At 43.7% G+C, this 52,016-nt stretch overlaps 1 protein-coding gene across 1 annotated transcript; it reads right to left on the bottom strand.

Annotated features, from left to right (window-relative positions):
- Positions 1-10,943: 10,943 nt before the first annotated feature.
- On the bottom strand, positions 10,944-47,217 carry LOC127527750 (gastrula zinc finger protein XlCGF28.1-like). Its single transcript, XM_051927551.1, has 4 exons — positions 47,063-47,217; positions 37,716-37,859; positions 32,891-33,438; positions 10,944-13,047 (listed from the first exon to the last, which is right to left on the bottom strand). Exons 3-4 carry the CDS (start codon positions 33,270-33,272, stop codon positions 11,960-11,962), a joined length of 1,470 nt encoding a protein of 489 aa, XP_051783511.1. The 5' UTR covers positions 33,273-33,438; positions 37,716-37,859; positions 47,063-47,217; the 3' UTR covers positions 10,944-11,959.
- Positions 47,218-52,016: the final 4,799 nt, after the last annotated feature.

Raw genomic sequence — 52,016 nt, 5'->3', positions numbered from 1 at the left:
TACACCCCTAAGTGAAAAATGTCCAAATTGTGCCCAAAGTGTCCATATTTTGTGTGGCCACCATTGTTTTCCATAACTCTCTTGGGCATGGAGTTCCCACGAGCTTCATAGGTTGCCACTAGAATCCTCTTCCACTCCTCCATGATGACATCACAGAGCTGGTGGATGTTAGAGACCTTGCGCTCATCCACCTTCCGTTCGAGGATGCCCATCCCCCCCCCCCCCCCAACCCCCCCAAAAGATGCTCAATAGGGTTTAGGTCTGGAGACATGCTTGGCCAGTCCAGCACCTTTACTCTCAGTTTCTTTATCAAGGCAGTGGTGGTCTTGGAGGTGTGTTTGGGGTCGTTATCATGTTGGAATACTGCCCTGCGGCCCAGGGAGGGGATCATGCTCTGCTTCAGTATGTCACAGGACATGTTGGCATTCATGGTGCCCTCAATGAACTGTAGCTCCCCAGTGCACTCATTCAGCCCCAAACCAGGACACTCCCACCACCATGCTTGACTGTCTTTGTACTCCTCACCTGGTTGCTGCCACCACACACGCTTGACACCATCTGAACCAAAGAAGTTTATCTTGGTCTCATCAGTTCCAGTAATCCAGGTCCTTAGTCTGCTTGTCTTTCTTGTGCATCATCTTTAGAAGAGGCTTCCTTCTGGGACGACAGCCATGCAGACCAATGTGGTGCCATGTGCAGCTGGCATATGGTCTGAGCACTGCCAGGCTGACCCCCCTCTGCAGCAATGCTGGCAGCACTCATACGTCTGTTTTCAAAAGACCACCTCTGGATATGACGCTGAGCATGGGCACTCAACTTCTTTGGTCGCCCATTGCGAGGCCTGTTCTGAGTGGAGCCTGTCCTGTTAAACCTGTCACTGTATGGTCTTGGCCACCGTGCTGCAGCTCAGTTTCAGGGTGTTGCTAATCTTCTCATCGCCTCTGCCATCTTTATGTAGAGCAACAATTCTTGTTTTCAGATCCTCAGAGAGTTCTTTGCCATGAGGTGCCATGTTGAACTTCCAGTGACCAGTATGAGAGAGTGTGAGAGCGATAACAGCAAATGTAACACACCTGAGACCTTGTAACACCAACGAGTCACATGACACCGGGGAGGGAAAATGGCTAACTGGGCACAATTTGGACATTTCTCACTTAAGGGTGTACTCACTTTTGTAGACATTAATGGCTGTGTGTTGAGTTATTTTGAGGGGACAGCAAATTTACACAAGCTGTACATGGACTACTGGACATTGGAGCAAAGTGTCAGATCTTCAGTGTTGTCCCATGAAAAGATACAATAAAATATTTACAAAAAAATGGGAGGGGTGTACTGACTTTGGTGAGATACTGAATCTGTTTTATACAAACCACCAAAAAATATTCACAAAAAAGGAAAACATTTGAGTAATAGCAGAGAAAGGTGAAGCCATAACTACAACAATTCCTGAGTGATATCTAAACAAAAGCCCTCAATTTTTGTGCAAATCTTCACACAGACGTTCTGCTGAGAGTCACCTGCCATCACTGAGATGGAAAATTAAATGGAAAAGGGGGTCAAGCCAGCAGAGAGAAGACATGAAATGTGCGAGGAGGACAGAGCAGCCCACCTACTGGGGAAGAGGGACTGATGAATGTGGAGACACAATCCACAAATGATAATAATACATTTTATTTGTATAGCACCTTTCCCATGCTCAAGGCACTTACAGAATATAATAAAAAACAGCAGTGTATACAGTATATGGACTCAAATGACCGAGAGAATCCTAATGATGCACACAAACATTGGACTCGGTGGGGGCTGCAGCACGTAATGAAAAGTTACAGACGACAGTTAAAAGACCCCATGAAGGAGTCTGCTCAAGATTTATTCACAAAAGTGAAGACAGCGAGTTCAAAATAAATGTGACTGGCTGAGTCAGTGCCAAAAAAAACCCCAAAATGTTCTGATGTTCCAGGAGTCTACTTACACCGACCAACAGGTCAGACTGATATTTGGAGGTGTGTGAGCTCACCTCACATCACCAAAGTGGACTCAGCGTAAGGTCTTAAAGTCTGTCACCAAACCAAGTAGTGGACCTGCTGAAGAACATCGTTGGACTGGCACTTTGTAATAGAAGCTGAAATGGAGATTTCTGTATTCTAGACATCTGACTCTGAGAATCTGGATCACCCTGGAGTGTCATGCCAGTGGGAGAAGGCAAAGATAGAGAGGGGAAGGTTTGGCAGTTTATTACCAACTGGCCGTCCCCCGCAGCTCCGCCCCTGTAGAAGTGAAACAGGACAGCCAGGAGGACCCTGCCCGGCCCCCCACTCCTGATGTCACGCCTCCCTATCCCCTCAGCCCGCAGCCTCTCTCTTGGATTGGTGCAAATATATCTATATCGCTCCTGCAAGTGAACTATGATTCTTAGCGCAAGGAGGGAAGTCGCAGAAGCAACCGGAATGTTCAAGAAAATTCTAGAAAAAAACCCCAATCTTAATCCGTTAAGTAGTTCTCTCGTTAAAAGTGGACAGACATACAGACAGACAGACAGACATTGGATTTTAAATATATATCTACTCTCTATATATAAAATCCTAAGCCTAAAAGTGCAACGATTTTGTGTCACGCTTTAAATCGGGCTTATTTTAAAACCTCTTTGCTATCATTCTTTTCAGACTTTATCGAATTTTAATGTGATGTTGCTAGATTTTCAGATTCTTATTCCGTTTTTAAATTATAAACTGAAATATCAAGAACTCACGTCCCGCGAGATGAGACTTTGTGCCAAGAGATGTAACCACGCCAGGGGCCGGAAATTAAAGACAAAGAGTAGGACAGCTGCTGCACAGGCTTTTAAATGTTCGAAGTGCCTTGCGAGATGAAGATCACACGGCACGGCAGCAGCAGCAGCTGATCGAGCAAAGACAACGTTAAAAAAAAAAAAAAAAAAACTGTATTGGTTTCTCATTGTGTCACCGTTTAAGAGGGGGTTTCGGAGGAGTGACCGCGTCTCCTTGGGGTGCGTTCAGCCCCCCTTTTCACAACGCAAATGGCAGAGACGTGAAGTGGCTGCTGCATAGTGCTGGCTGGGGGGGTTGGTGAGCAAAGAGAGCAGGGAGCGAACCCCCTAGTGTGTGTATATATATATACATATATATATATATATATATATATATATATATATAGTGAGACTTTCCCAGACACCACTAGTCGGAGACCACATCTTTATAAAATGCACACGTTTATTAAACATTAATAAACACAGTTCCACACAGCACACAATGCACACAGCAATAATCACCCTTCAATAACTCTCTCAGTCCTTGGCCGCCTTTCCTCTCCTCCTGGGAGCTTTGTCCTTCTCCCACTCCCGACTCTGGCTCACTGACTGTGAGGAGGCGGCCCCTTTTATTCCTGCCCAGATGTGTTCCAGGTGGCTGATGACGTCCATCCGGCAGTACTTCCTGGTGTGGCGGAAGTGCTGCCCTTTGCCCTGGAAGCACTCCGGGCATCCCTGGCAGGTTCCTCCGCCATCTTGCTGAGTGTGGCGGAAGTAACAATATCCGGGTCTCCTGAGGCTTAAAGTGCAACCTGGGTCCCAATGGGTCAAAGCCTCTTTGTCCCTTTCCCGTGGTCCTCTTTTTATCCAGCGCGGCTGCCCTCTTGTGCCACGGAAGCTGTTAGTGTCCCTTTCTGGTCCCTCCGGGCATCCCAGCCAGGTAATGATCCCAGTCATCCGTGACAATATATATATATATATATATATATAGTGACAGATGGGGGCGCTATTGCTCCCTTGTACCCTCAGATCAGATGCCAGACACCAGATAAAAGACCAATTCTTGACTTTATTATAATAATCAAGTGCACCAAGCACCCTTCACTCCACTATATTCATAAATCACTACAATTCTCAATAAACAATAACAATCCTCCACTCCCAACTTCCTCCCGACTCAGCTCAACCCTGGGATCTCCCACAGTCCTTTTTATAGTTCATGACCCGGAAGTGCTTCTGATCCCTCAGTTCATGTGACTTCCCAGCCCTTCCGGGTCAGGTGAAAACTCTTCTTCTTCATCCCGGAAGTATGTCATTCCCTCTGTCACTGTGACTAAGACGTACTTCCGGGTTATAGGGAACATACAAGTCCTTGAGCCTCTCTGCTGCGTCCTCTGGCGGCCCCCACGGTATCCAGCAGGGTTGTGAATAGAAACTCCATTGTCCATGATTCCCTGCTGGCATTCGGGGCACCTCCATGCTACATCGAGGGCTCCATCCCACTATATATGTATATATACACTAGTAGTCCCCCATGGCTTCACGCACGTAACAGTGAAACAGGACAGTGAGGAAGGCACCTCCCAGCTCCCCACTCCTGACATCTCGCTTCCCCCTCCTTTCAGCCGGCAGCCTCTGTCTCGGATTAGCACGAATATGTCACTCCTTTTTTTGAGTCACGGACCCCTTTCAGATTGTGATGAAAGCTATGGACCCCCTTCACCAGAAATATTCACATAAACACAACTTTCCATCCATCCATTATCCAACCCGCTATATCCGAACTACAGGGTCACGGGGGTCTGTTGGAGCCAATCCCAGCCAACACAGGGCACAAGGCAGGAAACAAACTCCGGGCATGGCGCCAGCCCACCACAGTGCAGTGAATACGATGTACTTTATTTATCGAGATTTGATTGTCTGATACGTATATGACATGCACAAAGTATTATTAAACTTTAAAGTAAGCAATCTAAAATGTATGCAAGAAGTAATGGCCCCACTTTAGAATTATAAAATACAATCCTCTTGTTCATTCCTCCGGGCGCTCCGGTTTCCTCCCACAGTCCAAAGACATGCAGGTTAGGTGGATTGGTGATTCTAAATTGGCCCTAGTGTGTGCTTGGTGTGTGGGTGTGTTTGTGTGTGTCCTGCGGTGGGTTGGCACCCTGCCTGGGATTGGTTCCTGCCTTGTGCCTTGTGTTGGCTGGGTTTGGCTCCAGCAGACCCCCGTGACCCTGTGTTCGGATTCAGCAGGTTGGAAAATGGATGGATGGATGGATCCTCTTGTTCAAATTAAAACAGGTCTACTGATACTACTACTACGTTTTCTTCTATCATTACTACTTCTACTACTACATCTGCTCTAAATCAACAGTACCGGGCTGTAGAGTGAATATAAATGTTACTTTTTATCTGACCCTCTCGGACCACCCTGAAACCCATCCATGGGGGTCCACAGACCTCAGGTTTAGAACCCTTGCCCTATCAGGCCCCCGCTACAAGAGGATTGTCAGAAGTGGAGTTATCGCTTACCCTTTGATGATTTTTGTGTAAATTGTCATTTCTGCTTCTGCTCTGAACCCTCTGATCATCTTGTTATGAGTAGTCCACCTCCCTTTGTGCTGACGGTTGCAAACACACTTCTCTACTTAGACACTCATCCTCGTCTTTTTCCACCATTACTGGTTGAAGATCAGGATTTTGTGAAGAAGATTTCACCGGACAAAGTCATTTATGATTTTAACACCAAACAATTTTTCTCAGTGAAGTTTTGTAGAAGATCCCTTTGTTTTCTGTGTTAGTCAAACAAACTGCACGTTCACTTCCTGGAGTTTCTTTTTTTTCCTCTAAAAGTCAAAGAGGGTCTCTATTAAATATTTAATGCTGTCGGTACATCAGGAAAATGCAAATTAGATGCAAATTTAATATGAAACCCAAGAACTGGAGTTGTGGATATCGAGAGTGTCTGTTTATCACAGCTCCGTATAGTAACACATTTAACATAAGAACTGTGACAAACGAGAGGAGACCATTCAGTTTATTTGTCACCTGCATGTTTAGCTAACAGCTAAGGTGTGCTAATATGTCCTCCAGATTCTTCTTAAAGGATCTCGTGATTTCTGTTATAATGTCATGTCTCGCTAGTTTGTTCCTGATTCCCACAACTCTTTGCTTAAAGAAGAGTTTCCTGGCTTCAGTTTTAAATGCACTTCTCCTGACTTTCTACTGATGTTCTCTTCTGTGTGATTCACCTTCGAGCAGAAGGAATGTTGCTGGATCTCCTTTATCAACACCTTTGAGGATTTCAAAGACCTGGACGAGATCCCCACTCCGTCTCCTCTGCTCAGACTAAACACGTTTAATTCTCTGAGTCTGTTGCAGTAGGCCATGTCCTGCAGTCCCATGATGCACTTGGTTGCTCTTCTCTGCACGGCTTCAAGTGCTGCTCTGTCTTTCTTGTACCTTTGAATGATTTTTTTGTTTGGTGACACCCAGATGTCCCTCCCTTTCCATTTTTTAGCCAAAAGGATAAAAATCTTTGGGAGTCTAATGGAGGATAAAAAGGTTCAGTTGTGCCAAGTGTCACACTTGTCTGAGGGAAGCTCTTCATTCACCAATGTAAATGCAATATCCAAAATACACCTCCATTTAGTAGTTTTTATGAATGATTTTACATTGTAGTGTAAATGATTAAAATACATGAAAAAGAAATGAAGGAAAAAGTTTCCAAAAATGATTTATGATTTTAAAATTATATCAAGAAACTCTTTGCACTCCCCCTCCTCTATCTGTTGTGTTGCATGTTGCTTAAATATTAATTTATATATTGTATTGCTGTATACATCTTTTGTTGTATTACTGTATTTTTTCTAAATGTAGTGTACTTGTGCATTCCACAAATAAATAAATAAATACTGTAGAATTTGGATACCATCAACACGGGCTCGAATGTAAGCTTCGTCTAGACTCTGTCGAAGTCACGGCTGCTATGATTTCTGTAAACCACCAGATGGCACTGTTTTCAAATCTTTTGCCAGCACGATAGCGAATGAGCCTGAAAAGCTTCACCAGGCTTCGTCCTTCCACCCCTAACGGTGATCATCGCTTTATTTCATTACCGCGTGTTCTTCTTTATCTTCCTTTGTCTCTGGTTTTGTTCATTCATCCTTCTGTCATCAACGGCAGACTCTCTCTCTCTCTCTCTAAAACACACTTAACACGGAGGAGTTTAGGCCAAACAATTATTCAGTAGAAGTGTGTCAAGAAAGGCTTAAGTAGGGGGTGGGGGGTGTGCTTAGGGGGATAAAGGGTTGGGGGGGGAATCAGAAGTTTTGTTTCTTTTTCATTTGTCCTTGCACTGTAGTCATTCTGGTGTGTGTTCAGACCAAAATGTGTGTGTGTGTGTGTGTGTTATGCATATTTGTATGTATGAATGTATTTATTTAGAGTTGCTGTAAAAAGCCCCCTGGGGACAAATAACAGATAAGGCTGTAGGTAAGATAAAAAAACTGGTCTAGAAATAATATTAATAATGTAAAAATGGCTATCCTATTTTTTTTATTATATAACTATTATACAGTGCCTTTGACTCTGTGTATTATATAGTGCCTTTCTTGACTATCTATCTATGTATATCGTGCCTTTCATTCTATCTATATATTATATATTTATCATATTTAATATTTATTTTATATCACTCTATTTATCTATTATATACTGTTTTTCCTATCTATCAATCTATCTATTATATAGTGTGTTTTATCATCTATCTATCTACAGTATCTCTCATATAGTGCCTTTCATTCTGTCTATATTTTATATATTTATCATATTTAATATTTATTTTATATCTATTATGCAGCGCCTTTCACTCTGTTTATCTCTCTATTATAGTGTTTTTCCTATCTATCTATTTTATTATTTTTTTTATTATATAACTATTATACAGTGACTTTGACTCTGTCTATGTATAATATAGTGCCTTTCTTGACTATCTATTATGTCGTGCCTTTCATTCTATCTATATATTATATATTTATCATCCATCCATTCCATCCATTATCCAACCCGCTGAATCCAAACACAGGGTCACGGGGGTCTGCTGAAGCCAATCCCAGCCAACACAGGGCACAAGGCAGGAAACAATCCCGGGCAGGGTGCCAACCCACCACAGGACACACACAAACACACCAAGCAGACACTAGGACCAATTTAGAATCACCAATCCACCTAACCTGCATGTCTTTGGACTGTGGGAGGAAACCGGAGCGCCCGGAGGAAACCCACGCAGACACGGGGAGAACATGCAAACTCCATGCAGGGAGGACCCGGGAAGCAAACCCGGGTCTCCTAACTGCGAGGCAGCAGCACTACCCACTGCACCACCGTGCCGCCCATATATTTATCATATTTAATATTTATTTTATATCTATTATGCAGTGTATTTCACTCTGTTTATCTGTCTATTATATCCTGTTTTTCCTATCTATCAATCTGTCTATTATATAGTGTGTTTTATCATCTATCTATAGTATCTATCATATAGTGCCTTTCATTCTATCTATATTTTATACATTTATATTTAATATTTATTTTATATCTATTATGCAGCGCCTTTCACACTGTTTGTTGTTATGTTACAGCCTTATTCCAAAATGGATTAAATTCATTTTTTTCCTCAGAATTCTACACACAACACCCCATAATGACAAAGTGAAAAAAGTTTACTTGAGGTTTTTGCAAATTTATTAAAAATTTCCTCTCAACCATTTATGGTGAACAGACCAAGCCCCTGGTACTCCCACCTCTCATTCGTGTGAATGCTTTTGTCAGACTCAGTTCCTGCGCTCTCACCTCTTATAAATATTTACCTTTTCCTCACTTTAAGGAATCGTTTGCCACATTGAGAGCAACAATGGGGCTTCCATCCAGTGTGGATTCTTTTGTGTCTCTGAAGATAGCTTAGCAATGAGAAACACCTCTTATAAATATTTACCTTTTCCTCACTTTAAGTTCCCAATAAATGAAGACTTATTTTGTCCAAATCTTATTGAAGAATTTCATCCCAAAGAAGAATTGAGTACACAGGCAATCCTAGCACCGAGAAACGAAGTCAAACGAATGTGTGTGCCTCTGAAGATGGCCAAGTTGTGAGAATTGTTTGCCACATTCAGAACAGCAATATGACTTTTCCCCAGTATGAATCACTGTGTGACGCTGAAGAGAGCTACTGAAAGCAAATTGTTTCCCACATTCAGAACAAGAAAAGAGTTTTTCTCCAGTGTGGATTCTTTCATGCCTCTGCAGATTACTTGGTACTAAGAATCGTTTGCCACATTCAGAGCAACAGTGGGGCTTCCATCCAGTGTGGATTCTTTTGTGTCTCTGAAGATAGCTTAGCAATGAGAATCACCTCTTATAAATATTTACCTTTTCCTCACTTTAAGTTCCCAATAAATGAAGACTTATTATGTCCAAACCTTATTGAAGAATTTCATCCCAAAGAAGAATTGAGTACACAGGCAATCCTAGCACCGAGAAACAATGAAGTCAAACGAATTAACGCGAAAATTGTCGATCAGTTACACGGCAAATTGGTTAAATGCGTATCGATAAGACTTCACTGAAACAGTTGGTGGTGATGGTGCGGCAGATGAAAACATCAACTTACATTGCAGGATCGCAGGAATCATGGGGTAGAGGGGTCCTTCCATCGGATTGGCTGTCTCAGCTGCGGAATGGCCATTAGGGGGAGGCAGCTTGACGGCCGAGGTCTCCAGGACTCTGAACAAATCCAAATCCTATTATGAGATATCATCTACTGCTAAATTCTGCTCCATACTTGTAATATTTTCATTTTAATACTGTATTGAGGATTTGTTCTGCTCTGTGTATTGTATTGTATTGTATTGACCCCCTTCTCTTTGACACCCACTGCATGCCCAACCTACCTGGAAAGGGGGTCTCTTTTTGAACTACCTTTCCGGAGGTTTCTTCCATTTTTTTCCCTACAAGGGCTTTTTTGTCTTCTTAGAGTGTCAAGGCTGGGGGGCTGTCAAGAGGCAGGACTATGTGTGATTTTGAGCTATACAAAAAATAAATTGTATTGTACTGTAATATTGGGAAGAATATCTTGTAGCAGTCAGGAGCCGCTAAGATTCACACCGTCAATGTGACGGTGATTTATTTATTTTAGTGGAGGAGATCCCAGGGATGGCCCCAGCCTTGGATCGACCCACACACACTCACAACAGGGACCCAAAAAAGCACACTGGGAACATTAAAGAATTAAGAATATAATGAAATTATTATTACCCCTTCGGCGATATTACATTTAACATATAAACACAAACACTACACAGCAAAGTCCATAGTAAAACCAAACCGGATGAAACGAAAGATGACGAGATTAAGTCCAGAGATCTGTATGTTGAAAGGGAAGGGAAAACACAGTCCTACCAGTAGTTGCTGAAAGGATGAATGCAGATGGATGATTTCAGGAGCGCTCCTTTTCTAGTGGGAAAGCCAACGAATCCAAACCCAGTCCTCAGTACACAGGTAGACAGTCGCTCCAGACCCCAACAAACGAATACACTCCAGGACACAATGATTAAATATGGCTGAATCAACAACAGGCAGTCCCGACAGATAAATGCAACACACCACGTTCAACAACAAAACAACCTCTTTTCCTTTTGGCCACCTGCCCTCCTTTTAACCTCATTTGACCACCTTTGACCCCAACAGCCCCTGCATGGACTGCTGGGAGATGCAGTTCTTACTGCTTACAGCACTGCTACAGTCTACAACCGTGAACACCGTCCAGTCTTCCACCGGCCGCATTACTGTTGAAAGAAGGACGTATCGTAATGTTATTACGTAATTAATGTCTGAGTGGTGGGCTATGCAGTAGGATAAGATTAGTTGTATTGAAAATTGGTAGAACAATTCTGACATGTCAAATTTAACAGGCAACAAGAAAGGTAATGTAGTACATCTTCAGGGGATAACATTAGACACCAAAGGAGATCTTGATATGCAATTCGCATTAAAACTTTTATAATTTGCGGTTAGAATAGCTTTTGCTCTGACAATTAACAAATCACAGGGACAAGCATTGGAAAAAAAATCGGTTTATTCATAGAGAGAAAGAAACGATATTCACTCACGGGCAGTTACATGTTGCGTTGTCACAATGAAAGTCCAAACACGGAATCAAAATTCAATGTCATCTTGAAGAAAAGTTAATTCCAAATATTGTTTATACTTATGTTTTACAGTAAAAGTGTAAGTTTAAAAAGTATTTGCATGTTAATTTCAAAGCCAAACAGAATGAAAACGTATAACACAACTAATACCTCGAACGCAATTTATTACGTTTTACTATTTTTACTATAGTTAATTACTCACTGTAATGTAAAATAGTTAGTTCTATTATGCATATGTAACAATTCCCATGAAAATAACAATCTGTTTAAATTGTATATCCGCTTCCCCACACGCGAGCGGCAGAACTGCATAGAGGCAAGTGTGTAGCGACCGCACGGGGGTTGGCGAGCGAAGAGAGCAGGCAGCAGAGCCCCCTAGTTTATCATAATAGTAAGAAAGTAGTAACATTAGGGTTAGATTGATTACACAATGGAGTCGGCCACCTGAAGTTACACATCAAGATCATAATAGTCAGGACTCCTCAGGACCTCCTTATTTCCAGGGTAAAGTCTTTAGTGTCCAAGAAGCTCACATAAAACTGAAAATTGTATATTATATTTAGAACAACAATCAGGTTTTCCCTCCAGTTTGGATTTTTGTATGTTTAAACAAACTGGCATATCTTTTACCACAATCGGAGCAGCAATGTGGCATCTCTCTGTCTTGGGCTTAATTTTTCCACATTTTCTTGGTGCACTTACTATCAGAATAGGAGTGAACCTCACTCTTTAGTCAGGATAGTCTAATTGCAATGATTAATTTCTCAGTCTCATAAGTTTGCCACGAAGGCTCACTGTAGGACCTTCATTGTTCCTAATAAGGCTTCTCCTTGCAGTTCATAAGGAGTTATTGTAACTGGTAGTATGTCAAGATGGGCATGAAAGTTTCTCTTTATTAGCCCCGTTGACCCTGGAAAAGGCACTATTTCTGTTTTTATGTCACACATTTGGCATTTCTCAGACAGCATTTCTTGGTATTTTGCTATTGTTTCTTTTTCTCCTCTCCAGAGTGGGTTCTTGCGTGCCTCTGAAGATTGCTTAGTAGTGAGAATCGTTTGCCACATTCAGAACAACAATGAGGTTTCTCTCCAGTGTGGGTTCTTGTGTGCCTCTGTAGATTGCTTGTTATTGAGAATCGTTTGCCACATTCAGAACAGCAATAAGGTTTCTCTCCAGTGTGTGTTCTTGTATGCCTCTGAAGATGACTTGGGTGTGAGAATCGTTTGCCACATTCAGAACAGACAAATGGTTTCTCTCCAGTATGCATTAGAGTGTGATACCGAAGAGAACTTTTATCAGAGAATTTTTTGCCACATTGAGAACAGCAAAAAGGTTTTTCTCCATTATGGATTCTACTGTGGCTATTAAAATGGCTTACTTTTGAGAATCGTTTACCACATTCAGAACAGCTATATAGTTGCATTCCAGCATGAATTTGTGTATGCAGTCGAAAACTGCTGCCGTCAGAGAATCGCTTGCCACAGTCTGAACAGCAATAAGGTTTTTCTCCAGTGTGGATTTTTGTGTGCCTCTGAAGATGGCCAAGTTGTGAGAAATGTTTTCCACATTCAGAACAGCAATATGACTTTTCCCCAGTGTGAATCACTGTGTGACGCTGAAGAGAGCTACTGAAAGCAAATCGTTTCCCACATTCAGAACAAGAAAATGGCTTCTCTCCAGTGTGGATTCTTTCATGCCTCTGTAGATTACTTGGTACTAAGAATCGTTTGCCACATTCAGAACAACAATGGGGCTTCCATCCAGTGTGGATTCTTTTGTGTCTCTGAAGATAGCTTAGCAATGAGAATTGTTTACCACATTCAGAACAACAATAGGGCTTCTCTCCATTTTGAATGAGGTGTTCACACACTTGATGGTCAGTGCCGATAGCTCCTTCCCTTCTTTGTTGGACAACAGGAGGAGAACAACTCTGCAAAGAGGCTGCTGTCAAATTTTCTGATCCTATTGTTGATTTCGTCATCTTCTGCTTGTCTAATTTATGGCGCAGTCTGCACAGAAGAGACAGCTGAGCAAATGAAGGCAAAGAGGAACTACCATTCTCTTGGAAATCTGTAATAACACAAACAGAGAAGTCACATGGGTTTTAAATAATTACATTATTGTAAAGAGACAGGCAGAACGCTAGCTAGTAAAGCTGGCTTCACTGAGGTTCAGTTCCTGCTCTTCGTATGGAATTGGCATGTTCTCTTGCTGGATGTTCTCCATATTCCTCCTATATCTCACAGAGGTATCTGCTGTGTTAAACACTGTCTGCTGTGACTGAGAGTATATGTGTGTGCCAGGGAGCCCTGCAGTGGACTGGTATCTATTCTCAGGTATATATCAGCCTCACTTCAAAAGCTGTCAGATAACTCAGATGATGAAGATGGATGGCTGGAAACCAACAAGTGTAGCTGATCAAGTGAGTCAGTCATGAGGATTCGGTCAAACTCAAGTTCAAACCCCTCCCTATCCCATGGTGACTGTTGACTGCTCGCTCATTATTTTCACTGCTTTTGCTAATCATCAATCACCAACTGGTGTGGCTGTGTGTGCCAGTGTGCCCTGCAGGGGGCTGGCATTCATTCTTGATGTCTGACTCATGTACAAAGCTGTCCACACCTCCAGGTTAAGAAAGTGGACGAATGGGATCTGATAATTGAAGCTGATGAAGACAGGGTGTCGTAAGGATTCAGCCAAACTCTGGTTCAAGCCCCTCCATATCCAGTGGTCACTTTTGACTAGTCACTCATTATTTCCAATGCTTTTGCTAATCATTAATCACCATCTGATGCCCACACCTCCAGGTTAAGAAAATAATGAATAAGATCTAATAATTGATGCTGATGAGGGTGAGGGTATCATGAGGTGTCCTTTAGTATCACTACTGCCTCTTCACTCTTTGTTATCTTCACTGCTCTTACTAATCCTAGTTTTTTCAGTCCTCCTAATCTGCCAAAGGTGCAACACCTTCAATGATGGACTAGGGGCCCTTAAGCTTTGTCTTATTCCACTATAATTGGCGACATTCACCTCCATCATAAAACATGGTGGATTAACAGAGAGGGGCTGTGTGGGCAGCAGACCTACGGCAATTGGACTGTGGGACGTCAACTTGGTTTTTCTTTTGGTGTGTTCAATGATGATGAAATGCTTTAAGAACCTAATTTGCATTTATGGAAAACTAACATAGGTGCCAAAGTTAGCATTAGGGGAGCACAATGGTGCATTGGTTAGCACAACTACAGTCAAAGTAAAAAGTATGTGAACCCCTAGGAATTCTCTCCATTTATGTCTAATTCCCATATAAAACATGGACATATCTTCATGTCAGTCACCATAATGAACAAATACAGTCTCCTATAACTAAAGATATACAGATTTTCAGAGAATTTTTGACCATATTAATTAAATCATTTCAAACTGTGAAACTGAAGGTTGGAAATAGTAAGTGAACCCGAAGCTAATGACTTCTTAAAAGCTCATTGCAGTCCGAATTTAGCACACGTGGTGTCCATTTAATGAGACGAGTTCAGAGGTGTGGTGGCCTCGAATGAATTTGATTGATCACAAACACTATAAAGTTTGAGTTGGAGTTTTTGACAAGAAGCATATCCAGATGGGAATCACACCTCACACTAAAAAGCTGTTTGAAGAGCTACGATGGAGAATTGTTCATCTACAGAAGGTTGGAAAGGGTTACAAAGTCATCTCAAAGATTTGAGATCTTCATCAGTCTACTGTTAGGCAAGTTGTCTATAAATGGAGACACTTTGGTTGCTCTGCCTAGAAGTGGGTGCCCTGCCAAAATGAACCCAAGAGCACAACGCAAAGTCAGCAATGAGGCAAAGAAGAACCCCAGAGTGACAGCAAAAGACTTGAAGAAGTCATTAGAACTGGCTAACATCTCTGTTCATGAGTCAACTATACGCAAAACATGGAACAAGAAAGGAGTCCATGGCAGGACACCAAGAAGGAGGCCACTGCTGTTAAAAAAGAACATTGCTGAATGCCTGAAGTTTGCTGAAAGAGCACTTGGACACTCCACAACGGTACTGGGAAAATGTTTTGTGGAGTGATGAAACCAAAATTGAACTATTTGGGAGGAACAAGCAGAACTTCATTTGGCGTAAAAAAGGGCACTGCATATCAACATGAAAACATCATCCCTTCAGTAAAGTATGGTGGAGGGATCATCAGGATTTGGGCCTGCTTTGCTGCATCAGAGCCTGGACAGCTTGCCATCATTGAGGGGAAAATGAATTCACAAGTTTATCAACAAATTCTCCAGGATAATGTGAGGGTGTCTGTCCATCAACTTAAGCTCAGAAGAGGCTGGGTGATGCAACAGGACAAGGACCCCAAACATCGCAGCAAATCCACAGCACAATGGCTTCAGAAGAACGAGTGGCCCAGTCAGAGCCCAGACCTCAATCCTATTGAATGACTTGGAGAGAGAGAGCCACACACAGAAGACAACCAAAGAATATGGAAGAGTTCAGGCAGTTCTACAGGGGAGAATGGGCTCCAATTCCCCCCCTCGCACGATGTGCAGGTCTGATCTGCAGCAACAGGAAGCGCCTGCCAAAGGAAGGTCAACCAGTTATTAAATCCCAAAGTTCACTTACTTCTTCCACTACCACTGTGAACGTTGAATGCGTTTGTAAAATAAAGACATGAAAGAGTAGAATTTGTTGTATGTCATTGGCTTCAGCTCATTGTGTAGATCAGGACCTGTGACTTAGATGAAGATCACATCACTGTGTGTGACCAGTTCATGCAGTAAACCAGAAAACTCCAAAGGGTTCACATACTTTTTACTTTGACTGTTCTTCATGGTTCCAGTGTTCTACAGTCAATCAGCCACTAGTTGTCCGTGCCCACATTGCAGTTCTTGTCTCGCATCTCCCCAATATGTGAAGGTTAGATGAACAGGTGACTCTAAATTGGCCCTGTGTGGGTGAATCTGCCAGAAGGTGGACTGGCAACCACAGAGGGCTGCTGTCTGCCTTGTGTCCAGTGCTGTCTGGATAGGCTCTGGCCTTCTGCATGGATTAGATTAAACGTAAACTGAATTATGGATCAATCTCCACACGTTCTGTAGGTTTATAATCAGCATTTGGAAAAGACCGGGACCTGAACAACATGTCTATTTTATGTGGATTTACAAGTTTAGGAAACAACTTTCAAAGCATTAGTCTATTTGGGTCTATGTATGAGAAGGTGAATTTTTGGACATAATCATGCAAAAATAAATTCATGAAAAGAGTGAAAAGTGGCACAATTAATAGCACTTGAACATTACTGACGTCTATTGATTTTTATGAACATTGTATACACAGTGCATCCAGAAAGTATTCACAGCGCATCACTTTTTCCACATTTTGTTATGTTACAGCCTTATTCCACAATGGATTAAATTCATTTTTTTCCTCAGAATTCTACACACAACACCCCATAATGACAACGTGAAAAAAGTTTACTTGAGGTTTTTGCAGATTTATTAAAAATACAAAAACTGAGAAATCCCATGTCCATAAGTATTCACAGCCTTTGCTCAATACTTTGTCGATGCCCCTTTGGCAGCAATTCCAGCCTCAAGTCTTGTTGAATATGATGCCACAAGCTTGGCACACCTATCCTTGGCCAGTGTCGCCCATTCCTCTTTGCAGCACCTCTCAAGCTCCATCAGGTTGGATGGGAAGCGTCGGTGCACAGCCATTTTAAGATCTCTCCAGAGATGTTCAATCAGATTCAAGTCTGGGCTCTGGCTGGGCCACTCAAGGACATTCACAGAGTTGTCCTGAAGCCACTCCTTTGATATCTTGGCTGTGTGCTTAGGGTCGTTGTCCTGCTGAAAGATGAACCGTCGCCCCAGTCTGAGGTCAAGAGCGCTCTGGAGCAGGTTTTCATCCAGGATGTCTCTGTACATTGCTGCAGTCATCTTTCCCTTTATCCTGACTAGTCTCCCAGTCCCTGCCGCTGAAAAACATCCCCACAGCATGATGCTGCCACCACCATGCTTCACTGTAGGGATGGTATTTGCCTGGTGATGAGCGGTGCCTGGTTTCCTCCAAACGTGATGCCTGGCATTCACACCAAAGAGTTCAATCTTTGTCTCATCAGACCAGAGAATTTTCTTTCTCATGGTCTGAGAGTCCTTCAGGTGCCTTTTGACAAACTCCAGGTGGGCTGCCATGTGCCTTTTACTAAGGAGTGGCTTCCGTCTGGCCACTCTACCATACAGGCCTGATTGGTGGATTGCTGCAGAGATGGTTGTCCTTCTGGAAGGTTCTCCTCTCTCCACAGAGGACCTCTGGAGCTCTGACAGAGTGACCATCGGGTTCTTGGTCACCTCCCTGACTAAGGCCCTTCTCCCCCGATCGCCCAGTTTAGATGGCCAGCCAGCTCTAGGAAGAGTCCTGGTGGTTTCAAACTTCTTCCACTTACGGATGATGGAGGCCACTGTGCTCATTGGGACCTTCAAAGCAGCAGAACTTTTTCTGTAACCTTCCCCAGATTTGTGCCTCGAGACAATCCTGTCTCGGAGGTCTACAGACAATTCCATTGACTTCAAGCTTGGTTTGTGCTCTGACATGAACTGTCAACTGTTGGACCTTATATAGACAGGTGTGTGCCTTTCCAAATCATGTCCAGTCAACTGAATTTACCAAAGGTGGACTCCAATGAAGCTGCAGAAACATCTCAAGGATTATCAGGGGAAACAGGATGGTCCTGAGCTCAATTTTGAGCTTCATTGCAAAGGCTGTGAATACTTATGTACATGTGCTTTCTTCATTTTTTTATTTTTAATAAATTTGCAAAAACCTCAAGTAAACTTTTTTCACGTTGTCATTATGGGGTGTTGTGTGTAGAATTCTGAGGAAAAAAAACGAATTTAATCCATTTTGGAATAAGGCTGTAACATAACAAAATGTGGAAAAAGTGATGCGCTGTGAATACTTTCCGGATGTACTGTAGATACAAAATACAAATAATACAACACACACACACATATCTGGGGGAAGTAAGTTTTGTACGTGTCAATGTTTTTCTTTCTGTAAATTTTTTTCCAGTCAGGCAATTCACATAAAATTCTCACCAGACATTGGAATTAACTCAAGAAATCCTCAAATATGCAGAATTCACAAAATTAAAAGGCCATAAATAAGGGTGTGTGTAACTAAGTGGAATGACTCAAGGAAAAAGGTAATGAAGGGCAAGGAATTAGCGAAAATATTTAAGAAGACAAAGTTATTCCACCTGCTCTCTGTCCAAATTGATACCATCCGAGTTACTTCATATTGACGGGCGATTAAAAGGTGTCCCACGAGAAACATCTCATGATGGGTAAAAGCAAAGAGCTCACCCAAGACCTCCATAACCTGATTGTCACAAACCATCTCAGTGGAACGGATTACGGGAGTATTTCAAAACTTGTGAATTTACCAGTAAGCACCACCATCTGTAACCTGAAGGAACTTCACTCGACCATCAACCGGCCACAAACAGGAGCTCCTTGGAACATTTCTGAGCAGGGAGTCAGAAGAGTAGCCCAAGAGCCAAGGACCACTCAGGTACATCAAAAGGCAGTGCACTCCACCAACATGGCCTCTATGCACTCATCCCAACAGGACTCCATTACTGAGGAGAAGGCACATTGGCGCTCGTTTAAAAAGTTTGCCACACAACATTTGGCCAAGCCTATGAAAGACTGGGAGACCAAAGTTGAACTTTTTGGCTGTCACACCATGTTGGGAGGAGAAATGGCACTGTACATCACCTGAAAAACACTAAACCAACAGTGAAGTTTGAAGGAGGAAGCATCACGGTGTGGGGCGGTTTCTTATCTCATGGTACTGGCCGACTTCATGTCATTGAAGGAACAACGAATGGGGGGGCAAGTACCGAGAGATTCTTGAAATGAATCTGCTGCCATCCACCAGGATGATGAAGATGAGACCTTCCAGCAGGACAACATGCAGCAAAGGAAACTCTCAACTGGATCCACAGAAAGAAAATCAAGTTGTTAGAATGGCCCGGTCAATTACCAGACTTCAATCCAATTGAACATTTGTGGAAGGAACTAAAAGATCGGGGTTCACAAGAGGGGCCCCCCCCAAGAGAATCTTCAAGATTTAAAGACAATCCCTTCAGAAGAAGGCATCAAAGTCACACCTGAGCACTGCAGGCCATTGGTTTCTTCATATAGGACAGCGTTTCTCAACCTTTAAGTATTTGCAACCCGAGTCTTCATAACAGTTTTAATCGCACCCCCCTAGCGGTTTTTTGAAACCCTAATAAAATTTATTCCTATATTTGTTGCTTCCGCTACACCGCTACAAGTTTAAAATTTCCCTACGAATAGCGAAATTACGTCACATATGGCAACATTCGCACCCCCTTTCTTGTAAGGGGGGCGCGCTCCACAGTTTGAGAACCGCTGGTATAGGAAGCGTCTTGAAGTTGTCGTTACAATCAAAGGCTTCTCCACCAAGTACTCAATTAGCACGTTCAACACATTTTCTTTGTATCATTCCACTTTACTATACATACCTTTATTTATGCCATTTATTGTTGTCAGTTCTTTATATTTGTGGATTTCTTTAGTTAATACTAATGTCAGGCGAGAATTTCACGTCAACAGTATTCAATATACAGCATCTCACAAAAGTCAGTACACCCCTCACATTTTTGTATAAATATTTAATTCTATCTTTTCATGGGACAACACTGAAGATGTGACACTTTGCTCCAATATCCAGTAGTCCGTGTACAGCTTGTATCACAGTGGAAATTTGCCGTCCCCTCAAAATAACTCAACACACAGCCATTAATGTCTAACAACAAAAGTGAGTGCAGCCCAAAGTGAAAAATGTCCAAAGTGTGCCCAGTTAGCCATTTTTCCTCCCCGGTGTCATGTGACTCGGTGGTGTTACAAGGTCTCAGGTGTGTTACATTTGCTGTTATCGCTCTCACACTCTCTCATACTGGTCACTGGAAGTTCAACATGGCACCTCATAGCAAAGAACTCTCTGAGGATCTGAAAACAAGAATTGTTGCTCTTCATAAAGATGGCCGAGGCGATAAGAAGATTGGCAACACCCTGAAACTGAGCTGCAGCCAAGACCATACAACAGTTTATTAGGACAGGTTCCACTCAGGACAGGCCTCGCCATGGTTGACCAAAGAAGTCGAGTGCCCGTGCTCAGCGTCATATCCAGAGGTGGTCTTTTGAAAACAGACATATGAGTGCTGTCAGCATTGCTGACCACACACGGCATCACATTGGTCTACAAGGCTGTCATCCCAGAAGGAAGCCTCTTCTAAAGATGATGCACAAGACAGAAAAGTAGACTAAGGACATGGATTACTGGAACTGATGAGACCAAGATAAACTTTTTTGGTTCAGATGGTGTCAAGTGTGTGTGTGGCGGCAACCAGGTGAGGAATACAAAGACAAGTGTGTCTTACCTACAGTCCAGCATGGTGGTGGGAGTGTCCTGGTTTGGGGACGCATGAGTGCACTGGGGAGCTACAATTCATTGAGGGCACCATGAATGCCAACATTACCTGTGACATACTAAAGCAGAGCATGATCCCCTCCCTGGGCAGAAGGGCAGTATTCCAACATGATAACGACCCCAAACACACCTCCAAGACCACCACTGCCTTGATAAAGAAACAGAGTAAAGGTGCTGGACTGGCCAAGCATGTCTCCAGACCTAAACCCTATTGAGCATCTGTGGGGTTGGGGGGGTGGTGTGGGGGTTTGGGTGGCATCCTTGAGCGGAAGGTGGACGAGCACAAGGTCTCTAACATCCACCAGCTCCGTGATGTCGTCATGGAGGAGTGGAAGAGGATTCCAGTGGCAACCTGTGACGCTCATGTGAACTCCATGCACAAGAGAGTTACGGAAAATAATGGTGGCCACACAAAATATGGACACTTTGGGCACAATTTGGACATTTTTCACTTAGGGGTGTACTCACTTTTGTTGACATTAGTGGCTGTGTGTCGAGTTATTTTGAGGGGACAGTAAATTTACACTGTGATACAAGCTGTACACGGACTACTGTACATTGGATCAAAGTGTCATATCTTCAGTGTTGTCCATGAAAAAATAGAATAAAATATTTACAAAAATGTGAGGGGTGTACTCACTTTTGTGCGATACTGTACCATATACATCTCTACCTCTATATATATATATCTATATATATCTCTCTATCTATATCTCTCTATCTATCTATATACTGTATATATCTCTATCTATATCTCTCTCTCTCTATATATATATATATATATATATATATATATATATATATATATATATATCTATATATCTATATATCTATATATCTCTCTCTATATATCTCTCTCTATATATATATATATATATATATATATATATCTATATATCTCTATCTATCTATAGAGATATAGAGATATATAGATATATATATATATATATCTATATATCTATAATAATAAAAGGCAAAGCCCTCACTGACTGACTCACTCACTCACTCACTGACTGACTGACTCACTCATCATAAATTCTCCAACTTCCCGTGTAGGTGGAAGGCTGAAATTTGGCAGGCTCATTCCTTACAGCTTACTTACAAAAGTTAGGCAGGTTTCATTTCGAAATTCAAAGCGTAATGGTCATAACTGGAACATATTTTTTGTCCATACACTGTAATGGAGGAGGCGGAGTCACGTATCGCGTCATCACGCCTCCTACGTAATCACGTGAACTAAAAACAAGGAAGAGATTTACAGCACGAGTCACATGCGGGAACGAAGGTAAATGACGTTAATTTTTGAGTGTCTTTTAATACTGTGTAAGCATACATATTAACACATGTGCAATTAAACGTGTGCATTTACGGGGTGATTTCTCAGGCTTAAAAGCTCACCTTTTATCAAACGCGGGAACAAAGGTAACTGACGTTGTTCACTGTCTTTTAATACTGTGTAACCATACATATTAACACATGTGCAATTAAACGTGTGCATTTACGGGGTGATTTCTCAGGCTTAAAAGCTCACCTTTTATCAAACGCGGGAACAAAGGTAACTGACGTTGTTCACTGTCTTTTAATACTGTGTAACCATACATATTAACACATGTGCAATTAAACGTGTGCATTTACAGGGTGATTTCTCAGACTTAAAAGCTCGCCTTTTACTAAAAAGGTAAATGCAAAACTATTTTCAATCAGTTTATTGAAACGCTCCCGTTAAGGATTGCAATAATATATTCGCGAGATAAAAGAACGAAGTAGGGGAAATGGAGGAAGAGCCGCGAACAGCTAAGAGCAAAAAATTAATTAAACAATTGAGAACGGAGCGAGTTAAGCATACAAGCATGTTCATAAGGGAAAGAAAGCACGGTGTAAAACGTAAGTTTAAATTAAGTTTATAGAAACGCTCCCGCTGCGGATTGCAATAACATATTCGCGAGATAAAAGTTTAATGAGAACACACGAGGTATAAACGAACCACACGCCGTGGCGCAACGTTAGGGGCAACAGTTTCAACCATTCTATGATCTGCTTCTCGCAACTGAAAGACGGCACATGGCGGATGTTAGCCGACTTGCTGACTGCAACGTTAGGGGCTTCAACTATGGCGCTGACGCCACATCTCAGTGCCAACACTTTGCAGACTGTACTTAAAAGACACGCCCTCCTCACTGGACAGTTAAAAACACCAATCAAACTAACGATGACATCAAGTATTACCCAATCAAAAGTAGGAAAGGAGGCATCTTCATAAAATGCGTGTGGGATGATTTGCATGAGACGCTGCTTTAAAAAAAAATGATAAAAAAAAAACGGGATAAATCCCATCCAGTATTGATTCAAAACGGGACGCGCAATTTCATTCTCAAACGCGGCACGATTCCGTATTTTAAAGGACGGGTGGCAACCCTACAGTGCCAGGTAACCACCCATACAATCAGATTGTGATTCAGACTAGGAATGCAATGAATGTAATTACCCCGATCTACATACAAGGTGAAAGTCTTGCAACATTCAAACATGATGGTTTGGGATAAGTACACCATACAACATAAAAGAGCTTATGAAGCCTTGAACCGAAAAAAGCAAGATCTCACAGATCGTAAAAAAAAAAATAGGAGGTAATGTCGTTTTACTCGCTGTAGATTTTAGTCAAACATTACCAGTTATTCCACGAGGGAGACCAGCAGATGAACTCAACGCGTGTTTAAAATCCATGCTTCTCCCACGCTCGGTTATATGTCGCGTGTTCTCGGGTAGGTGCACCAAAAAATGTATACATTTAAGCATGTAATGGCCAAACAAAAAATGAGGTATACCCGAAGGCACTGCAGTAGTACTTCATGTGACTTTACTTCTTAAATGTTAATGTTTTACTGTTTAATAATTTATATATATATATATATATATATATATATATATATGAAAATATAAAATATGTGTGTATATATATATATATATATATATATATATATATATATATATAATATATGTGTATGTGTATATATATATATATATATATAATATATGTGTATAAATATATATATATATATATATATATATATATATATATACACACACATACACATATATTATATATATATATATATATATATATATATATATATAATATATGTGTATGTGTGTGTGTGTATATATATATATATATATATATATATATATATAATGTGTATGTGTATAATATATGTGTATGTGTATAATATATGTGTATGTGTATATATTATATATATATATATATATGACAGCAACACTCATAACAATGACAACACAATTACATTGACAATCATGTTACGTTATTTTTAAAATGTTTCCTTTTTTTTTTTCATAACCTCTTTAACACACTACTTCTCCGCTGCGAAGCGCGGGTATTTTGCTAGTCTATACTAATAAAAGGCAAAGCCCTCACTGACTGACTGACTCACTCATCACTAATTCTCCAACTTCCCGTGTAGGAAGAAGGCTGAAATTTGGCAGGCTCATTCCTTACAGCTTACTTACAAAAGTTAGGCAGGTTTCATTTCGAAATTCTACGCGTAATGGTCATAACTGGAACCTGTTTTTTGTCCATATACTCTAATGGAGGAGGCGGAGTCACATATCGCGTCATCATGCCTCTTACGTAATCAAGTGAACTAAAAACAAGGAAGAGATTTACAGCACGAGTCAAACGCGGGAACGAAGGTAAATGACGTTAATTTTTGAGTGTCTTTTAATACTGTGTAAGGATACATATTAACACGTGCAATTAAACGTGTAATTTACAGGGTGATTTCTCAGGCTTAAAAGCTCGCCTTTTATTGAAAAGGTAAATGCTAACTGTTTTCATTCTGAAGGGCACAAACCACGTTGGATTTTGTAATGATAGTTGATTAGTAAGGTCTATTAAGGGATACTTACAGAATGATTAGTAATGCCTGTGAATGCCGATGCAAGTAGGAGAATGGGCGTGAACTAAAGAACGAATAGTAACTTGTACAGTAAATGTCTCTAAAGTCTGTCTATTAAAAAGTTATTATATCTTTCAATCCTGTGTATTGATTAAACTACGAACCTAACAAGATCACTACATGGTGTCAGAAGTGGCGGATTGGAAGAGGAATCTGAAGAAGAGGTTCAGCTTTTGAATGAGTCGCGTGTCTGTGAGTAACCCGAAAAAGTGGTCAGAAAGCGCTAAGACGTTCTAGCAAAAGAGAGAAAAAAATATGTTAGGATTACAGCCCCCACCAAATCTCCAGTTAAAGGGAAATGTAGCTGAAAATTGGTAAAGATTTAAACAGAGATTCGAGTTGTATCTTGCTGCGATTGAAGCAGATAGGAAAATGAAAGCATCTATGCTTCTACATGTAATTGGCGAAGAGGCGCTAGAGGTGTATAACAATTTTCAGTTTGAAGAAGATGGAGACAATATGAAATTGAACCGCCACCTTACCGTGGTGGAGGGGTTTGCGTATCCTAATGATCCTAGGAGCTCTGTTGTCCGGGGCTTTATGCCCCTGGTAGGGCCACCCAAGGCAAACTGGTCCTAGGTGAGGGATGAGACAAAGAGGGGTTTAAACAAACCTCCTATGAAGAAAAACAATTTTGGACGGCGTTTTCCCTCGCCCGGATGCGGGTCACTGGGGCCCCACTCTGGAGCCAGGCCTGGAGGTGGGGCTCAATGGCGAGCGCCTGGTGGCCGGGCATGCACCCATGGGGCTCGGCCGGGCACAGCCCGAAGAGGCAACGTGGGTCCCCCTTCCCATGGGCTCACCACCTATGGGAGGGGCCAAGGAGGTCGGGTGCAGTGTGAGTTAGGTGGTGGCCGAAGGCGGGGACCTTGGCGGTCCGATCCTCGGCTACAGAAACTGGCTCTTGGGACGTGGAATGTCACCTCTCTCTGAAGGGGAAGGAGCCTGAGCTTGTGCGCGAAGTTGAGAGGTTCCGGCTAGATATAGTCGGACTCACCTCGACGCACAGCTTGGACTCTGGAACCAATCTCCTTGAGAGGGGCTGGATTCTGTACCACTCTGGAGTTGCCCCCGGTGAGAGGCGCCGAGCAGGTGTGGGTATACTTATTGCCCCCCAACTTGGAGCCTGTACATTGGGGTTTACCCCGGTGGACGAGAGGGTAGCCTCCCTTCGCCTTCAGGTGGGGGGACGGGTCCTAACTGTTGTTTGTGCGTATGCACCGAACAGCAGTTCGGAGTACCCACCCTTTTTGGAGTCCCTGGAGGGGGGTGCTAGAGGGCATACCTTCTGGGGACTCCCTCGTTCTGCTGGGAGACTTCAATGCTCACGTGGGCAATGACAGTGAGACCTGGAAGGGCGTGATTGGGAGGAATGGCCCCCCCGATCTGAACCCGAGCGGTGTTTTGTTATTGGACTTCTTTGCTCTTCACGGATTGTCCATAACGAACATGTTCAAGCATATGGGTGTTCATATGTGCACTTGGCACCAGGACACCCTAGGCCTCAGTTCGATGATCGACTTTGTGGTCGTGTCGTCGGACTTGCGGCCACATGTCTTGGACACTCGGGTGAAGAGAGGGGTGGAGCTGTCAACTGATCACCACCTGGTGGTGAGTTGGCTTCGATGGTGGGGGAGGATGCCGGTCAGGCGTGGTAGGCCCAAACGTGTTGTGAGGGTCTGCTGGGAATGTCTGGCAGAGCCCCCTGTCAGAAGTAGCTTCAACTCCCACCTCCGGCAGAACTTCGACCACATCCTGAGGGAGGTGGGGGACATTGAGTCCGAATGGGCCATGTTCCGTGCCTCTATTGTTGAGGCGGCTGACCGGAGCTGTGGCCGTAAGGTGGTCGGTGCCTGTTGTGGCGGCAATCCCCAAACCCGTTGGTGGACACCGGCGGTGAGGGATGCCGTCAAGCTGAAGAAGGAGTCCTACAGGACCCTTTTGTCCTGTGGGACCCCGGAGGCAGCTGATAGGTACCGGCAGGCCAAGCGGAATGCGGCTTTGGTGGTTGCTGAGGCAAAAACTCGGGCGTGGGAGGAGTTCGGGGAGGCCATGGAGAACGACTTTCGGACGGCTTCGAGGAGATTCTGGTCCACCATCCGGCATCTCAGGAGGGGGAAGCAGTGCAGTGTCAACACTGTATATGGTGGGGATGGTGCGCTGCTGACCTTGACTCGGGATGTTGTGGGTCGGTGGGGGGAGTACTTCGAAGACCTCCTCAATCCCATTAACATGCCTTCCAATGAGGAAGCAGAGCCTGGGGACTCAGAGGTGGGCTCCCCCATCTCTGGGACTGAGGTCACCGAGGTGGTCAAAAAACTCCTTGGTGGCAGGGCCCCGGGGGTGGATGAGATACGCCCGGAGTTCCTCAAGGCTCTGGATGTTGTAGGACTGTCTTGGCTGACACGCCTCTGCAACATCGCATGGACATCAGGGACAGTGCCTCTGGATTGGCAGACCGGGGTGGTGGTCCCCCTCTTTAAGAAGGGGGATCGGAGGGTGTGTTCCAACTACAGAGGGATCACACTCCTCAGCCTCCCTGGAAAAGTCTATTCGGGGGTCCTGGAGAGGAGGGTCCGTCGGATAGTCGAGCCTCGGATTCAGGAGGAACAGTGTGGTTTTTGTCCTGGTCGCGGAACAGTGGACCAGCTCTACACCCTTAGCAGGGTCCTGGAGGGTGCATGGGAGTTTGCCCAACCAGTCTACATGTGTTTTGTGGACTTGGAAAAGGCATTCAACCGTGTCCCTCGGGGAATCCTGTGGGGGGTACTCCGAGAGTATGGGGTACCGGCCCCCCCTGATAAGGGCTGTTCAGTCCCTGTACGATCGGTGCCAGAGCTTGGTCCGCATTGCCGGCAGTAAGTCGAACCCGTTTCCAGTGAGAGTTGGACTCCGCCAGGGCTGCCCATTGTCACCGATTCTGTTCATAACTTTTATGGACAGAATTTCTAGGCGCAGCCAGGGTGTTGAGGGGGTCCGGTTTGGTGGGCTCAGGATTGGGTCACTGCTTTTTGCAGATGATGTTGTCCTGTTTGCTTCATCAGGCCGTGATCTTCAGCTCTCTCTGGATCGGTTCGCAGCCGAGTGTGAAGCGGCTGGGATGAGAATCAGCACCTCCAAATCCGAGACCATGGTCCTCAGCCGGAAAAGGGTGGAGTGCCCTCTCAGAGTTGGGAGCGAGATCCTGCCCCAAGTGGAGGAGTTTAAGTATCTCGGGATCTTGTTCACGAGTGAGGGAAGAATGGAGCGTGAGATTGACAGGCGGATCGGTGCGGCATCCGCAGTAATGCGGGCGCTGCATCGGTCTGTCGTGGTGAAAAAGGAGCTGAGCCGCAAGGCGAAGCTCTCAATTTACCAGTCGATCTATGTTCCCACCCTCACCTATGGTCATGAGCTATGGGTAGTGACCGAAAGAACGAGATCGCGAATACAAGCGGCTGAAATGAGTTTCCTCCGCAGGGTGTCTGGGCTTTCCCTTAAAGATAGGGTGAGAAGCTCAGTCATCCGGGAGGGGCTCAGAGTAGAGCCGCTGCTCCTCCGCATCGAGAGGAGTCAGATGAGGTGGCTCGGGCATCTGATCAGGATGCCTCCTGGACGCCTCCCTGGTGAGGTGTTCCGGGCACGTCTAACAGGGAGGAGGCCCCGGGGAAGACCCAGGACACGCTGGAGGGACTATGTCTCTCGACTGGCCTGGGAACGCCTTGGGATTCTCCCGGAAGAGCTAGAAGAAGTGGCCGGGGAGAGGGAAGTCTGGGCATCTCTGCTCAAGCTGCTGCCCCCGCGACCCGACCTCGGATAAGCGGGAGACAATGGATGGATGGATGGACAAAATAGTTGAAAAATTCGAAACATATTGCAACCCAAAGCACAATGTGACGTTTGAGCGGCACAAGTTTTTTTACATGTTTCCAGAAAAGCAGAGAAACAATAGACCAGTATGTGACGGAATTGCGTGATAGGAGCTGTTCGAAGAAGAAACCGTCAAAACATCAAAGGACCAATAACCTCTAATCAGAACACTAACACCAGCAAAACAAATATTAACGAGAAAACAAATATAAATCAGGAAAGAACATCTCAACTGCAAACACAATTAACCAGAATATCAGAACGTCAAGTAAAACCACCACAACGACTCATTGAGACATGTTGAGGATTAAAGGAACATTTTCAATTAAGAAATGCTGAATTCCTTTAACAGTTGTGCTTTTTATACATAGTTTGAATGCTGGATGTATGCCTGAAATGTTCTGGATAGTTCAGTTGTTTGAAGTGATAAAGAATTAAACGTGTGCATTTACGGGGTGATTTCTCAGGCTTAAATGCTCGCTTTTTATTAAAAGGGTAAATGCAAACTGTTTTCATTCTGAAGGGCACAAACCACGTTAGATTTCAGCCGTTAAACTCGCAAAAATGTTGGTACACCAGATAAATAAGCGCAACATATTATCAGTTGTATTGTATGCTTACAATACATATAGAAATGTGTTAATTGTTAACTAATAGTATCGGATGGTGTTTTTCGATTCGCGCCTTGATTTAAACGATTCCATGTCTTGGTGGGTTTGCGTAGCTTATTGTCAATATCTTTACACCTCTTTTTAAGACTTATTGACTGAAACGGGCTTTCATGAAAAAACTTAGGGCTTTGCTACAGGATACACCCTCCACAAGTTAAGGAAGTAAAAATAAAATATATATTTCTGTTTTATTTAAACCTTTTAAGTTCGTATGCATAGCCCCATTTGGCTGTTTTAGTTTTTTTTTTTTTTCTTTCTTCAGTAATATTTAATCTCCTTAAAGAAAAACAGCATATGCATTTTACTTTTTTTGTATCCCTTTAGTGATATTTTAGTGTAAAAGGATAACCAGTATTTAAACCTTTTATGTTACTTTATAAAGTTATTTTACACAATGTTGAATAATTAATAAGAAAGCTACATATTTTGGCAGCTGCTGCTTTAATTTTCAATGAAATGAAAAAAGCTCTCCAAGAGAAACCGTCAATGAAGAAGAAACAGTTTGCACTATCTAAAAAGGAGAAACCCTCATTTATAAAGGTTTGCTGCAGATGACTTAACTGAAAATAAATAAATAGTTCCTATGTGTATAATACATATTTATCTATTTGACTTATGCCTTTATTCCATCAACTTGCAACATCTGAGGTACAATTTGTTACATTACTTTTGTTTTTTGCAGCACAGTCAGGTGAAGTGACTTCCTCAGGGTCACACAGTGGTGTCAGTACCAGGATTTGAACTGACAAGCTCCGGGTTTACTGAAATATTACTGAAGAAAGAAAAAAACGAAAACGGGCAAATGGGGCTATGCATACAAATGTCCATCCATCCATTATCCATCCATCCATCCATTTTCCAACCCGCTGAATCCGAACACAGGGTCACGGGGGTCTGCTGGAGCCAATCCCAGCCAACACAGGGCACAAGGCAGGAAACAAACCCCGGGGAAGGTGCCAGCCCACCGCAGGGTGCACACACCCACACACAAGGGACAATTTAGAATTGCCAATGCACCTAACCTGCATGTCTTTGGACTGTGGGAGGAAACCGGAGTACCCGGAGGAAACCCACTTAGACACGGGGAGAACATTCAAACTCCACGCAGGGAAGCGAACCCGGGTCTCCTAACTGGCACCTTTCACTGCTCCACCATACCGCCCACATACAAACTTAAAAGGTTTAAATAAAACAGAAATATACACTTTTATTTTTACTTCCTTAACTTGTGGAGGGTGTATCCTGTAGCAAAGCCCTAACTTTTTTCATGAAAGCCCCTTTCAGTCAATAAGGCTTAAAAACAGGTGTAAAGCTAAACTTGCAGCACCGCTATTCAATTACACTTGCCTAACGCCTCTCCTAAGGGGACATACTGTGGGATCTGGGCATCAGTCAAAGCACCAATCACAGGCCAGATTAGAAAGTGGGAAGCTGTGATTTGTCGTCTCCCTCCCACGTAACAATCACAGCCCGTGTTACAACGCACTATGTATGTATATATGTATATATGTGTATGTGTGTATATATATGTTGATGTGTATGTATATATATGTGGATGTGGATGTGTATATATATGTATATGTAGATATGTGTATATGTAGATATGTATATATATGTATATAGATGTTTACATAACCTCTTTAACACACTACTTCTCCACTGCAAAGCGCGGGTATTTTGCTAGTATATTTTATATATATATCATAAACTGTGTATACACACATACAGTCATGGCCGAAATTATAGACACCCCTGGAATTTTCCCAGAAAATGCACCATTTCTCCCAGAAAACTGTTCCAATTACAGATGTTTTTGTATAGACATGTTTATTTCCTTTATGTGCATTGGAGCAACACAAAAAAAAAACAGAGGAAAAAAGCCAAATCTGACATCATATCACACAGAACTCCAAAAATGGGCCGGACAAAATTATTGGCACCTTTTCAAAATTGTGGGTAAATCATTTTATTTCAAGCATATGATGCTCGTTTGAACTCACCTGTGGCAAGAAACAGGTGCTGGCAATATAGCAATCACACCTGACGCCAGTTAAAATGGAGAAAAGTTGACTCCACCTTTCTGTTGTGTTGTCTGAGTGTGCCACACTAAGCATGGAGAACAGAAAGAAGAGCAGAGAATTGTCTGAGGACTTGAGAACAAAAATTGTGGAAAAATATCAACAATCTCAAGGCTACAAGTCCATCTCCAGAGATCTTCATGTTCCTTTGTCCACTGTTCGCAACATAATCAAGAAGTTCACAACACATGGCACTGTAGCTAATCTCCCTGGACGTGGACAGAAGAGAAAAATTGATAAAAGACTTCAACGAAGGATAGTCCGAATGGTGGATAAACAACCCCAATCAACTTCAAAACATACTCAAGCTGTTCTGCAGACTCAGGGTGCAACAGTGTCAGCTCAAACTATCCGTTGACATCTGAACAAAATGAAACGCTATGGCAGGAGAGCCAGGAGGACCCCACTGCGGACAAAGAAACATAAAAAAGCCAGACTGGAGTTTGCCAAAATGTACTTAAGGGAGCCAAAATCCTTCTGGGCGAACGTCTTGTGGACAGATAAGACCAAGGTAGAGCTTTTTGGTAAAGCTCATCATTCTACTGTTTACAGAAAACGGAATGAGGCCTAGGAAGAAAAGAACACAGTACCTACAGTCAAACATGGTGGAGGTTCTAAGATGATTTGCTGCCTCTGGCACTGGATGCCTTGACTGTGTGCAAGGCATCATGAAATCTGAAGACTAACAAAAGATATTGGGGCGCAATGTAGGGCCCAGTGTCAGAAAGCTGGGTCTGCGTCAGAGGTCATGGGTGTTCCAGCAGGACAATGACCCCAAACATACCTCTAAAAGCACTTAGAAATGGTTGAAGACAAAGCGCTGGACAGTTCAGAAGTGGCCAGCAATGAGTCCAGATCTAAATCCGATTGAACATTTATGGAGAGATCTCAAAATTGCTGTTGGGAGAAGGCGCCCTTCAAATCTGAGAGACCTTGAGCAGTTTGCAAAAGAAGAGTGGTCGGAAATTCCAGTTGAGAGGAGTAACAAGCTTGTTGATGGTTATAGGAAGCGTTTGATTTCAGTTATTTTTTCCAAAGGGCGTGCAACCAAATATTAAGTAGAGGGTGCCAATAATTTTGTCCAGCCCAGTTTTTGAGTTTCGTATGAAATTATGTCAGATTTGGCTTTTTTTCTCTCTGTTTTTTTGTGTTGTTCCAATGCACATAAAGGAAATAAACGTGTATACCAAAACATTTGTAATTGGAACAGTTTTCTGGGAGAAATGGTGCATTTTCTGGGAAAATTCCAGAGGGTGCCGATAATTTTTTCCATGACTGTACATACACACGCACCTTATTTTTATACTTGCGTGTAAATATACATGGGTGTGTGTGTATACATATTGTAAAGCTATATCAATGCAGTCAATATGTCACCTTTCTGTTTTCCACAGATGAACACACGTTACACGTGTCAGCCCGCACTCTAAGCACTTACACAAGGACGTCTGTGACAAGACACACAAAAATTAAATCACGCCATCCTACGTGCATCATGGCACAGCAGAGAAAATGCACATTTGGGCAGTAACTACAGCACTTATTATTCTTTCTTTCCATCAACCTTAGTACAGTACGGAAGTGGTGTATGATATTTCATAACTAACATCATAACTTTATACAGTGAATATCAAGTGCTGGACACTTTTTTTAGAACCACAGAAATGTTATTGTTATCTTTCATGCAGCGGGACATGAGCTCTCTAATTTCAAACTAACATGTGACCCGTTTTCACTTATTAAACACACAAGTGCACCCACCATTAGAACCTGGTTACGGGCTCAGCTTCACATTTCTATTTAATCACACTACTTACTTATTCCTGCACTCCTAGATGATTGCTGCTCTTCTTCTTCTCCCCCATTTCCTTCATCGATTTTCATTTCAAATTCAGAGAACTCAGATTTCACTTTGATGGAATTCTGCAGGGTTGCCAGATTTTCCTCATTACTGAACCAGGACGGTAAACTGGAATGAGATTCTTCCGAAACATCTTGGTTGAAAATGCTCCCAGCTTCATGCGTCTGCATTTCGAGACTAACCGAGAAATCCTTGGAATCCTCAACTTTAATGTCACCAGTCTCCTCCTCTTTAAAAACCGAAAGTCCTCCTTCACAATCCTCCAGCTTCACACATACCACCTCTGGTACACCGTACTCACAGTCCTCCTGTTTAATGTGTGCTGCTCCTTGATCCATGTCATCAACTTCAGCTGAGGCCACGCTCTGTGGAAAACTTCCCTCCGTCCAAAATGTCTGCTTCTTCTCTTCTAGGATTCCCTCCTCAGATGGACAGCCAAGGACTGGAGGCCATAAGACATCTCACTACATGACCATAAAGACTGGGAAGGAGGCTGCTTTATATCTGTAAAAATAAAGTGACAAAATTAGATAGATAGACAGACAGACAGAGACACATACGCATGTTTAGGGGACAACCAAAGGGCCTGAATAAATGTAGTTCCACGCCAAACCAGGGGGTGGCGAAGTGCGCCAATTCTCTCTCTCTCTCAATTCCTTGCAGACCATTCTCGGAAATCCCGTTCTGTTTTGGGGTAGCCAACGACGTCACTTCCAGTTCTGGTCCTGACGACATCAGTTCCCCTGTAAGGATTTAAAAGCCGCCATCTTAAGATGATACTCAGTTCTGTTTTGGACTCCATTATGTGAACAGGTCTTTGTTTTTGGGCAGATTTTGCAGTCAGGAAATTTTATACGGGTGGATGCCCCAAATCTTCCCAATGTTTCTGGGCTATTCCTGTTATAATAGAATACCATACCATACCATGCATAGGTTGGTTGGAATACACACCTGAATTACTACAAAACAAGAAAATTAAAAAGAAAGAAAACGTCTGTACTTGGCAGCCCCAGTCCCAGTGAGGCGCTATATGAGCATATTGCTGTTGGCATAAAGGAGCCTCCACTGTATTTCTTCATGCATTCCTGCTGAATCAATCATTGGCTTAAAGTCCTCATGGTGTTGTGTCACAGTGAGGATGTGTAGCATTGTTCATAATGGCACTCAGGTTTGTTTTCATCCTCTCCATCACTACGACTTCCAGGGGGTCCAGAGTGTGTCTCATAACTGAGCCTGCCCTTTTCATTAGCCTGTTGATTTGGTGGACCTCCCTTAAAGTGATGTCACCAGCCCAGCACACCACACTGGCCATCCCAGTGTTGTAGAAAATGTGAAGGATGTCACTTCCCACATTAAAGGAGCACAATCTCCAAAGGAAGAAGAGCCTGCTCTGTCCTGTCTCATATATGTAGTTCCTCTGTGTTCCGAGACCAACGTCACCGTAGGCGCGTCAGCCACACGACCATCTCCAGCATTACTGATCAGCTGACGCACATACCCAACTTTCCTTTTCGATCTCCACAACCCTCGTATCAAAATCGGAGTTCAATTCAGCACGCCAGATGTCATCCACGGAGCATTTTGCTTTCTGCATTCGCTTCGGTCTCTCACCAGATGCCGATGCCATCATTTACTGCATGCTACTCATGGAAGCGGAAGGACTCAGGATCAAATTATTGAAGCTAACTCCCCACTTCTAGCAGACAGAGTCAACCTGTGACGTAACCTGTGGCGAGTTCTATCGACATTAATAGCTGATTACCGCCCATTACTCCAGGAACTCAACCTTAGTCGATATCCACTTTCACCAGACGACATCCACCTTCAAAGTGTTAAGGAACGCACATATGGTGCCAATCTTTCCCATTTTGGACTGCCACCTGCTGGGTGGAGGTTCACAACTGAGCGCCTGCCAGTCCTCACTTTCAGGTACTGCAGAAAATGTAAAGTGGTACAGCCTGACTTCAGACCACAGGCATCTTCTTTTTGGCCATGTGCTGTTCCCACTATATATTATATATTACTAGGGGGCTCTGCCCCCTGCTCGCTTCGCTCGCCAACCCGTGTTTGGTTAATCGGATAATTGTTTCAATTACATTATTTGCACTTTTACTTTAAAGCTTCATTAAAAACAATATTTGGAATTACCTTTTCTTCAAGATCGCACAGAATTTTGATTCCGTTTTTGGAGACACATTGTGACAACGCAACATATAGCCGCCGCGAGTGAATATTGTTTCTGTTTCTCTAATAATCTGACTTTTTCTAATGTTTGTCCCTGCGATTTGTTAATTGTCATAGCAAACGCTATTCTCACGGAAAACTGTAAACATTTTAATACGAATGGCATATCACGGTCTCCTTTGGTGCCTCATGTTATTTGCAGAATATATAACTTTACCTTTCTTGTCGCCTGTTAAAATTTACATCGCTTATCCGTGAACATAAATATACACCTGACCGAATTATGTATTCTTTAAAATAAAAGTTGTCGTTGCTTTAACTGTTACGGGACCACAGATTCTCATAGCGTATGGTCCACTATTGTGTAAATCCACGTTTTGTGCAACAGACCCAACAATTCAGAAGAGCTGAAGGCCACTATCAGAGCAACATGGGCTCTCATAACACCTGAGCAGTGCCACAGACTGATCGACTCCATGCCATGCCGCATTGCTGCAGTAATCCAGGCCAAAGGAGCCCCAACTAAATATTGAGTGCTCTACATGCTCATACTTTTCATGTTCATACCTTTCAGTTGGCCAACATTTCTAAAAATCCTTTTTTTGCATTGGTCTTAATTGATATTCTAATTATCCGAGATACTGAATTTGGGACTTTCATTAGTTGTCAGTTATAATCATCAACATTAAAAGAAATAAACATTTGAAATACGTCAGTCTGTGTGTAATGAATGAATCTAATATACAAGTTTCACTTTTTGAATGGAATTACTGAAATAAATGAACTTTGTCATGATATTCTAATTTTATGACCAGCACCTGTATGTGCTGAGAGCACGGGATCTGTGTGCGCTACGTGCCTTTACACAACTGAGTTTTTTGCTGGCCATTGTGGTACCCGGATGGGGGTGGTACCCAGCCGGGATGCCCGAGAAGATCGGAGGAGGGCTTGTGCCTCCTCCAGACCTCGAGGGGGCGAGGGAAGCTCGACCCTGTAGGGCCCGTGGTCACCGCCAGGGGGACCCCAATACCTGGAGGACCCTGGACCTCAGCACTTCTGCCACACCAGGAAGTGCTGGGGGGGGGGAAGAGGAACAGGGACACCCGGAGTGCTTCCGAGGAGACAGCTGGCACTTCCGCCACCCTGGGGCATGTCGGTGGGAGATTGCCGGAAACGCACCTGGAGCACATCCGGGTGCTTATTTAAAGGGGCCGCCTACCTTCAGAGATGGACTTGAGTCAGGTGGAAGAAGGACAAGGTTTCTGGAGGAGAGGAGGCAGCGGTCTGAAGAGACACAGAGAGAGAGAAGGCATTGTGTTGGCCTGGACTGAGGGGTATTGGGGCTTGTGTGAGTGGTGAATTATTGTGACATGGAAACCCTAAATAAACGTGTGTGGGGTAATTGAAACGTGTCTGCCTGTCTGTGTCCGGGTCATATTCCACACCGGGCTCTTGATGTTGTTTGTAAGTAGGGCGTGTCTTGCAAGAATCTCATGTTCCACATCCCCCACGAGACGAGCCCTGGGATAATCTCTTGGCACCAAGTCTCATGTTTACGGTACCCGCGAGACGCTCCGTGGCCAGTCTCTTTTGTCTCGCAGGTCTTTTAAGTGTCTTCCGAGAACTTCTGAGAAGATCACACCTTGTCGCCCTGCTTTTCCTTTCCAGGATTTTTTTTTATAATAGAGAGATATATATACAGTATATAATATACATACAGATCTTTGGAGGTGATCTGTGGGCTGTCTGTAACCATTCTCACAATCCTGCTCATATGACGCTCCTGTATTTGTCTTGGCCTGCCAGACCTGCTGGGTTTAACAGCAACTGTGCCTGTGGCCTTCCATTTCCTGATTCCATTCCTTACAGTTGAAAGTGACAGTTTAAACCTCTGAGATGGCTTTTTGTAGCCTTCCCCTAAACCAGGAGACTCAACAATCTTTGTTTTCAGATCTTTGGAGAGTTGCTTTGAGGATCCCATGCTGTCACTCTTCAGAGGAGAGTCAAAGGGAAGCACAACTTGCAATTGACCACCTTAAATACCTTTATATCTCATGATTGGACACACCTGTCCATGAAGGCTTAATGAGCTCATCACACCAAGTAATCAGCATTGAGCAGTGACAGGCATTCAAATCAGCACAATGACAAGGGGACCCACATTTGTGCACAGCCAGTGTTTCACATTTGATTTCATTTCATACAACTAAATACTGCGTCACTAAAAATCTTTGTTCGGAAAACACCCCAGTACTCAGATGTTCCTAGGAAATGAAAGACATACCACTGTTATCTTTAATGTTGAAAGGAGAGTCAATTATTATGCAGGCTGAGTGGGGTTCCCAAAACTTTTTCATACGACTGTATATAGTTTTTTTTTATACGTTTGTCCAATTTATTGCCACCTGACGGTTGAGCGTGTCCTGTGATGGACTGGTGCCCCCTACAGGTTTGTTTCCTGCCTTACACCCCATGTTGCCTGTGGATTCTGTAATCCTGAACCGAGTTAAGTGGCTGAGCAAACGGACTTAGCAGTTCACAAATTGCTTGTTTTGTAGTGACGGGACTGAGGGACACCCGGCTGTGTGAATACTCACCATTTTAACTGACCTCCTCTGTGTCATGGCTGCCGTTTTCAAGATGACTCTTCCTCACACCTCTTCTCTTGCACCTTTCCTCTGGACACCTCTGTAGTCGACGACTGTTTTGGAAGTTCAATCCACCTTCTTCTCAGTTTTAATCTACTGGGGAAAGAAAAGGAAAAAAGACAATGAAACTTTTTGTCCTTATTTATAGGAAAATTGCTAATCTACAATGGAAGTCGGGAGTTTCTATACACTTCGGGCAAATTCCTTCAAACTACACTTCAAGGTTGCTTTATTTAGTGCTGTTTACTCAAGAAAACGTGAAATTTGCCTTCTCAGTTGCATCAAATAACAAAACAGAGAGAAATGAAACAAAACAAATAGAGACAAGACAGGTTAAGGTAAGGCAGTCTGATACACAAAAACTATTACAGGATGCATACACTATCAAACCTTAATTACTTTGTTATATTCCTTATTAAAAAGTCGTATGGCATTATGAAGAAAGGAAGTTTTGGGGCGATTTGTGTGGGTTTTCAAAGCCCCAGTTGACTGCAGTGAAGTTCTACATGTAATGGATGTCTGTTGAGATGATTTCCAGTTTCTTCAGCGTCGTCCTCTGACACACAGTGGCCAGATCATCTCCATCAGTCCCAAAAACGATCGATCGATCGATTGATACTTTATTAATCCCAAGGGGAAATTAGGAACCTGTGGGAGCTTGTTTAGATTTTGGTTTGTTAGACCACTAAACCAGGCAACCCAGCCACAGGGGAGGCACAAACCACTGGGTTTCTTCATGCCAGCCCCAAGCTCAGATAAATGGGGAGGGTTACGTCAGGAAGGGCATCCTGTGTAAAATTTTGCCAAATCAATATGCGGACAACTAAGATCTGCTGTGGCAACCCCTAACGGGAGCAGCCCAAAGAAGACGACCACTAAACCAAGCAATGAAACTAAAAAGTGAGAACAGACTGAATCAGACGGAGATAAAAGGGACAACATGAGGTCCTTGTCTACAGGATGGTCCAGATCTAATTATGCAACTATTGCATTGCATTAAAAGTTGCATAGTTAGATCTGGACCACCCCAATACTTTAAATAGTTTGAGTTTATGGAGGAGAAATAAATGCTGTTTGCATTTAGAGAATATTAGCATTCCAGTTAAGATTGTTATCTAAGCTAGTTCCTAAGTATTTATATTCATTCGTTATTTCTACCTCCTCCACCAAAAACAACAATGGGTGAACATACAGATTTCTGAATTTTCAAATCAAATATCCTTTCTTTGGTTTTTATCACACCAGTTTACCATCCAGTCCACTTGATTTAGATCGTGGCTTTCATCCTCCCCAGACTTCATAAGCCCTCCTCAGATTTTATACTAATAAACTATACATTTGACGTATCGCTTAAGACATCTGCTTTGTGCAGGGCAAAAGTAATCGTTTCCCACAATGTTCACAGACCTCTGAGTATTTCACTTTTTATCAACCATCTCACAATTCCAGTGGGTCACAGACTCTCTGTTCATATTTGGTAGCATTGCCTTTAAATTCTTTAACTTGAGCCAAACGTTTTGGGTCACCTTCCACAATCCCCTTGCTGAATGTTGGCCCATTCCTGCAGACAGAACTGGTGATACTGGGACAGGTTCGTAGGCCTTCCTTGCTCACAGATGCCTTTTTATTTGGATTGAGGTCAGGGCTTTGTGATGGCCACTCCAATTCCTTAACCTTGTTGTCCTTAAGCCATTTTGCCATAGCTTTGGTGGTCTTCTAGAGGTCCTTGTCTATCTGGAAGTCCGCCAATCAGTAGCGGACCTCACTTTACCACAGACTACCATATTACTATGGGATTAACAGCTGATGCCCCTGATAATAACAGCAGTGCAGTGAGTGGGCACCTGCTTTGGTGATGGGCACAGATTGGTGGGCTTATGCTGAACTAGTAAGTTTCTTTACATAAAGCAGCTATCCATATACATTTAAGGCTGAACATGTGGGGCGCTATAAAGCAGCTACATTAAGGCAAAATTCCACAACAATACACACCCCCTGTGTCTGCATGCGATTTCCTCCACTTACTCCATTCACAAAGGTGGCACAGTAGTGTGGTGCAGTGGTGGCACTGTTGCCTCACAGTAATGTGAATTTCCCATTGGGATTAATAAAGTATCTATCTATCTATCTAAGTAACCAGGGTTGGCATTCCGTGTCCTCTCTGCATGGAGTTTGCGTGTTCTCTGGGCGCTCTGCATTCCTCCCACAGTCCGAAGTCGCACAGGTTAGGTGGATTGGAGATACTAAATCGGCCCTGTTGTGTGCTTGGGGTGTGTGTTTGTTTTTGCTCTGTGATGGACTGGCACCCCGTCCAGGGTTTGTTCCTTCCTTGTGCCCTATAATAGCTGAGATAGGCTCTAGCAGACCCCCTGTGACCCCCACTCAGGACTAAGGAGGTTAGAAAAAGACCAGCTGTTTACATCTTACATGCAACATGGGTAAAAATTACCCACTCCCTGTGAAACATCCTACCAGGAGTCTGGGATTTTGGTGATTTCTATCAAATAGGAAATTCAGGCTGAATGCCCATCAGGGAAAAGGATTTTTTTTTTTTTACATTTATTTGGCTGATGCCTTTATTTTTTACTACATCGGAGTTTCAATTGGTTACATTAATTTCTTTATCTAGTTGGGGCACAAGCAGGTGAAGTGACTTGCTCGGGGTCAAACAGTGTCAGTGGTGGGAAGTCCAAAGCCTTAACCACTGCGTCACACTGCCTGTCCGAGTGGCTGATGTGGCAGTGTGAAGGGAAATGGCAAGTGGAAGTGTGCGACGGGCAGAGTGCCGATCACCACCACACTGATGAACTCTGGTGGGCAAGAAGAGCAAAGGGGGTACGCACTTCTAACAGTATGTGTACACGCATGTAGGGCATGTGCAAGAGGGTGGGCATTCAATGATAGAGGGGTGGTAAACCTAAGAGAGGGGAGGGTTGCGTTTAAAATGTAAAAGGGGGGGCAACATTTACAAGACAGCGTAGCATTTCTAAGATGACGTTTAGCAGAAATGACATCAGGAATAAAATGAGGAGAAGTCCATAAATATTTGGACAGAGACCACTTTTTTATAATTTTGGTTCTGTACAGTACCACAATGAATTTTAAATGAAACAACTCCGATGCAGTTGAAGTGCAGACTTTCAGCTTTAATTCAGTGGGGTGAACAAAACGATTAAAATGTGAGGCAACTAAAGCATTTTTTGAACACAATCCCTTCATTTCAGGGGCTCCAAAATAATTGGACAATTGACTCTTAGGCTGTTTCATGGGCAGGTGTGGTTAAGTCCATCATTATGTCATTATCAATTAAGCAGATAAAAGGCCTGCAGTTGATTTGAGGTGTGGTGCTTGCATGTGGAAGATTTTGCTGTGAACAGACAACATGCGGTCAAAGGAGCTCTCCATGCAGGTGACAGAAGCCATCCTTAAGCTGCAAAAACAGAAAAAACCCATCCGAGAATTTACTACAATATTACGAGTGGCAAAATCTACAGTTTGGTACATCCTGAGAAAGAAATCAAGCACTGGTGAACCCAGCAACGCAAAAAGACCTGGACGTCGACGGAAGACAACAGTGGTGGATGATTACAGAATCATTTCCATGGTGAAGAGAAACCCCTTCCCAACAGCCAACCAAGTGAACAACACTCTCCAGGGGGTCGGTGTATCGATATCCAAGTCTACCATAAAGAGAAGACTGCATGAAAGTAAATAAAGAGGGTGCACTGCAAGGTGCAAGACACTCATAAGCCTCAAGAATAGAAAAGCTAGATTGGACTTTGCTAAAGAACATCTAAAAAAGCCAGCACAGTTCTGGAAAAACATTCTCTGGGCAGATGAAATCAAGATCAACCTCTACCAGAATGATGGCAAGAAAAAAGTATGGAGAAGGTGTGGAACAGCTCATTATCCAAAGCATAGCACATCATCTGTAAAACACGGTGGAGGAGGCAGTGTGATGACTTGGGTGTGCATGGCTGCCAGTGGCACTGGGACACTAGTGTTTATTGATGATGTGACACAGGACAGAAGCAGCCGAATGAATTCTGAGGTGTTCAGAGACATACTGTCTGCTCAAATCCAGCTAAACGCAGTCAAATTGATTCATGATACAGATGGACAATGACCCAAAACATACAACCAAAGCAACCCAGGAGTTTATTAAAGCAAACAAGTGGGAAATTCTGGAATGGCCAAGTCAGTCACCTGATCTTAACCCAACTGAGCAGGCATTTCACTTGTTGAAGACTAAACTTCAGACAGAAAGGCCCACAAACAAACAGCAACTGAAAGGCCTGGCAGAGCATTAAAAAGGAGGAAACCCAACATCTGGTGATGTCCATGAGGTCAAGACTTCAGGCTGTCATCGCCAGCAAAGGGTTTTCAACCAAGTATTAGAAATGAACATCTGATTTCCAGTTATTTCATTTGTCCAATTACTTTTGAGCCCCTGAAATGAAGGGATTGTGTTCAAAAAATGCTTTAGTTGCCTCACATTTTTATGCAATCGTTTTGTTCACTCCACTGAATTAAAGCTGAAAGTCTGCACTTCAACTGCATCGGAGTTGTTTCATTTAAAATTCATTGTGGTAATGTACAGAACCAAAATGAGGAAAAAAAAGTTGTCTCTGTCCAAATATTTATGGACCTAACTGTATGTGTATGTGTATATGTATATATATATATATATATATATATATATATATATATATATAGAAGCGAAGGTCTGTGATACGGTTTGCATATTTGCTAGGATCCTTCATCAGAGGATAATGCTTAGACTTACAAGAATCAAAGGCAATATACAGTAAAAATTAAGTGGGGGGAGCTAGGTCAGTGTGTTGGGGGGGGAGTGGTCATAAAGTTTTATTTATTATGAACATGTTCTTCTTATGTTTGCATATGCTGGCTGGGTTTATGTCCAAATGTCTGTTAATGGTGTTTTTGTCCGATAGCCAAGATTCAGCCAGCTCTCTGGCACTTTTAGTACTGGCCTTAAATCTTTGACAATGTACAAGTAAGATTTAAGGCCAGTACTAAAAGTGCCAGAGAGCTGGCTGAATCTTGGCTATCGGACAAAAACGCCATTAACAGACATTTGGATATAAATCCACCCAGCATAAGCATTATGTTCTGATGAAGGCCCCTAGCAGGGGCTGAAAAGTCAGGAATAAAAACTACTTTATGTTACGCGATTCATTTTCTCCCTTTGTGGATCTCCAGCTGCAAATATATATAGAAACACACACAGTGTAGATAGATAGATAGATAGATAGATAGATAGATAGATAGATAGATAGATAGATAGATAGATAGATAGATAGATAGATAGATAGATAGATAGATAGATAGATAGATAGATAGATAGATAGATAGATATGAAAGGTGCTATATAATCAATAGATAGATAGATAGATCTGAAAGGCACTATATGATAGAGTTAGTTAGTTAGTGTGGGATATGGCCGGCCATTCATCACGGCCAATACCCCCAGGCCGCCAGTTGGAGCCCTCCCTGCAGCATGGAGGTTCCCCGAATGCCAGCAGGGAATTATGGACATTGGAGTTTTCCTTCACAGCCCTGCTGGATACCGTGGGGGCCGCCAGAGGATGCTGCAGGGAGGATCAAGGACTATTTTCCCTACACCCTGGAAGTACGTCCCAGTCACATGGACAGAAGAAATGACGTACTTCCAGGATGAAAAAGAAGAGTTTTGATCTGACCCAGAAGTGCTACGAAGTCACATGGACTGAGGGTTCAGAAGCACTTCCAGGTCATGGACTATAAAAAGGACTGTGGGAGATCCCAGGGTTGAGCTGACTCAGGAGGAAGGGTGGCAACGCGTCTGGGAGTGGAGGATTGATTATTGTAGTGATATTGTATTGGTGATTTATGAGTATTGTGGAGTTGAGGGTGCTTTGTGCACTGTATTGTCTAAATAAATATTATATTTGGACTTTTATCTGGTGTCTGGCATCCGATCCGAGGGTTCAAGGGAGCAAGAGCGCCCCCTATCTGTCACAATAGATAGAGGCACTATATAACAGACAGACATCCATGGCTTACATGGCAGTGTGGAGCCTCAGCCTGCGTGCAGGTAAATGGAAAGCGGCAGTGTGCAGATCACCACCACACTGATAAACTCTGGTGGGCAAGAAGAGCAAAGGGGGTACGCCTTGCTAACAGGACATTAACACTCGTGTAGGGCATGTGCAAGAGGGTCGTCATTCAATAATAGAGGGGTGGTTGAACCTAAGAGAAGTGGAGGATCACATTTAAAATGTAAAAGGGAGGGGAGAACTTTAAAAATGGGGACGGAGGAGGGCAGCATTTACAACTGCTAAAGCCTTAAAACTAATATACAGGAACATCACAATGCAGTCAGGAGAAAAGACCCACGGCCTCTTATTTACACACATGCAAGTTCAACCCGACACACATTTAAATGGGACTCGGTGCAAGGAAAATTCAAGGCTAACACTAAGGGTGCCGGAGAGCTGCCTGAAACATGGCTATCAAATGAAAACGGCAATAACAGACGTGAACTCAGCATATGCAGGCTTAACATGAAGAACATTCACATATTAAATAAGACTTTATGACCAACACCCTCTGAACTGCACCTCATCAATCACACACCACCACCCCCAATCCCCCCCCCACCCCATATCCACTTATCTTCCCCTCTTCATCTGCAATATGTTGCCTTGGATTGCAGTAAGTCTCTTCATTTTACTCTGATGAATCCTGGAAGGAATCGAAATCTCAGGAATAAAATTGTAACATATGTGACTCATATTCTCCTTTCCTGGACTTTGTGTGTGTGTGTGTGTGTATATATATATATATATATATATATATATAGAGAGAGAGAGAGAGAGAGAGAGAGAAGTGAAGGTCTGTGATACAGTTGCATATCTGTAGCTAGAAATCAACAAAGATTAGTCATGTATTGTAAATTTTTTTGTATTTCTGAGCTTTCAACCCCCACAAGGAGTCATCATCAGAGGAAAATGAAGAGAAGCACAGGAATCAAAGGCAAAATATAAGCTGGGAGAGGGTGTGGGGGGGTGAATGGTTTCACAGCTGGAGGGGGGCCACTGACATTTTTACCTCCTCATCTGTTTTGCATTTGTCTACAGTCAGTGTCACTACTGGTAGCATGAGGCCACACCCGGACCCTACTGAGTTTGGTGGCACAGGTAGTCCAACTCCTCCAGGATGGCAGGCACATCAATACGTGCCTCCCATTGCCAGAAGGTTTGTTGTCTCCCAGCACAGTCTCAATGGCATGGAGGAGATTCCAGGAGGCGTACAGGCAGGCAGTTATTCGAGGAGAGCTGGACAGGGCACCTCATAGAAGGTCCTTAACCCATCAGCAGGACCCACCGGTATCTGCTCCTTTGGGCAAAGAGGGACAGGATGAGCACAGCCAGAGCCTACAAAATGACCTCCAGCAGGCAGGCAGAACACTGGGGTGAATGTCTCTGAGCAAACAATCAGAAACAGACTTCAAGACGATGGTCTGAGGACCCAAAGTCCTCTAGTGGGCACCGTGGAGCTTGATTGGCATTTGCCATAGAATACCAGAATTGGCAGATCCACCACTGGCACCCTGTGATTCTTACAGATGAGAGCAGGTTCACCCTGAGCAAATGTGACAGACGTGAAAGGGTCTGGAGAAGCCGTGGAGAACGTTATGCTGCCTGTGACATCGTTCAGCATGACCGGTTTGGTGGGGGGTCAGTGATGGTATATCTGGTAAGGCATATCCATGGAGGGACACACTAGACCTCAACAGACTAGACAACAGCACCGCAGGACTGCCATTAGGTATTGGGATTAAATTCTTGGACCCCTTGTCAGATCCTATGCTGGTGCAGTGGCTCCTGGGTTCCTCCTGGTGCACGACAATGCCTGGCTTCATGTGTCTGTGAGAGGAGGAAGGAATTGATCCCATTGACCGGCCCCCCCCCCCACTCACTCGCCTGACCTCAAATCAATACAACACGTCTGGGTGGGACATTATGTTTGAGTCCATCCGATGCCTCAGACTGTCCAGGAGCTCAGTGATGTCCAGATCTGGGAGGAGATCCCCCAGGACATGATCCATCATCTCATTAGGACGTTGTCAGGCAGGCATACAAGTGCGTTTGTGGCGGCGTTGGGCATACAAACTACTGAGTACCATTTGGAGTTGCTGCAATGAAATTTATACAAAATGGACTCTCCTGCCCGTTGCCTCATTTTTCCCTTTGATTTTCGGGGTGTCTTTGAATTCAGCCCTCTCTCTGTAGGTTCATCGTTTTCATTTCCATCCAATCCCTGCCCAGGATTTGTTCTTGCCTTGCACCCTGTGTTGGCTTGGATTGGCTCCAGCAGACCCACGTGACCATGTGTTAGGATATAGCTGGTTGGATGATGGATGTAAACTTCTTTTTTGTGTTGAACTTTGTGCTGTACTTTTAGGATACTCGTATTTTGTTTGAAATAAAAGAACTGATTAACCTTCCTTTATGTGGTGTCCTCGTTAGCTGGCTCATCCCTTCATCGGCGGTGGCGGGATGAAGACGCTCCCTGTGGGACCCGGTAACGTGGGGCTGACCCGCACCGTCGTACCATCTCTTTCTCAAACGGAGGAGCGCACCAACGTCCTGCGGCTGAACCGTGAGATAGCGGGCGTTTAGCGAGCGAAAACCCCTAGTTATCTTTAATACAATTTTAAACTGAAACCAGAAGGCTTTGCAAAATTATTGGTTTGGGATTTTATTCTAGCAGACAGTCATTCCTTAAACTCTTGTGAGAGGTATTGACTTCCCTAACTTAACATGACTTGCCATGTAGTCAGGGCTGACGATGACGACGAGGAACTGCTGCTGCAGCTCACAACATGGCGTGTCTGGTTGGGAACTACAAGGCTTAAACTTTAACAAGTGCCAGTTGATTTTGGAGGAAAGCTTTAGAAAAGGTCACGGCATTTTGAATCAAACTAATTGAATGAAAGCTGGGAAATTAGCATGGCTGCATTCGCAATTTAATAGAGCATAACGGCTTTAACGTCCATCAATAATAAAACATATTCGCAATTTACTGTAAATAACCGCGTACTGCAATATTCGATTACAAATGTCCTCCCACAAACCGATGACCACAATCCCAGCAACGTTAACGCCGCTCAGCCCGACCTGCTCAAGTTTTCCGCTGCCCTCGCGTCCACACCGCTTTACCGCACGTTTATTTTTTTTTTAACCGTCAACATGTGAACACACAACTGAGGTCGCCGCCCACTCCGTTACCTTAGCACAGTCGCTCGCCGTCCTCGTCTCACCGGGACTCCTGCTCCACTCTTCTCTGTGTGACTCGATTCTGCAATTGCTTACCTACACTCCACCTCGACGCCGCTCTTTGTTTTCATTCCGTTCTGTTCGTCTCCATCGGGCTGCAGTCACAATCCGATTTGTACCACGCATGCGCGAAATGGTCATTTCCGCTATTCTATTTTAGGGCTCGTGGCACTCACTCGGGCGCATGCGCACCCCATGTAGAAGTGGGCTCGTCACTTCTTACGGGGGAAAAAATGAAAACTTATGAATTTTATAACGTCTTAAACGAATATTTGTCACCTGAAAACGTTTAACTTAAGTCGAACGAAGAGGGAGGGAAATGAAATTTGACGAACTTTATAGTGTTACTTTCGTACTTAATCGTATTAATAAAACGGTGGATAAGGATTTCATTTTCAGTTGCAATGCGACCGTCGTAATCCTGTGATTTAAAGGTTAAAAAAACACATTGCGTCCCCGTATTAGGGATGGATAAATGTTATTTTTTTTCCGTAACACACTAATTAGTATTTGCTGGTATTTTTTTAACATTTGTTACAAAACTTTTGTCCTTAAGTTACACAAAGCAACGTAATGTGAATTTCCCCTTGGGATTAATAAAGTATCTATCTATCTATCTATCTATCTATCTATCTATCTATCTATCTATCTATCTATCTATCTATCTATCTATCTATCTAATCTAGGGGTCGAATAAAAAAAAGAATTAGGAGTGCATGTCTGACACTAGACTGGTGTAAAGGGTGATGTGTGTCAGATGCTGAGATCCTGCTGTTGTGACCTGTCAGCTTATCGTTTAAGCAGTTGGTTTACGACAAATACATACACACATACATCCATCCATCCATCCATCCATTTTCCAACTCGCTGAATCCGAACACAGGGTCACGGGGGTCTGCTGGAGCCAATCCCAGCCAACACAGGGCACAAGGCAGGAAACAATCCCGGGCAGGGTGCCAACCCACCGCAGGACACACACTCACACACCAAGCACACACTAGGGCCAATTTAGAATCGCCAATCCACCTACCCTGCATGTCTTTGGACTGTGGGAGGAAACCGGAGCGCCCGGAGGAAACCCACGCAGACACGGGGAGAACATGCAAACTCCACGCAGGGAGGACCCAGGAATCGAACCCAGGTCCCCAGATCTCCCAACTGCGAGGCAGCAGCGCTACCCACTGCGCCACCGTGCCGCCCTACACACATACAGTTAACTGAAATGTAATGTAGAGGGGTTCCTCATTAGTATTAATGCACTTATTGTTACAGTTAGAAAAGCAAAGCCCCATTTTGTGTGTGTGTGTGTAAACACTTTGAAAACAGATCAGATCTCTAAGGGAAAAAAAATCCTGCTGGCTCTCTCTGCTGCTATGGACTGACATGGTGATGTGTTAGGAACGAAAGGATGGAAATGAAAATGATGAACCAAAAGAGAGAGGGCTGAATTCAGAGACACCCCGAAAATCAAAGTCAAGAAATGATGATAGGGCAGGCAGGTGGGTCCATTTTGACAAAATTTCATTGCCACAACTCCAAATTGTACTCAGTAGTTTGTATGCCACCCAAAAGGTGCTTGTATGCATGCCTGACTACGTCAGGGGTGTGGGGTATAGGTAGGGAATGGCATGCTCCTAATGAGACGACGGATGATGTCCTGGGGGATCTCCTCCCAGATCTGGACCAGGGCATCACTGAGCTCCTGGACAGTTTGAGGCGTCGGATGGACTAAGCATAATGTCCCACCCAGAGGTGCTCTATTGGATTGAGGTCAGGCGAGTGGAGTGAGCGTCGGGGGGCAGTCAATGGGATCAATTCCTTCATCCTCTTGCAAACACATGAGGCTGGGCATTGTGGTGCACCAGGAGGAACCCAGGAGCCACTGCACCAGCATATGGTCTGACAAGGGGGCCAAGGATTTCATTCCAATACCTAATGGCAGTCCTGCGGTGCCGTTGTCTAACCCAGCATTTCTCAACCTTTAAGTATTTGTGACCCGAGTTTTCATAACAGTTTTAATCGTGCCCCCCTAACGTTTTTTTGAAACCCTAAAAAAATTTATTCCTATATTTTTTGCTGCTGATACATCACTACAAGTTTAAAATTTCCCTATGAAAAGCGAAATTACGCCACATATGGCAACATTCACGCCCCCTTTATTGTTACTTCACGCCCCCCTAGCCCCACAGTTTGAGAACCTGTAGAGTGAGTGGGGGGGGGGGGCAGTCAATGGGATCAATTCCTTCCTCCTCTCACAGACACATGAGGCTGGGCATTGTGGTGCACCAGGAGGAACCAAGGATCCACTGCACCAGCATAGGGTTTGACAAGGGGTCCAAGGATTTCATCCCGATACCTAATGGCAGTCAAGGTGCCGTTGTCTAGTCTGTAGAGGTCTGTGCGTCCCTCCATGGATATGCCTCCCTCCCCAGATATACCATCACTGACCCCCTACCAAACCGGTCATGTTGAACGATGTCACAGGCAGCATGATGTTCTCCACGGCTTCTCCAGACCCTTTCACGTCTGTCACATGTGGTCAGGGTGAACCTGCTCTCATCTGTGAAAAGCACAGGGCGCCCACCAGTGGTAGACCTGCCAATACTGGTATTCTATGGCAAATGCCAATCGAGCTCCACGGTGCCCACTAGAGGATGTCAGGCCCTCAGGCCACCTTAATGAAGTCTGTTTCCGATTGTTTGGTCACAGACATTCACACCAGTGTTCTTCCTGCCTTTGTAGGGCCATTTTGTAGGCTCTGGCAGTGCTCATCCTGTTCCTCCTTGCCCAAAGGAGCAGATAGCTGTGGGTCCTGCTGAATGGTTAAGGACCTTCTATGAGGGGCCCTGTCCAGCTCTCCTTGAGTAACTGCCTGTGTCTCCTAGAAAATCCTCCATGCCCTTGAGACTGTGCTGGGAGATGCAGCAAATCTTCTGGCAATGGGAGGCACATACTGATGTGCCATCCTGGAGAAGCTGGACTACCTGTGCCACCAAACTCTGTAGGGTCCAGGTATGGCCTCATGCTACCAGTAGTAACACTGACCGTAGACAAATGGAAAACGACAGATGAGGAGGGAAAAATATCAGTGGCCTCCCTCCAGCTGTGAAACCATTCATTCCTGTTTTGGAGGGTCATCTCATTGTTGCCCCTCTAGTGCACCAAAACATCTGAAACTGATGAATGAGCCCCTCTGCTACTTAACTGAGCAGCTCAATAGCCCACAAGTTCCACTGACTTGATACTGTACTCTCATTCAAAAGTGGGCCTTTCATTTTTTTGAGTAGTATATAATGTTATTATACTGGAAAACTAGTAGGCGTTATTGCTCTGTAGTGGGCACAGATCCTTTCTGTTTAACGATGGATGGTTTCTTGTTTTTGTTCAAATCAAGTTTTGACTTCGCGTGCATCTTGTGTTCTGACAGTTAAACAGGAGCGCTGTGATGAGAGGTGTGTACGTCTGGTGCATTGGTGATTAAAGTTATATATAATTCATTACATTTATTTAGCGCTATTCTCAGTACTCAAAGCACTATCCACACAGGGAGGAACCGAGAAGTGAACGCACAATCTTCCACAATCTCCTTTCTACAAAGCAGCAGCACTACCACTGCACCACCTGTGAGGACTTATACAGTGCATCCAGAAAGTATTCACAGCGCTTCATCACTTTTTCCACATTTTGTTATGTTACAGCCTTATTCCAAAATGGATTAAATTCATTTTTTTTCTTCAGAATTCTACACACAACACCCCATAATGACAACGTGAAAAAAGTTTACTTGGTTTTTGCAAATTTATTAAAAATAAAAAAACTGAGAAATCCCATGTCCATAAGTATTCACAGCCTTTGCTCAATACTTTGTTGATGCCCCTTTGGCAGTAATTCCAGCCTCAAGTCTTGTTGAATATGATGCCACAAGCTTGGCACATCTATCCTTGGCCAGTTTCGCCCATTCCTCTTTGCAGCACCTCACAAGCTCCATCAGGTTGGATGGGAAGCGTCAGTGCACAGCCATTTTAAGATCTCTCCAGAGATGTTCAATCGGATTCAAGTCTGGGCTCTGGCTGGGCCACTCAAGGACATTCACAGAGTTGTCCTGAAGCCACTCCTTTGATATCTTGGCTGTGTGCTTAGGTGTCGTTGTCCTGCTGAAAGATGAACCGTCGCCCCAGTCTGAGGTCAAGAGCGCTCTGGAGCAGGTTTTCATCCAGGATGTCTATGTACATTTCTGCAGTCATCTTTCCCTTTATCCTGACTAGTCTCCAAGTCCCTGCTGCTGAAAAACATCCCCACAGCATGATGCTGCCACCACCATGCTTCACTGTAGGGATGGTATTGGCCTGGTGATGAGCGGTGCCTGGTTTCCTCCAAACGTGACGCCTGGCATTCACACCAAAGAGTTCAATCTTTGTCTCATCAGACCAGAGAATTTTCTTTCTCATGGTCTGAGAGTCCTTCAGGTGCCTTTTGGCAAACTCCAGGTGGGCTGCCATGTGGCTTTTACTAAGGAGTGGCTTCCGTCTGGCCACTCTACCATACAGGCCTGATTGGTGGATTGCTGCAGAGATGGTTGTCCTTCTGGAAGGTTCTCCTCTCTCCACAGAGGACCTCTGGAGCTCTGACAATCTGACCATTGGGTTCTTGGTCACCTCCCTGACTAAGGCCCTTCTCCCCCGATCGCTCAGTTTAGTTGGCCGGCCAGCTCTAGGAAGAGTCCTGGTGGTTTTGAACTTCTTCCACTTATGGATGACGGAGGCCACTGTGCTCATTGGGAACTTCAAAGCAGCAGAAATTTTTCTTTAACCTTCCCCAGATTTGTTCCTCGAGACAATCCTGTCTTGGAGGTCTACAGACAATTCCTTTGACTTCATGCTTGGTTTGTGCTCTGACATGAACTGTC

This window comes from Erpetoichthys calabaricus, chromosome 5, assembly GCF_900747795.2.
Source record: "Erpetoichthys calabaricus chromosome 5, fErpCal1.3, whole genome shotgun sequence".
Taxonomy (NCBI): domain Eukaryota; kingdom Metazoa; phylum Chordata; class Cladistia; order Polypteriformes; family Polypteridae; genus Erpetoichthys; species Erpetoichthys calabaricus.
This window is presented reverse-complemented; position numbering and strand designations above follow the sequence as displayed.

Excerpts from the sequence above, each read along its gene's own strand:
- LOC127527750 (XM_051927551.1), bottom strand. The coding sequence starts at position 33,272 with ATGGATCAAGGAGCAGCACACATTAAACAGGAGGACTGTGAGTACGGT. Across the intron at positions 13,048-32,890 it reads ATCTAGGAGTGCAGGAATAA|ATTTCCAAGAGAATGGTAGT; the intron begins GTAAGTAGTGTG and ends GTGTTATTACAG.